The sequence below is a fragment of the Schistocerca serialis genome, chromosome 8 (assembly GCF_023864345.2).
Source record: "Schistocerca serialis cubense isolate TAMUIC-IGC-003099 chromosome 8, iqSchSeri2.2, whole genome shotgun sequence".
Classification (NCBI taxonomy): Eukaryota; Metazoa; Arthropoda; class Insecta; order Orthoptera; family Acrididae; genus Schistocerca; species Schistocerca serialis.
In genome coordinates this window covers 380,081,400-380,153,488 of record NC_064645.1, presented here as the reverse complement: position 1 = coordinate 380,153,488, position 72,089 = coordinate 380,081,400, and positions in this window count along the sequence as shown.

The following is a 72,089-nucleotide window of genomic DNA, read 5'->3' as shown; positions in this document are numbered from 1 at the left end:
GCTATTGTATCAGCGTAATCTGAAAGGAACCTAATCGGTATACAATCTGGACCTGAAGACTTGCCCGTATCAAGCGATTTGAGTTGCTTCGCAACCCCTAAGGTATCTACTTCTAAGAAACTCATGCTAGCAGCTGTTCGTGTTTCAAATTCTGGAATATTCCACTCGTCTTCCCTGTCTTAAGTTATATGAAACAGCATAAAAGGCCTCACAATCCGGAATCGGTACCCCAATCAGGCAAAATTGCCGTAAGTATTGAGGCAATCATCCTGCCGACGCACCAGGTTCAAGATACCCGTTTGTTAGAACGCCGTGTCCTGCTGCGTGAAGAAGTTTTCAGCTGCTTGCGACGCACCCTCGTCCGAAAGGAGTAGCCGGCTCTTCGAGGCCGCTTTTAGGAGACCGAATGCACGATAATCCCATGCGGTGAGAACAGGAATGGATGGCAGCTGCTCGAGCGTCTCTCACTGGGGTTGGCATGAAGTCTACCTTACACATTTTGCGACATGTGGACTTGCTTATCTGAACCACCGGCATCACGTCTCACACGGAACGTTTCGCACCATTCCACAACGGTGGTTTTCGACAGACGTGCTGTCCCATATACATTCTCTGATGGATGTCTATTAGCGTTTCTCCTTCGGGAGTCAAGAAAAAATAACAGCATGTCGGTCGTGTTTGGATGCATTTGGTAATGACGTCGCCGTAGTTCATTTTTCGGCATTTACCGCACAGCGTTGTACAGACATGAATTTCACACAGATCCCTTGATTACATGGCGGTCCTTATACACCAGCACTGCTGCTACATTGCATGAACACAGCATCAATGCATTCCTACAGAGACTTTTTGATCGTCTCTCATACTTCTAGGTCAGTTAATTTTGCCCATCCTATATCAGTCCCCTTCCAAATTTTCCATCGTTTGCGTGTGCGAGATAGATCCGTTCTGAAATTCTAAATTGCGATATTTCAATTCTCGTCTCATTTTCGCATAATGTTTCACTGACTGTCTCAATAAGCGTGTGTCTCGTGATAACTGTCTATTCTCGAACATTTGGGAGTGCCACGAAAACTCGCACGATATCGGGAATTGTAGTTTACCTGTAACGTTTAGAAATTTTGAATAAAGTTCCTTTGGTAAAAACAATTGCTCTCCAATTTTCATTACATATCTATGTGAAGGAAGGAAAATCCATGTGTAATACCGAACATTAAATCACGTACCATTCCAAAGAAAAGTGTAACAGATATTAGTGTCAGAGGTGTTCAGAAACAGCTAGAATCAATAAACTGAATACAGTTCTTTTGCCCTATGAAACTCCTATTAGATTCTATACTGAATTTGGGGATAAATTAGCCTCTTTTTTCACCGTAATATATCGAAGATCCCGCCAACAAGAAATTGGGCCAAGTGGTTGAAACAAAGCACAGGACACTACTACCTACGAGAAGCGGAGAAAAAGTGATCCACAAAACTTCAGGTCAATGTCATCAGTCATTATTTGTTGTAGAATATTATATAATATGCTGAACTCCAATGTAACGTAACATCGTTAGTTATTTTGATGCTAGGAACAGTAAAACTCACTACTACTTTTTTGGGTCTCATGTCCCAATTCAATTCCTTCAATATCGCCTGAAATAATCCGATATGATTCCATAACCCTTTCTTTATATTTGTTGTTATCACATGTAACCTCGTTTCAATATATTATCCGTTCCGGTCATCTTATCTTTCTAGATGTCTGTCATCTCCGAAAGAATATAAATATTCGGCAATCGTAAAATTTTTTTTCTTCTGGGTCTTAATTTCCTTTTCCTGATTCTCCTGCCTTTATTTTTATTTTAGTGGGTATCTTCCGGTTGGTTTGATTCGGTCCGTCGCGAATTCCCCTCCTGTGCAAATCTTTTTCTCTCACAATAACACTTGCAACCTATTGAAGAATTATTTGCTGGATGTATTCAAACCTGTCTACCTCTACAGCTTTTACCCTCTACAATTCCCTCTGGGTCCATGTAAGTGATTCCTTGATGTCTTAACACATGTCCTATCATCCTGTCCTTTTTCCTTGTCAGTGTTTTCCGTAAATCCGTTTTCTCCCCCAGTCTGCGGAAACCCCCTAATTGTACCCGTTTGCCAAATTTTCAACATTCTGCTGTATCACCACATCTCAGATGCTTCGATTCTCTTCTATTCCAGTTTTCCCACAGTCCATGGTCCACTGCCACACAATTCTGTGCCCAAAACGTACAATCTGAGAAATTTTATCCTCAAATTAAGACCTATGTTTGATACTAGTAGACTTCTCTTTGCAGTAAATCCACCTTTTTGCCATTGTGAAGTTGGTTTTTATCTCTTACTTGTTCCGTTCATCATGGGTTATTGCCCTGTATAGGAAACACAATTCCAAAACTACATCTGCTTTATCACCATTAACCAGGACATTAAGTTTATCTCCCCTCTCATTTCTGCTACTTCTCTTTACTTTCGACATTCTTCGATTTACTCTCAATCCATGTTCTATACTCATTACACTAACCATTCCTTTCAACAGATCCTGTGATCCTTCTCCACTTTCACTGCGGATACCAATGGCATCAGCGAGTCTTATCACTGATATTCTTCCACCCTGAATTTTAATCCCACTCTTGAACCTTTCTTTCACTTCTGTCATTGTTTCTTGGACGTATAGATTGAAGAGTGGGAGGGACAGGCTACATGCCTATGTTACATGCTTTTGAATCAATGCATTTTGTTCTGTATTTTCCAGTCTTATTTTTCCCTCTTAGTTCTTGTGCATATCGTCTTTTACCCGCCTTTTCCTATAGCATAACACTATTTTCCACAGAATTTCGAACATCTTGCACCATTTTACATTGTCGAACTTTTTTTTTTACGTCGACGAAGCCTTTGAACGTGTCTTGATTTTCCTTCAGCCTTTATTCCATAGTCAAGCGAAATGACAGAACAACCTCTCTGGTTCCCTTAAATTTCCTATAGACAAAGTGATCATCTAAGAGAGCCTCAATATTCTTTCCCATTCTTTGGTATATTATTCTTGTTAGCAACGGATGCACAAGCTATTATACTGATTTTACGATAGTCCTTGCACTTCTCGGCTCTTACCATCTTCGGAATTGTGTGGATAAAGTTTCTTCTAAAGTCTGATGCGTTGTAACCAGTCTTATACACTCTATTCACCAACGTGAGCAGTCCTTTAGTTGCCACTTCCTCCAATGATTTCAGGAATTCGATGGATGTTATCTATCCCTCCTGCCGTTTTTTTATCTTAAGACGCCCGAAATTCTTTTAAATTCTCATTCTAATACTGGCTCCCCTATCTCTTCTACATTGACTCTGTTTCTGCTTCTATCACGTCATCCGACAACTCCTCCCTCTTAAAGATGACTTCAGCATTCTCTTTCCTCCTATCCGCTCTCTCCTCTGAGTTTAACCATGGAATTCCGATTGCACTCTTAACGTCACTGCCCTTGCTTTTAACCTGGCCTAAGGTTGTTTTGACTTTTTATAAGCTGATTCAGTCTCTCCGTGAATCATTTTCTTTTCGATTTCTTCACGTTATTCATGCAGCCATTTCTCTTTAGCTCCTGTTCGCTTCCTGTTTATTTATTTCCTATGTGACTTGCATGCCTGTGTTTCTGAATTTCCCTGAACGTCTTTGTATTTCCTTCTTTCGTCGATCGACTGAAGTATATCTTTTGGTACCCATGGTTTTTTCACATTTACCTTCCTTGTACTTACGGTTTCCTTTCCAAGTTTTGTGATGGTCCTTTCCAAAGGTGTTCATTCCTCTTTAACTGAACGACTTATTATCAAAGCAGTTATAGCCTCAGAGAACTTCAGGCGTATCTCGTCATTCCTTAGTACTTCCGTCTCCCACTTCCCTGCACACAAATTAGATTCTTTTAAACTTCAGTCTACTCGCCATAACTACTAAATCCTGACCTGTGTCTACATCTGCTTCTGGGTATGCCTTAGAACTCAATATCTAATTTCGGAACTCTGCCTGACGATGATGTAATCTAACGGAAATCTTCCTGTACATCCCTGCCTTTTTCAGATACCCCTCCTCCTCTTGTGATTGTTCACCTGAGTATTTCCTATTAATTCTTCATATTTATTGCAGAGTTAAATTAGTCTTTCTACTCTCTCATTCCTACCACCAAACCCATATTTTCCCGTGCCTCTCTCTTCTACTCATCCCCCTACAACCGCATTCCAATCCGCATGACTCTTAAGTTCTCATTACCCTTTACGTGCATTCAGTATCCTCATACACTTTCTATATCTCTTCATCACTTGCATGCGATGTCTCCCTATATACCTGAGCTAATGTTGTCGGAGTTGGTTTGTTGTCTACTATGATAAGAAGGAAACTGAACTGTTTGCAGTAACCCATTTTCTGTTCTGTCACAACGAATCCTACTCTCGTTGTAATATTTTCTGCTGTTGTTGATATTACCCTACTCTCATCTGTCGAGAAATCCTTTCTAGATTGAGCCCTGGCATATCCGTTTTCAGATTTTCTAGCTTCCCTACCACGTTCAAGCTTCTGACGTTCCACGCCCCGATATTTCCTTGGTTATCCAGCCTTCTTCTCATGGTCACCTCTTCGTTTGGAGCCCATCCCCGAAGCAGTACAAAGGAAGCTGCTTAATGTTGAGCCAAGTATTTTGCAACGTGCATAACGTAAAAGTCTCACTTTCCTCTAACTACTTAAACTAAGACAAAAATTTAAAAAATAAACACAAGGTTCTGTAAACAAGTTCATAAACAAAATTATAGGAACCACACAAAAAATACAGTAATAAAGAAGTGTCTGAAAAACTGTATCGGACTAACAGTGAAAGACACAGTACATAATAAGGGGAGAGGATTTCGGTATGATAACTAAAAACCAGAAGGAAAGAAATGGAAACTGCTGACTCCCGTACCACGAATAAAACAGGACCAGAAGAAATAGTACACTAGGCCCATAATAACACCACACATAACTAAAGATAAGTAATCTTAATATCAGTTGCATTCAACTGCATTGGAAGTATCAGATACCTTAAATGTCATCGACACGCCGCAGATGTGGACGTGAACTGACTGTGAACTCAGTCGCCTAGAACTTAGAACTACTTAAACCTGACTAACCTAAGGACATCACACACATTCATGCCCGAGACAGGATTCGAACCTGCAACCGTAGCAGTCGCACGGTTCCAGACTGAAGTGCCTAGAATCGCTCGACCACAGCGGCCGACAAATAATTAGTAGTAACATATCAAATGACATAGCATTATTGCGTAAGAAGCCAAGGCAGAGCACGAGCCCCTCGTTAGAAAATACTCAGAAATATGCCTGAACAGCCTCCGAAATTTTTTCGCTGGCGTCCGGATTCACCCTGTATTCTACTACGTCGAGCAGCCAAAGAAACTGGTACACCTGCCGGATATCGTGTAGGCCACCGCGAGCACGCAGAAGTGCCGCAGCATGACGTGGCATGGACTCGGCTAATGTCTGCATAAGTGCTGGAGGGAACTGACACCATGAAACCTGCATGGCTGTCCATAAATCCGTAACAGTACGGCGGGGTGGATATCTCTTCTGAACAGCACGTTGCTAGGTGTCCCAGAGATGCTCAATAATGTTAATGTCTGGGGATTTCGGTGGCCAGCGAAAGTGTTTAAACTCAGAAGAGTGTTCCCGGAACTACTCTGGACGCGTAGGATGTCGCATTGTCCTGCAGGAATTTCCCAAATCCGTTGTCATGCACAATGGACATGAATGGATCAGGTGACCAGACAGGTCACACGCACGTAAGCATACGTACGTGTCACCCGTCGGAGTCGTATCTAGACGTATCAGGGGTCCCTCATTACTTCAACTGCATAAGCCCAACACCATTATAGAGCCTCCATCATCTTGAACAGTCCCCTGCTGACATGCAGGGTCCATGGATTCATGAAGTTGTCTCCATAGCCGTACACGTCCATCCGCTCGATACAATTTGAAACTAGCAAAATGTTTCCAGTCATCAACAGTCCAATGCCGGTGTTGATGGGCCCAGGCGAGGCGTAAAGCTGTGTGTCTTGCAGTCACAAGTGGGCCTTCTGCTTCGTTGAATGGTTCGCACGTTGGCACTTACTGATGGGCCAGCACTGAAATCTGCAGCAATTTCTGGAAGGATTGCACTTCTGTCACGTTGAACGATTCTCTACAGTCATCGTTGGTCCCATTCTTGGGAGATGTTTTCCCGACCGCAGCTATGTCGGAGATTCGATGTTTTACTGGATTCCTGATATTCACGGAACACTCGTGAATTGGTCGCAGGGGAAAATCCTCACTTCATCGCCACCTCGGAGATGCTGTGTCCCATCGCTCTTTCGCTGACAATAAAACCAACCTAAAAGTCACTTAAATCTTGATAACCCTCCACTTTAGCAGCAGTAACCGATCTAAAAACTGCGGCAGACACTTGTTGTCTCATATAGGCTTTGCCGACCGCAGCACCGTATTCTGCCTCTTTTCATATCTCTGCATTTGAATACACATACCTATATTAGTTTCTTTGGTGCCTCAGCGTATTACAAAAGGACACCAGTATTCTATAATTTTCGTTGTAAAATGTACAATTAGTTAGAGTCTAGCCTAAAAAAGTGTATCTGACGGCCGAGGAAGGATCTGGAATTTTTCCTACTTCATTATTACCTCCCGCATTTCGTAAGGGCAGTAGACAGAACAGTCGATGTTCCTAAGGGGCGTTGGTGTTCAGGAGCCTCGTGTGGGAGTCCTTTTCTAGAAGTCGAGTTGCTAGGCCTATCGATGCATATATTTAATCTGGATTCTAACTGGACTGACGGTTATAATACTAGCATTATGGTATTTGTGAAAACATCAAAGCAATTCTCAGAAAGAAACCAGTAATTCCAGGAAGCATTCTGATGTTGTCAACAACATACGTACATGATAATATACCTGTTAATATAATTACCTGAAGTAAGTGAGCAGGAAGGTGAGTCTGTGTGATTTCCATTTTAAAAAAATATTTAAAAAATGTAAGGGGTAATAACAATTCACCTGTTTTCAAGCTATTTCAATATGTTACTTTTACTACACAGTATGTGAAGTACATTTTTTTACTCTTGCTTTTGCCGTTCTTATTTTTTTCCCGCCGTAAGTTTACAGCTTGCATTATATTCTGGGGAGGTTAAGGATACCGCTTTGGTAGCCCTAAACTTCGTCTGTGGCTTAACAACCACTGTTTGATGTAAGTATGATACTTAGAACAAGCATCAGAAACTTTTTAGTAGCAGCACGGCTTGACCCCGACTCATTGAATGTAATCTGGAAGGCACCTGCATATAAAAGGTTGAACCTCCGGTGCGTCACACCCCTCAACGCAGGGGACGAAATAATTACGCTGCTCTTAAATTACAGAATTAAAACACTCATCTCAAAAACTAATCGACTCCTTCATCACACCAACGAGGTCACTGCCAGAGCTCGGTCCGGTTAAAGAGACGCCGGACGCAAGGCCTGCAGTTAGGTGCCACCCACTTTCGTAGATTTCGATAAAATCTGTGACAGAGTTAATCAGAACAGTTTAGCCTATGTATTGACGAAAATGGGTTTAAGGGCCCGGCGGCATGCATAATGTCAAGCTATATAGCCGAAGCGAAGCTTAAAGACCAATGGAGAATTGACAGATTTAATCCCAATAAAGCTAGCAATGAGATTGGGCTGTCTGTTACCTGTGACGTCATACGGTTTAGCGATAGAGCCGCTCTTGGGAAGCTCCAATCCACGTTAAAGGGTTTACTGATCTTCAACAACTAATTTTCGTACCTCACGCGTACACATACGTTATAGGCCTGATTATGAGTGGTTAGGAAACAGTACGGTAAATGTCGCAAATGATATCCAGTTACACGAATACGAGCCATCCCACCATTAACGAGCACAAATCACAACTCATGTTAATTGGAGGGCACGTTGCCCACATTCGATCTGGCTCGCTACACGCCTCCGACAATAGAACGCAATTTTGAACTATAATACAAAAATCGAATCACTGTGTGTTTCAAATAACACGTAGCTTATGCCATGCTCAGAGAGCAGGATCTGAGGTCCCTTGATCGAATACACACACCCCACATCATGAAAGATTAGTTCCTTGGCAAAATTCACCACCTTGTCGCAGGGTAGCCCACACCAAACACTGCTCTTTATGTTGTTTCGAGCACTTACCATAATGTCTTTCACTGGTAGCTTCGTATAAGTTGTGTACTGTTATTTCACAAAATATCAACTATCATCGTGTTACCGACTGTTTGTTTTTGTAATTGGACACAAATTCAAGTATTCTTCATCGAAACAAGCCAGTATACAAAAATATTCCTATTGTAACATGTTTGGCGGCCGGTGTGGCTGAGCCGTTCTAGGCGCCACAGTCTGGAACCGCGAGACCACTACGGTCGCAGGTTCAAATCTTGCCTCGGGCATGGATGTGTGTGATGTCCTTAGGTTGGTTAGGTTTAAGCAGTTCTAAGTTCTAGGAGACTCATGACCTCCGATGTTAAGCCCCATAGTGCTTAGAGCCATTTGAACCATTTTTTTCCAACATGTTTCTGTTAGATCACAGAAAACTAATTAAAAGTTGAAGCAACTTTAAGATACTGTCACCAGTCCCGTACACACATATCTTTTTGTGAGTAGGGAAATTGTAATAATTACACCCAATATTTCAATGACTAATTGTCTTCATTAACTGTTCCATGAGAAAGCAACTGAACCAATTTTACCTGTAATATTTATTGTGCACTATTCTATAAGACACTAATCAACCAGAAAATCTCTCAACACCATTAAGTGTAAAAATCATCTAGATATTTTTGAGCAAAGAACACCTAAATTAATAGAGGAAATTAATCTGCAGCTCTACTTTCCTAGTTCCCTCAGATCACAAATGGTTCAAATGGCTCTGAGCACTATGGGACTTAACTACTGAGGTCATCAGTCCCCTAGAACTTAGAACTACTTAAACCTAACTAACCTAATGACATCACACACATCCATGCCCGAGGCAGGATTCGAACCTGCGACCGTAGCGGTCACGCGGTTCCAAACTGAAGCGCTTAGAACCGCACGGCCACACCGGCCGGCCTTCAGATCACAAATATTCTTTAATGAACGGAAACAGTGAAATGCTGACCACAGTTTAATCATCTATTATGAGTGTCTCTTAATTGTTACTGTGACAATTACGTTAATTTTATTAGGTTGGTGCATAAGTTTGTAGCGTTTTTCCGTCAGTTTAATAAAAACAAAAGATACACATAACAGGGACATTAGTTACCAATAGTATATTCTTCATCGCTAATTACAATACTTTGCCAACGTTGGAGTCACTTTTCGATTCCACAACAGTACAATTCAGGTGTCTTTGAGGCGAAGGACCAGTCGAGCCATATTTGGAGCGTATTTTCATGCGGAAGAAAGGTCCTTGAAGGTTGTTCAAACGGTTCAAATGGCTCTGAGCACTATGGGACTTAACATCTGAGATCATCAGTCCCCTAGAACTTAGAACTACTTAAATCTAACTAACCTAAGGACATCACACACATCGGTGCAGGATTCGAACCTGCGATCGTAGCGGTAGCGCGGTTCCGGACTGAAGCGCCTAGAACCGGTCGGCCACACCGGGCGACGAAGGTTATTCAAGAGAGAGCAGAAAAAGTGAAAATTTGCGGCCGCAAGATCGCGTGAACAACGTGTGTTCGCAATCACTTCCCGACCCAGCTCCTGTATGGTGTTTTTTGTCAGAATATCAGAACGTAGGCGTCCGCCCCCGGTAGCTGAGTGGTCAGCGCGACAAAACGTCAATCCTAAGGGCCCGGGATCGATTCCCGGCTGGGTCGGAGATTTTCTCCGCTCAGGGATTGGGTGTTGTGTTGTTCTAATTATCATCATTTCATCCCCATCGACGCGCAAGTCGCCGAAGTGGCGGCAAGTCGAAAGACTTGCACCCGGCGAACGGTCTTCCCGACAGGAGACCCTGGTCACCCGACATTTCCATTTATTCAGACCGCAGATTGGCGCTATCGTGGAGTAGCAACACCTCACGCAGAGTTTCTAGTCGTTGTTCTTGGTTCTTCAAGAAAATCAAAAAGAGTCAGTATGATTAAAGTTAAACTTACAAAACGCTGTTGAAATAAGTCAACTGGTCAGAATGACGTCGAATTGCATCGGCACAAGAAAAACAAATATTTACAAAATGTACCAAAAGATGGCACTGTAAGCATCATGATTTCATAGTGGTTGACTACAATTGGCGAATGAATCATACAACAATGCCTAAGGTGTACGTTTGACATTAAGGGGACATTGTATGTCCTTTGCCGCCACTGTTAAATTATTGAATTTTGTGACCCATTATCTTGGATACTCCTTAAAATTCCAACATACAATTTTCCATAATTATTGAATGCACCTTTCTAGATACATTTAACTAGAATTTTTACTAAAATTGTATTGTGGAGCATGTTATATTTTTTTCAAACACTCAATTTTTGACAGAATTTCATAAACAACTGAACATAGAAACAAAGCAACCCAGCATATTTTAATTATTCTAGTTCCATATGTGTTGAATCTCACACTTGGCATGCTGTGAAAATGTCTCTACCATCGGTACTTTCGTACATAACGGGTCATTTATCGCAAAAAATGTAGTTCAGAGATATTGAGGTTTAAAGGTTTTTTTATTACAAATTCTTATACAGACTTACATTTCTGCGCCTTTTATGCACTAGAATTGCCCTGGCCCATAGTCTGTGTCTTCTTTAGTGTCACAACAGCCCAGTGCTTGCCTCCTCCTTGCCTTTCTTGTTTCTTTTGTCATCTGCTGAACAGCTAACTCTGTTTCACGTACGCGAAGCTCATCCAGTTCTGCAGTCCTTTAGCTGTATTCTGTCCAACTCTTACCCCTAACTTCTCCGTAACCTTACGTCTTCCATACTTCCCACCATTAAATATTATTACAGTATCAGACACTGCTAACTAGAGTCAAATACATGTTTAGGCACATGGTACCACACAACATTATTGAAGGACTCATTCACTTTCTGTCCCATGTAAACACTCCTTTAGTTGCTCAGGATTTGCCAGAACTCTGTAAATAGGTTTGATTGCCCTAACATCATTACTACCACTGTCACCCGTTTCTAAAGTTACTTTCCTTTTCGATGTACTAGGGGGGCGTGGTCACTTCAGAAACGTTATCATGGTTTCCTTCGATGCTAGCACATGTGTTTTCAAGTATTTCAGACGAAAATGCGGGTCTCACACTTCTTATACCGGCAAATTTTACGCTTAGCCATTTTCTATACCAGAGACTGGTTTGATGCAGCTCTCCAAGCTACTCTATCTTGTGCAAGCTTCTTCATCTCCCAGCATCTACTGCAACCTACATCCTTCTGAATCTGCTTAGTGTATTCATCTCTTGGTCTCCCTCTACAATTTTTACCCTCCCCGCTGCCCTCCAATACTGAACTGATGATCCCTTGATGCCTCAGAACATGTCCAACCAACCGATCCCTTCTTCTAGTCAAGTTATGCCACAAATTTCTCTTCTCCCCAATCCTATTCAATACTTCCTCATTATTTATGTGATCTACCCATCTAATCTTCAGCATTCTTCTGTAGCACCACATTTCGAAAGCTTCTATTCTCTTCTTGTCCAAACTATTTATTGTCCATGTTTCACTTCCATACATGGCTACACTCCATACAAATACTTTCAGAAACGACTCCCTGACACTTAAATCTATACTCGATGTTAACAAATTTCTCTTCTTCAGAAACGCTTTTCTTGCCATTACCAGCAAAACTCTTTTACTGCTTTAAGTGTCTCATTTCCCAATCTAATTCCCTCAGCATCACCCGACTTAATTCGACTACATTCCATTATCCTCGTTTTGCTTCTGTTGATGTTCATCTTATATCCTCCTTTTAAGACACTATCCATTCCGTTCAACTGCTCTTCCAAGTCCTTTGCTGTCTCTGACAGAATTACAATGTCACTGGCGAACCTCAACGTTTTTATTTCTTCTACATGGATTTTAATACCCACTCCGAATTTTTCTTTTGATTCCTTCACTGCTTGCTGAATATAGAGATTGAATAATATCGGGGAGAGGCTACAACCCTGTCTCACTCCCTTCCCAACCACTGCTTCCCTTTCATGTCCCTCGTCTCTTATAACTGCCATTTGGTTTCTGTACAAATTGTAAATAGCTTTTCGCTCCCTGTACTTTACCCCTGCCACCTTCAGAATTTGAAAGAGAGTATTCCAGTCAACATTGTCAAAAGCTTTCTCTAAGTCTACAAATGCTAGAAACGTAGGTTTGCCTTTCCTTAATCTAGCTTCTAAGATAAGTCGTAGGGTCAGTATTGCCTCACGTTTTCCCATATTTCTACGGAATCCAAACTGATCTTCCCCGAGGTCGGCTTCTACTAGTTTTTCCATTCGTATGTAAAGAATTCGCGTTAGTATTTTGAGCTATGACTTATTAAACTGATAGTTCGGTAATTTTCACATCTTTCAACACCTGCTTTCTTTGGGATTGGAATTATTATATTCTTCTTGATGTCTGAGGGTATTTCGCCTGTCTCATATATCTTGCTCACCAGATGGTAGAGTTTTGTCAGGACTGGCTCTCCCAAGGCTGTCACTAGTTCTAATGGAATGTTGTCTACTCCCGGGGCTTTGTTTCGACTCAGGTCTTTCAGTGCTCTGTCAAACTCTTCACGCAGTATCATATCTCCCATTTCATCTTCATCTACATCCTCTTTCATTTCCAAAATATTGTCCTCAAGTACATGGCCCTTGTGTAGACCCTCTATACGTATAAAAAGCTTATTATAAAAATAGCCGATTATCACACTACTTTCAATGAAAACTAGTATAAGAAACAAAGGACTGATTTGTTTATTCGCAATGCCAACTTCTGGGACTTAGCAGTAGGCACAAAAGATAGCAATTTACATCCTTCTAGACTGTGTAGTTCCCAAGATATGACTGCTCAACTGTGGCAGTATATTTGTAGCTGCGAAATTTGACAGTCACATGTCAACATTCAAAATATTATTTGAAGGTCTCATAATTTTCTGATTTTAATGTATTATGTACTAAAATGTTCGGGAAAGTCCAAAGTACATTATGGAGTAGAAAACAGGAAACGTCAAATTTCAAAGAATTTCATGTACAATGTCCCCTTAATCAAACTATACTGCTCAGTGTGCGTGGATGTAAAGGTGTGATACCGCTAGTCACGTAATCCTATATACTGCAGCAAGGCTTTTTCACATCAGATGGGAAAAATCGATTTTTAATTGTCCTGTGGCATGAAAAGCATCACTCACATACGTTTATAATTGTCCTGAGGCGAAAAACCGCATAAAAAGCATCAATAAAAATCCAATCGGATTATTACTTTCCGTGTGACTGGCGCAAAATATGTTCAGTATACTGTCCACCGTTTTCTGCAACAATCTGAAATCGAGAAACAGCATTTTTCACAGCTGATCGAAGTGTTTACAGGGTCACGTTAAGAATGTGTGGTGAAATGCGTGTCTTCCATGCAGCTAAGTTTGCAGTCGGAATACTGAACACAATATCTTTCAGATAGCCCTACAGCCAGAAGTCAGACAGACTAAAATCAGGTGGTCGGGACGGTCAGGCTGTAGGGAAATGGCGGCTCATAATTGTAGCATTTCCGAAATGGCGCTTCAGCACCTGCTTAAGTGGATTTGGAATGTGCGGAGGTGCGCTACCTTCCATAAAAATTATCCCATCCACACATCCACACTGTTGGAGAGAAGGAATAACGTTGATGCGCAAGACACTCATAGCGCTTACCAGTGACGGTACAGGAAACAGCACCGGAAGTACCTGTCTCATCATTATCATTATCATTTAAGACTGATTATGCCTTTCAGCGTTGAGTCTTGAGCATAGTCCCCCTTATAAAATTCCTCCTTGATCCCCTATTCAGTGCTAACATTGTTGTCTCTTCTGATGTTAAGCCTATTACCTCAAAATCATTCTTAACCGAAACCTCCTTGGTCTACCTCGACTCTTCCTACCCTCTACTGCTGAGCCCATGAGTCTCTTGGGTAACCTTGCTTGTTCCATGCGTATAACGTGACCCCACCATCTAAGCCTGTTCGCCCTGACTGCTGCATCTATATAGCTCATTCCCAGTTTTTCTTTGATTTCCATATTGTGGACACCCTCCTGCCATTGTTCCCTTCTACTAGTACCTGCAATCATCCTAGCTACTTTCATATCCGCAAGCTCAACCTTATTGATAAGGTAACCTGAATCCACCCAGCTTTCGCTCCCATACAACAAAGTTGGTCGAAAGATTGAACGGTGCACAGATAACTTAGTCATGGTGCTGACTTCGTTCTTGCAGAAGAGAGTAAATCGTAGGTGAGCGCTCTCTGCATTAGCTTTGCTACACTTCGCTTCCAGTTCTGTCACTATGTTGCCATCCTGTAAGAATACGCATCCTAAGTACTTGAAACGGTCCACTTGTTCTAACTTTGTTCCTCCTATTTGGCACTCAATCGGTTTGCATCTCTTTCCCACTGACATTAATTTCGTTACCATAGTCCTTACATACCATACCATAGTCCTTACATTTCTGATCTTGCTCTGAAATATTACTTTGCAAACTTTCAATCGAATGTGCCATCACAACTAAGTCATCCGCATACGCGAGACTGCTTATTTTGTGTTCACATATCTTAATCTCACCCAGCCAGTCTATTGCTTTCAACATATGATCCATAAATAATATGAACAACTGTGGAGACAGGTTGCAGCCTTGTCTTAACCCTGAAACTATTCTGAACCATAAACTCAATTTACCGTCAACTCTAACTGCTGCCTGACTATCTATGTAAAGATCTTTAATTGCCTTTTCTAGATCTATAAAGCATACATACAATTCCCTGTTCCACTCGTAACACTTCTCCATTATTTGCCTTAAAGCTAAAGATCTGGTCCTGAAAACCTCTAAGAGGCCAAAACTCTCACTGATTTTCATCCAATTTGTCCTCAACTAATACTCGCACTTTCCTTTCAACAATACCTGAGAAGATTTTACCCACAACGCTGATTAAAGAGATACCTCTGTAGTTGTTACAATCTTTTCTGTTTCCATGTTTAGAGATTGGTGTGATTACTGCTTTCGTCCAATCTGCTGGAACCTGTCCCGACTCCCACGCCATTTCAATTATCCTGTTTAGACATTTAAGACCTGACATTCCACTGTATTTGATGAGTTCCGACTTAATTTCATCCACCCCAGCAGCTTTATTGCACTGCAATCTATTGACCATTTTCTCCACTTCCTCAAATGTGATCCTATTTCCATCATCATTCCTATCCCGTTGTACATCGAAATCTGAAACATTACTGATCGTATTTTCACCAGCATTGAGCAACTCTTCAAAATATTCCCTGTATCTGCCCAAGGCATCAACAGGATTCACCAGCAGTTTTCCTCACCTGTCCAAAATACTTGTCATTTCCTTCCTGTCTCACCGAAAAAAAAATGGCCGTATGATAAATGATGTCGTAAACCAACACCACACAGTGACCTTTTCGGACGAAGTGGTACTGGTTGAACTGCGTGTGGATTTTCCGTTGCCCATATTCGACAATTCTGTGTATTGACATATTCTGTCAGATGTAAGTGGGCTTTGTCTGTCCACAAAATCTTCCACGGCCAATCATTGCCAGGAAGAAATTGTAAAGTAAAGAGATCTCATGCTGGCAGTTCAACAGGAAGCAACTCGTGCACATGGGTAACTTTAAATGATTAGCAAAGAAGGATGCTTCATAGGATTTTACGCACTGTGCTCACGGGTGTGTCCAATGTTCGGGAAATTATCCGTGCACTACAGGTTTTGCAGACCACCATTCGTCTTCTCCTGCACTGCAGTGGCAACTGCTTCCACTGACGTCGAACCGATTCGTTTTCTCCCTCTACCTTGTTGCACACCAAAAGAACCCGTCTTTTCGGGTTTCCGAATCGTTTTCTCCAGACGCACGGCAGTCATCGGACCAGCGCCTTTTTTCAAACCCTTCGGTGTCTGGAATTTCTGCGGAGCGACATGTAAACAGTCATCGTTCATATAATACAGTTTGCAAGCAGAGCGCGATCCTGCATTTATAGTCATGGCGAACGTCGCAGACGCCAAAGGAGGAAATGCCGTGAACCAGTCGTGTTTATACCAAATTCAGTGGGTTGGGTGCATAGCGGGTGTTTTCATTTACGTGTTCTGACACATACAGCGTCATCTATTGATCAATTTTCACACTATTTTTTTTCCTTCTGCCCTACGTTCTCCCTCTTCTCCGATAATATTCCGATCCAATTTGACGTCATCCTAACCAGTGGTGTTATTTCTACAGCGTTTTGAAAGTTTAATTATAATCACCCCGTGTATTTAAAAATCGTTCTACTACGAGTAACTGGCTGCGCAGCGTAGCTAGACTCAATCGGTAAATTGCTTTTCCAAATAACACGTATCTCTTACAATCTTTGACAAGAAAATACAATAGTTTTTCGTTATAATCATGGCACTAACGTAAAATTTGGGATTCGATCCAGGAACATACCAAAGACACCGTGACTTTCGTCAATAACAGTCTGTATGAATCACGTCCTGTGTTGTGCTGTGTTGTGCTGAACATCAGAACGAAAGCAAATTTCCCATTATGTGTCACTGCAAAGCAACAGCTCGATGGAACTTCAGCCATACATAAGAAAATGTTACAAAAACTGTACTAAACAAAACTCCGCGCAACGGTTCCGACCGGTCGCCGTGTCATCCTCATCCCACAGGCGTCACAGGATGCGGATATGGGAAGGCATGTGGTCAGCACACCGCTCTCCTGGCCGTACGTCAGTTTATGAGATCCGAGCAGCTACTTCTCAATCAAGTAATTTCTCAGTTGGCAGTAGAGTATATATCTGAAAGAAATACTCAACGAGAGAAACATAAATGACACTTTCATTCAGAGAAAATGATTACACTGAGGTTACCGCTATTTTCGATGGTCCAGTCGACATTACAAAACACGGGACATGGTTCTTAATATGATGCATGATCACCACGGACGTCAGTGCATTCTGTGCAGTATGGCCACAAGTTTAGTAAGGATTGCATTCCTCCACCAGCGCGGTAATCAGCTGCTGAATTAAAATATGCTGGGTTGTTTTGTTTCTATGTTCAGTTATTTATGAAATTCTGTCAAAAATTGAGTGTTTGAAAAAAATATAACATGCTCCACAATACAATTTTAGTAACAATTCTAGTTAAATGTATCTAGAAAGGCGCATTCAATAATTATGGAAAATTGTATGTTTGAATTTTAAGGAGTATCCAAGTTAATGGGTCACAAAATTCAATAATTTCGTTGCTGCATGTGGGCATCCTTCAGTACCTCTCCCCAACGCATCCCACATTACTTTATTTGTATTGAAGTCCTCGGAAAGTGTAGACCAGTGCCTTCACCGAATATCCTCTCGTCCCAAGAACGCCATCTCCGCTGCTCGGTGTGGTTGATCATGCCTATGCATAAAAATTAAGTTAGTGGCCAATGCAGCACTCAAAAGGCGCACATGGGGAATGAGTAAAGAGCCAAAACAACGTTGACTGGTGACTGTTCCGTTTTCAAACATTTGGAGGCCAGTACGCCAACACAACGTTAAATCTATGGCGAGAGCTGCAAATACGATTTGCTCCTAGGAACATTGCCGAAAATGATACTTTTGGTGGTCCAGGTATTGATGTCGGCTTTATGCTTTTTAATTCATAAAAAGAATGTCAGTCAAAGGTAAATTACGGCGTTGCCAAAGCAGATCCTTTGAAGTTATCCTGAATAGCTTTTAAGCTATACAGTTATCTTCGGAAATGACAAAACTATCTAGAAATGTGTAGACGTAAGACGCAGAAAGATTTTACTTGTTTCAAGGGATATCTGAATTTTTCCGGATGCAGTGGCCGTCCGGAGTGGCCCAGTGGTTCTAGGCGCTACAGTCTTGAACTGCGCGACCACTACGGTCGCAGTTTCGAATCCTGCCTCGGGTATGGATGTGTGTGATGTCTTTAGGTTAGTTAGGATTAAGTAGTTCTAAGTTCTAGAGGACTGATGACCTCAGAAGTTAAGTCCCATAGTGCTCAGAGCCATTTGAACCAATTTTTTTTTATGTCTGAATTTTTCAAATGTGTATGACTACTCTATGACAATCAAGCCATTTTAGATGGCTGCAAACCTATATATCACCTATTTATCACATAATACTTTTGGAAATACTTTGCTTCATATAATCTTAGCTTAAACGGAGAATTTTACTTTCAAAGGAGAATGCGCTTAAAATCATCCTAATACGATTTAGTTCTCAAATCAGGGATACACTGATCAGTCAGAACATTATGACCACAGACCTACCAGCGATATAAACCCTTTCCGACAACAGCAGCGTCAGCTGGTGAGGGATTACTGCTAGTCAGTCAGACGCACGGGGAATTTAGTACGAGAATAATCCCTAAAGTAAGGTCTCCTATTTTTTATAAGTAACAGAACTCTGTTTGTGTGGTAGTTGGTCACACTGTTATGAAGAGTGCTTCACGAGCTGTGTGTGAACATGGGCACGCCGCGCTGAGGCGCTCACTCTTGGCTTGGCAGCCGTTGAGAATGGAGCTCCCGTTGGATGATACCGCCAAGTGCGAATTGCGCGCAGTTATTCGGTTTTAGAACGCAAAGGGCACTGCTCCAATTGAAATCCATCGCCAGTTGACGGAAGTGTATGGTGAGTCGTGCATGGATGTCAAAAACGTCCGTAAGTGGTGTAGAGAGTTTGCAGCTGGTCGGACCGAAGTTCACGACGAGCAAACGAGCGGGAGACCATCTATTTCTGAGGAGACAGTGTTGATGGTTGTGCAAAGCATGCGTGAACATCGGCGGATCACCCTGGGTGATCTCTGCGCGTTGTTTCCTGAGGTTTCCTGAAGCACCGCTCACAAAATTTTAACGGCAACATTAAACTACCGGAAGGTTTGCGCAAGATGGGTGCCACGCACCATGCATGCTGACGCAGGTCCACATACGGCAAGGAGTTGATGCTTCCCGCGCATTTCTTGACCGCCTTGCAGCCGAACAGGACGACTTTCTGGACTCAACTGTCACGGTTGACGAAACGTGGGCACACCACTTTACTCCTGATACCAAGCAACAATCACGCCAGTGGCGGCATCCTTCTTCGCCAAAGCCGCGGAAATTCAAACAAACGCAGTCTGCCGGTAAACTCATGACAACCTTTTTTTGGGATCGGAAAGGGGTACTGTTGGTCGACTTCATGCCCACTGGGACCACAATTAACGGTAACAGGTACTGTGAGACTCTGAAAAAACTCAAACGGGCAATTCAGAACCGGAGAAGAGGAATGTTGAGCATGGGCGTACGCATTCTCCATGACAACGCTCGCCCACACATCGCTCCTGCAACAGTTTCAGTGGAATATAATCACCCACCCACCCTATAGTCCTGACCTGGCGCCCAGTGACTATCACCTGTTCCCTAGGTTAAAAGAAATTTGGCCGGAAAGCGATTCAGCTCCGACGACAACGTGAAAGAAGAGGTTCATAACTTTCTGAACAGCATGGCGGCGAGCTGGTATGACATGGTCATACAAAAACTGCCACAGTGTCTACAAAAATGCATCGACAGAAATGGTGATGATGTCTAAAAATAGCTAAATGTTCAAGCTGTAAACTGATGTAAACCATTGTAGAAAAAAACAGATCTATTACTTACAAAAAAATAGGAGACCTTAGTTTTGGGATTACCCTCGTATCAGTAAGTGTGTCGGATGGGGAAGGCGCGCGATCTATCTGAGTTTGACCAAGGGCAGATTGTGATGGCCTGCGGGCTCTGCACGATCATTTCAAAAACTGAACAACTTGGTATTCGAGGAGTTCTGTGATGAGTGTCTTCAAGTTTGGCGAAACCAAAGCGAACCCACGTCGAGACGTTGTGGGCTGGGCGGTCACCCCTATTTTTCAGATGTCGGATGTCGTAGGCTGGACAGACTGGTAAAACATGGCAGCTAGACTTTAATGATGGGCAGAGTACAAGTGTGTCTGAATACACTGTGCACCGAACGCTCCTAACTATGGACCTCCGCAGTCGACGACCTATGCATGTGCCAATGTTGACAACCCCACACGGCAAATAATACTGAAGTGGGCACGTGACCATCGGCACTGGACGTTGGCGCAGTGGCAGAGCGTTGCATGGTCTGATGAGTGTCGTTCCTTTTACATCATGCCGATGGGAGGACGCGAGTCTTCCAGGGGAAAAGCTCCTTGGCGCCTGTACTGTGGGCCGGAGACAAACTGGCGGCGACTCCATTATGCTCTGGGGAACATTCACGGGGGCGTTCATGCGTCCAGCGGAGCTCGTGTAAGGCGCCTCGATAGTATCTTACACTTCTTGCAGACCACATAAACACCTTCATGACGATCGTGTTTCCCGACGGCAGTGGCATTTTTCAACAAGATAATGTGCCTAGTCACAAGGCAAGGAGTGTGATGGAGTTGTTCTAGGAACATACTGGCGAGTTCCATTTAATGTGCTGGGCCCCCAACTGAATCCGATCGAAGGAAGGAAGGAAGATTGAGTTGAGCGTCCCGTCGACATCGAGGTCATCAGAGACTAAAAGCGGTCGCACGCATGTGGGATGTGATTGAATGTCGCGTCAGAGCTCATCTCTGTCCTATTGAGCTCTTCAGTCACTTTAGCCACCGAAGTTTTGTGTGGTTTTGACACAATTCGTGTTAGTGGATGGCGACCTCTGTCGTTTAGTTTTGAGTTGCGCCCACTATTACGTTTACACGATGAGTCTCCCCACGTTTTGTGTAGGAAGTCATGACTATTGAAACAGTTGCTCTCGAAACATTCAGTAAGTGGGCTGTCTAGGTTACTGATGCTCGTCTTTCATTGCACGTCAAACTCGGCCTCAGAATGCAGATGAGAAGGGTGCACTACTCGTAAACAACCTGTACTGATGCCTAGTCCGTACTGAACACGCACAGTTCAGCGTGATATGTGCCTTACCTGGGTTGTTGTTACGGGAATCAGGTGACTTGTGTGTGCAGATGTGGTGCCAACTCCGTCCAGCGATCTGCCAAGGCCTCGCCACTGTTATCCATGCCAAAGGTGGACATACCGGCTATTCGGTAGGTGGTCATAATGTTCTGACCAATCAGTGTATAGTCTGGCAAGATATTTCACATATGAAACGAAGACGTTCCATTTCCGCTGTCACTTTTTTCACAAGAAACGCCGGTTTAGAGGGACAGCTGTTTCGGACAGCAGGAAAATCAACGCCATTGAATCAGAAAATTATGGTTGCCTAAGAACCAACTTGGACGAATGTGATAACATTGAGTGTAAGGCCGAACTAAAAGAATATTATGGAGGTCACAGTCATATAATAAAAAGAAAAGATTAGATAATAAAACTGTCAGCCGGCCGCAGTGGCCGTAGGCGCTACAGTCTAGAACCGCGCGACTGCTACGGTCGCAGGTTCGAATCCTTCCTCGGGCATGGATGTGTGTGATGTCTTTAGGTTAGTTAGGTTTAAGTAGTTCTAAGTTCTAGGGGACTGATGACCTCAGAAGTTAAGTCCCATAGTGCTCAGAGCCATTTTGAATAAAACTGTGAAGGGAAATCTCGTTGACTAGGTTTGAACACTGCCAAAGAAGAAATTTTCATCAATAAACGCCATATTCATGCAGACAATGCGTTATTTAGAGGAATATGGGAGCTGAAAATCGGACAAATACATTACGTTTCATGGTACTGTAGTTACCCAGAGCCATTGCGAGGAGATTACCGAGAACCAATAAGTTGAAATAGAATAAGTAAAAGCAATCGATTTCTGTGATACCTAGGTTACAGATAATCTGGTATAACGAAATTTTGTTATCAAAAACCAATAGGACACTACCTGTAATTAAGCACCAAAAATTAGAATATAGGCAAAGATACAAGACACGCTGTCACACAACGCAGCATGACAGAGACTACATCCGTTCATGTATTACACAGGATGCACATCCTGAAAGTTGCTGGAAGTTTAGTGTATTATCAGTGTCCTATGCATGCCGCCGAAAGATGGGGACATTAGAGAAGGTAATAGCTCACTTGGTGCACACAGCAGTACTGTGGACTGCCCAAATGGCAGATGGCCACCTAAGAAGTTTCTTGCTGCGTTAACAGTGAGTACATGGTCTTACAATGGAAACGAGCTGTATTACTGCTTTTTGCAATTTTTTGCAACTAGTATAAACTTACTTCACGTTCGGATTACAAAATGCTCTGTCATACTCAACACCTATCCCACATACTGCTGACCTTGAAAATCCAAAGTCTTGTGCAATCTTTGATATCTTATGAACCATGCTCGTGAAATAGCGAAGTGCTGCCATGTTAACTTTCCAACTGTCTGCCATAAACTGCTTCATTTATCGTGCCTACACAAGCGCCATATGCCGCCTTACATTCGGGCTTCTTAAACATCATGTCTTGGAAATGTAACAGCCCCTCCCGTGACTTTTCCCGCTAAGTTTATAAATGCTGTAGATAACCCTCAAGCACAAGATTTGCCAAGGCGTGACAAAACAAAATAATTCTGATGATGGGGCTTTCTAGCGGTTTTCCCTATACTCGTAAATCTCTGCAGCATCTTTGGATTACGTTTCTGGACTTTGCTTCGTATTCTTCAGTTTATTTCTGAAATAACACGCCACAATCCTTCTAACTCTGTCCGTGTCGTTATGCTACATTCGGCACACTTCAAATTTTGTTATGTAGAGAGTTCAAACTTGATAGTGTTTATAATTATATTACAGACAAAAAGGACTATCGCAACGACAATTTGATGTTGAAAAGATACAGTTCCACGTTGTTAGTTGATTTTCCGTGCCATAATGTTGTGCCATATTTTCAACGTTTCGTGTTGTTCAAATTTCTCTGTGAAAACGTTGGTGCAATGTATCACAAATAGTTAATCAGAACAAGGAAACACATACATATTTACTGCTATAACACTCATTTAATAAAATACTGTTTTGTGTTCTCTATCGAGAATATAATTTCAACTATCTTGTTTTAAATACGCATAAAGAATACCGTTTTCACCTGCGAACAGAAATTCAAGATATTTACGGAAACGCATCATTAGAGTTCAATTTCAGTATATAACTGGCAGACCTAGTAGGAGAGAGGCAGCAAGTTGTTTATCGCCTACCCTATTTCATATCTACACTGACAAAGTTACAAAGTTAAATTTTCAAGTAAACGCTGGTGTTTCATCTGATGAGATCTCAGTAATAAAACCGCTTCACGACCCTGAAAAGATACTTTAATTTCTTGGAAAGAATTATTGCTCATAGCTGTTAATGAACTGAACATCATACATTGCGTATGTAATTCGAAAATTTTGACGCAGTGGACTACAAACAGGACTTAACACTATGTGATCAAAAGTATCCTGACACCTAGCTGAAAATTACTTACAAGTTCGTTTTGCCCTCCATCGGAAATGCTGGAATTCAATGTGATGTTGGTCAGCCCTTATCCTTGATGACAGATTCCACTCTCGCAGGCATACGTTCAGTCACTCCATGGAGTGTTGCACTGAGGAGAGATATCGATGTCAGCCGGTGAAGCCTGACATGAAGACGGCGTTCCAAAACATCCCGGAGGTGTTCTATAGGATTGAAGTCAGAACTACGTGCAGGGCAGTCCATTACAGGGATGCAGGGATGTTATTGTCGTGTAACCACTCCGTTACAGGCCGTGCATTATGAACAGGTGCTCAATCGTGTTGAAAGATGCAAACGCCATTCCCAAATTGCTCTTCAACAGTGGGAAGCAAGAAGGTGCTTAAAACATCAATGTAGGCCTGTGCTGTGATAGTGCCACGCAAAACAGCAAGGGTGCAAGCACCCTCTATGAAAAACACAAGCGCACCATAACACCACGGCCTCGGAATTTTACTGTTGGCACTACACACGCTGGCAGATGACATTCAATGGGCATTCGCAATACCTACATCCTGCCATCGGATCGCCACATTGTGTTCCGTGATTCGTCACTCCACACAATGTTTTTCCACCGTTCAATCGTCCAATGCTTTCGCTCCTTACGCCAAGCGAGCCGTCGTTTGCCATTAACCGGCGTGATGTCTAGCTTATGAGCAGCCGCTAGACCTTGAATTCCTAGTTTTCTCGCGTCCCGTCATAGTACTTGCAATGTATCCTGATGCGGTTTGGAATTCGTGTGTGATGGTCTGTATAGATGTCTGGCTATTACACATGACGATCCTTTTCAACTGTCGGCGGTCTCTGTCAGTCAACAGACGAAGCCGGCCTGTACGCTTTCGTGTTCTAAGTGTCCCTTCACGTTTCCACTTCAGTATCATGTCGGAAACAGTGGACTAAGGAATGTTTTGGAGTGTGGAAATCTCCCATACAGATGTATGACACAAGCGACACCCAAGCACCAGACCACATTCAAAGTCTGTGAGTCCCACAGAGCGTCCCATTCCACTCTCTCACGATGTCTAATGACTGCTAAGTCGAGGATATGGAGTACCTGGCAGCAGGTGGCAGCACAGTGCACCTAATATGAAAAACGTATGTTTTTGGTGGTGTCCGGATACTTTTTATCACATAGTGTATATGGGCAAACATACAAATTAGAGTAAAACTGTCGATGACAGTAAATTAATAGAAGAAGTCAAAGCCATTGAACGCCCTGTCTCCGATAGCGAAATACAAAATAAAACGATTTGATTTTGAAATATGTGCGGAATAATATGCATTTATAAACGTACGTTATGTAGATTTTGTAAGACTGTAGTTTAACACCGTCTAATTGAAGTGAATCGTGTGTGGAACAAATAGTGCACATACCGGGTATGGAGAAGTAACAATAGATGTAAGAGAATATAAGAGAATGTAAGAGAACACAGATAATCTAAAATATTGGTGTAATAAATGAACTAGACTTTTGTACTGTAAAAGAAACATTAGAAGAAAGTGAGAGGAGTTGGAATGCAAGTTATGGGCGCTGAAAGATTCCCAGTAGAAACAAAGCAACAAAGCGAAAGACATTCAACATCTTAAAATATCAAGGAAGACGTGAAATACCTTGCCTGAAATGGAAAGTGAATAAGGGAAAGTTGTTTGAGGAACATCTGAAGTAACGCAGAGCGTGCTCAGTGGGATGTTAAGAAATTTTTTATTGTGTAATTTATTTCACCAAATTACAGTTGGAAATTTTTCATCATATTTATAAAAACCGTAAGCACAATAAAAGCTAGTTTGACTAAAGGTATGCTACTTACCCTTCAATAGTATGAAATCCTTACTATGTCTCTCTTGGCTTTCGATACAAAATTTCTGTTGAAATATCGAGTCGAGTCCCTATGAATTTCTATATTCGTCAGTATATTTGTTGCTAAGTCTCACTTGAGTCCATATTTTTGTCATTGTGCCTTTATTGAGCCTATATATTGGTTATTATGGTTCTCTTAACGAGAGGTGATACATTTCGTTTAAATATCGAGATTATCAGGAGAAAGAAAACTGGCGTTCTACGGATCGGAGCGTGGAATGTCAGATCCCTTAATCGGGCAGGTTGGTTAGAAAATTTAAAAAGGGAAATGGATAGGTTAAAGTTACCTATAGTGGAATTAGTGAAGTTCGGTGGCAGGAGGAACAAGACTTCTGGTCAGGTGAATACAGGGTTATATATACAAAATCAAATAGGGGTAATGCAGGAGTAGGTTTAATAATGAATAAAAAAAATAGGAATGCGGGTAAGCTACTACAAATAGCATAGTGAACGTATTATAGTGGCCAAGATAGACACGAAGCCCGTGCCTACTACAGTAGTACAAGTTTATATGCCAACTAGCTCTGCAGATGATGAAGAAATTGAAGAAATGTATGATGAGATAAAAGAAATTATTCAGGTAGTGAAGGAAGACGAAAATGTAATAGTCATGGGTGACTGGAATTCGACAGTAGGAAAAGGGAGAGAAGGAAACATAGTAGGTGAATATGGATTGGGGGAAAGAAATGAAAGAGGAAGCCGTCTGTTAGAATTTTGCGCAGAGCATAACTTAATCATAGAGAACACTTGGTTCAAGAATCATAAAAGAAGGTTGTATACATGGAAGAAGAACGGAGATACTAAAAGGTATCAGATAGATTATATAATGGTAAGACAGAGATTTAGGAACCAGGTTTTAAATTGTTGGACTTTCCAGGGGCAGATGTGGACTCCGACCACAATCTATTGGTTATGAACTGTAGATTAAAACTGAAGAAACTGCAAAAAGGTGGGAATTTAAGGAGATGGGACCTGGATAAACTGACTAAACCAGAGATTGTACAGAGTTTCAGGGACAGCATCAGGGAACAATTGACAGGAATGGGGGAAATAAATACAGTAGAAGACGAATGGGTAGCTCTGAGGGATGAAGTAGTGAGGGCAACTGAGGATCAAGTAGGTAAAAAGACGAGGGCTAGTAGAAATCCTTGGGTAACAGAAGAAATATTGAATTTAATTGATGAAAGGAGAAAATATAAAAATGCAGTAAATGAATCAGGCAAAAAGGAATACAAACGTCTCAAACATGAGATCGACAGGAAGTGTAAAATGGCTAAGCAGGCATGGCTAGAGGACAAATGTAAGGATGTAGAGGCTTATCTCACTAGGGGTAAGATAGATACTGCGTAAGGGAAAATTAAAGAGACCTTTGGAGAAAAGAGAGCCACTTGTATGAATATCAAGAGCTCAGATGGAAACCCAGTTCTAAGCAAAGAGGGGAAAGCAGAAAGGTGGAAGGAGTATATAGAGGGTCTATACAAGGGCAATGTACTTGAGGACAATGTTATGGAAATGGAAGAGGATGTAGATGGAGATGAAATGGAAGATACGATACTGCGTGAAGAGTTTGACAGAGCACTGAAAGACCTGAGTCGAAACAAGGCCCCGGGAGTAGACAACATTCCATTAGAACTACTGACTGCCTTGGGAGAGCCAGTCCTGACAAAACTCTACCATCTGGTGAGCAAGATGTACGAGACAGGCGAAATACCCTCAGACTTCAAGAAGAATATAATAATTCCAATCCCAAAGAAAGCAGGTGTTGACAGATGTAAAAATTACCGAACTGTCAGTTTAATAAGCCACGGCTGCAAAATACTAACACGAATTATTTACAGACGAATGGAAAATCTGGTAGAAGCCGACCTCGGGAAAGATCAGTTTGGATTTTACAGAAATGTTGGCACACGTGAGACAATACTGACCTTACGACTTATCTTAGAAGAAAGATTAAGGAAAGGCAAACCTACGTTTCTAGCATTTGTAGACTTAGAGAAAGCTTTTGACAATGTTGACTGGAATACTCTCTTTCAAATTCTAATGGTGGCAGGGGTAAAATACAGGGAGAGAAAGGCTATTTACAATTTGTACAGAAACCAGATGACAGTTATAAGAGTCGAGGGGCATGAAAGGGAAGCAGTGGTTGGGAAGGGAGTGAGACAGGGTTGTAGCCTCTCCCCAATGTTATTCAATCTGTATATTGAGCAAGCAGTAAAGGAAACAAAAGGAAAGTTCGGAGTAGGAATTAAAATCCAGGGAGAAGAAATAAAAACTTTGAGGTTCGCCGATGACATTGTAATTCTGTCAGAGACAGCAAAGGACTTGGAAGAGCAGTTGAACGGAATGGACAGTGTCTTGAAAATAGGGTATAAGGTGAACATCAACAAAAGCAAAACCAGGATAATGGAATGTAGTCGAATTAAGTCGGGTGATGCTGAGGGAATTAGATTAGGAAATGAGACACTTAAAGTAGTAAAGGAGTTTTGCTATTTGGGGTGCAAAATAACTGATGATGGTCGAAGTAGAGAGGATATAAAATGTAGACTGGCAATGGCAAGGAAAGCATTTCTGAAGAAGAGAAATTTGTTAACATCGAGTATAGATTTAAGTGTCAGGAAGTCGTTTCTGAAAGTATTTGTATGGAGTGTAGCCATGTATGGAAGTGAAACATGGACAATAAATAGTTTGGACAAGAAGAGAATAGAGGCTTTTGAAATGTGGTGCTACAGAAGAATGTTGAAGATTAGGTGGGTAGATCACGTAACTAATGAGGAGGTATTGAATAGGATTGGGGAGAAGAGAAGTTTGTGGCACAAATTGACTAGAAGAAGGGATCGGTTGGTAGGACATGTCCTGAGGCATCAAGGGTTCACAAATTTAGCATTGGAGGGCAGCGTGGAGGGTAAAAATCGTAGAGGGAGACCAAGAGATGAATACACTAAGCAGATTCAGAAGGATGTAGGTTGGAGTACGTACTGGGAGATGAAGGAGCTTGCACAGGATAGAGTATCATGGAGAGCTGCATCAAACCAGTCTCAGAACTGAAGACCACAACAACAACAACATCGAGAAGCGGTCCAATGGTGTTAGATGCTGTTCAAGAGAATGACCACAGGCCACAGTTTACTTTTACTGCTTCTGTGTTCCAATATGACTTATGGACAATGACTTTGACTGTAACAATCAGTATGCGTCAGGTTTATATTTTTATATTATATTCGCGAATGGCTTGTATTCAGAGTGAATCACCTAAATCTTGCACAGTAAATAGAATGTCAGTCGTCTCTGTTGCAGAATTCTAGAGCGAGCTGTTTACGAGATATCGTATTTGGAAAGCTCACACACCGACACTTGTACAATACCTGTGGTAGCACAAGATAAAGAACAACAGAGGTGCATGCACTAGTTATGCGGATTCTGATTAGTAACGAGGCAACTGATTATGGCAGGTTGTATTCAAAATGACCACCGGCAGCCCCAATACATGCTTCCCGTCTGGTATGGAACAACTATTGCACACGTGCTAGCATTTCAGCGGAAATGTCCGAGCAGGTTGCAGTAATACGACATTGCATATCATTGGATGTAGTTAGCATGTCTTGTAGACAGCGTCCTTCAGCTTTCCCCATAGAAAAAGTCTACAGGCGTCAAATCCAGGGAATGGGTCGGCCGAGGTACAGGTCCTCTGGTCCAGTCCAACGATTTGGAAACAATTCGTGAAGACCTGCTGCAGAACTTCGTGCTGTATGGGCTGGACAGCCGTCGTGTTGGCACCACAAGATCCTCCAAGTCTGCAGAGGAACGTCTTCTTGCATCCTTGGAAATTGGTCTCGTAGAGAACTGCGATACTTGTACACGTTCAGTGTTCCCTCTATGGAAAATGGGCCTATGAGCTGATGGTTCACTATCCCACACCACACGTTTACATTCCATGGACGCTGACGTTCACCCTGACAAAGTCAACGGGGACTGTCAACAGACCAATTGCACTTGTTTCGGCGGTTCAACTGGCCGTGATTGGTGAATGTTTTCATCACTAAACTAGATACGTGATACATCCGTAGTATCCTGGCTTAATGTCCATGTGTAGAAGTTAACACGATTTTCTAAAATGGTTCAAATGGCCCTGAGAACTATGGGACCTAACTGCTGAGGTCATCAGTCCCCTAGAACTTAGAACTACTTAAACCTAACTAACCTAAGGACATCACACACATCCATGACCGAGGCAGGATTCGAACCTGCGACCGTAGCGGTCGCGCGGCTCCAGACTGTAGCGCCTAGAACCGCTTGGCCACTCCGGCCGGCCAAACACGATTTTCATAATAGTTTTCATGCAGCTCATGAATGCATAGGACACTTACCAGACTCATGCCACTTCCTCGTGTGATTGTGAGGGAGCTAACTTGCGGATCAACTGCATCAGCAGCAGGAACATTAACTTACGCTTCTTCTGTCGTCACTTGTCTCGTTCTGTTACGTTGTCTAGGTGTTATACTATCACTTTCAGGTAACTGGTTGAAGAGGTTGATAAATAATTGAGGAGATGGTTGACGTCTATTGGGATATATTGTCTGATACACCGTAAGAGAGCGAAATGCATTCTACCTACACCCCCATACACCATGAGCGTGTCGGATTTTTCTGCATTGGTAAATCCCATTGCCCACTTACGACCTACTGCTTGGCCTGTTACATAGTAACTGAACAGCGAGGCGCAGTGCACTCAAGGAACACAGGAGCACTTACCGAGCACACATAACGACGTCGCACCTGGCAACTACGCAGTTTCAATAGCACAGATAAGAGCTGGTGTGGAAACTTTTCAAAATAGTTATCCCGTATACCTGCTATAGTCAACAGGAATTGTCCCATTTAAAAAAGTGTATGTTTGCAAAATATACATTTTCTAAATGTTATTACAACCTATTGTTTGGCTAACAATACCCACATAAATAGCGCTTCCCATGTCCGCAAAATTTGTGGTGCAAATTTTTGGTGATACATCCTGTACAATATATTACTCATAATACTTGCATATGGTGATTGGGTAGTAAAGTTTTTCTGTTTACACTGTTTGTATGCCTTTTTGTGCAGGATGAATTAAGCACAGATGTTTCAGTGTGTTCTCTGTAATTTTATTTACTGCAAATTCTTAACTGTGGGCACAGTAAGCATCAAGGTTATATATACGTATTTTGTTGTTCATTCATCTGTAGAATGATATTTGCTATATAAAATAATAAAGCCTAATTAAAAATTAATAAACTGTAAGTTTGTTATTATTTACAGGCATAGTTACATTAAAAAATAATTATACGTCGGTTATGTACATCTCAACACGGTTCACCGCACTCGCTACAGACACGAACTTTTGGTGGCGATCTAAGCACCCGTTTCTGCATTAAATTCTTCGTGCGTCCACATATTCTTGTCTCAAGACCTACACCATCATCGTCAAATAACGAAGGAGAAGTTGAGTTCAGGCTAGCATTTTGCAGCATATGAGGCAACCATGATAAAAACTAACATCCGTCGAGTCGGAGAATGCAATGTCACAAATTTGAACGTCGTAGGGTAGCTATAAATTCTGGAAAGGAAAATATATAGAAACTATGGGGCAGTGCAGTAAAATATAAAGAAGGTTACGATTTCTTGCCAGGCAAATAGGAAAAATATAAACAGCAGCAGAAAACACTCTGAAGACTGTAGGATTCTGTGTCAACGGTAAGGTAGAGCAGAGAATGTGTTGCTATGAACAGTTTAGTGATACATTTGTTTTTATCGGAATCGACACCAAACCAACGCCAGCTGCAATAGTTCAGGTATGCAGTCACACAATCCTGGTAGATCGGAACATGGTAGAAGGGAAGTAATATAAGAATGTGTTACGAGAGAACGTGAGCTTGGTACCAAAAATGAGAAATGAAAAAAGACTGAGTTCTACAATAAATTTCGGATTATAATAGCGAATACGCACTTATAAATCACTAGAGGACTACGTTAACTTGGAGAGACACGGATACACGGAAAGATTCCAACTAGATTACATCCTGGTCAGACATTTTGAAATATTAAGGCATAACCAGTAGCACATATAAAAGCAAATCAGTCAGTAGACAATTTAGTAATTATGAACGGTAGACTGAAGTTCAAAGGAATCATCTGGAAGCATCATTGGAAAAAGAAGAGAGATGCTGAAGTACTGAAGAATGATGAGGTTCGCTTGAAGATATGCAGCACTCTAGATATTGTGATATTGAATACCACAGTTGACAGACATGTGAAGAAGAATGAAAATATCTAAAACAGGCAGTTACAAAAGTTTTTCAAAGAAACATAGCTACAAGGAAGTTAAATGAGATGAGTCCTTGGGTAACAGAAGATGTACTTCAACTGCTTGACGAAATAGGGAAGTTCAAACGTGTTCAGGGAAAGACTGGAATACGGTCCTGCAGGTCACTTAGGAATCAAATAAACAGGAAGTACAGGGAATCCAAGGTGAAATGACTAGCGATAAAGTGTGAAGAAATCGAATGAGAGCATTTCAGCATATATAAAAGTCAAGACAATCTTCGGCAAAATTAAAAGCAAGTCACCAACATTAATTCTACTGTTCAATGCAGAGAACTGATTGTTGGGAAAAGTGCGCAGGTCTGGTTACATGGTAGACGAAAGAAATGGAAGTCAGTGTAAAAGGCGGAAGGGATCTAGCCAGAATTTAACAGACTTTGCAACACTTGTGATCAAATAGGTATGCCGGCCGGGGTGGCCGAGTGGTTCTAGGCGCTACAGTCTGGAACCGTGCGATCGCTACGGTCGCAGGTTCGAATCCTGCCTTGGCCGTGGACGTGTGTGATGTCCTTAGGTTAGTTCTAGGGGGCGGATGACCTCAGAAGTGAAGTCCCATAGTGCTCAGAGCCATTTGAATCATTTGAACCAAATAGGTATGCAGGCACAGACAACAATTTGTAAAATCTTTGGGGGAAGTTGCAACGAAACCACTACTGATGTTGGTGTGGAATCTGTGACACTGGAGACATACCATCAGATTTTTGTAAATTATCATGTACGTAATTTCGAGAATGGCAAGGAAAATTATGAGATGCAACTATCGCAGAATCAGCTTAACAGCTCATTCTTCGAACTTACTGAAAATAATTATATAGAAAAGAATGGAAAAGAAGACTGAGAACCTGTTAAATGAGGATCAGTTTGGCTTTGGGGCAGGTAAAGTGACGAGAGAGGCAGTCCGGACGTTATGCTTGATAACTGACGCAAGACATAAGAAAAGTGAATATTATCCACACGATTTGTCAACTTAGAAAAAAAGGATCGACAGTCGAATGCGGTTCAAGGTGTTCTGAATTATCAGAAATATAAGTGTAAGCTATAGCGGAAAACGGGCAATATACAATATTTACCACAACCCAGAGGGAGCAATGAGAGTGGCAGATCAAGAACGAAGTGCTCGGATTAAAAATTTTGTGAGAGTGGACAGCAGTCTTTCGTCCCTATGGTTAAATCTGTACATCGAAAAAATAATTATGGAAAGAAAAGAAAGATTCAGGAACGAGATTAAAATTCACTGTGGAAAGATATCAGTGGTTAGGTTTGCTTCTTCAGTAGATCAAATGATCATTCTACAGAGTACAGAATACGGATCCCGAAGAAGGAAGTAATGAGGAGTTGCAGAAACGAGATTAACGATATAATTAACATCAAAATTGGTGACCACAAATTAAACGAAGTGAAGTTATTTTGCTACATTTGAAACAAAATAACGCTTGGCGGACGAAGTGAGGAGGACATAAAAATTAGATTAACACAGGTCAGGAGGGCATTCTTGACAAAAGAGGTCTCGTAGTATCAAACATCGATCTTAAGCTGAAGAACGAAACTCGTGGGAACATATGATTGGAGCACAGCATTGCATAGCCGTGAATCATGCACTGTGAGAAAACCGGAAAAGAAGATAATCGAAGCGTTTCAGCTGCAGCACTACATAAAAAATATAGAAAATTTGGTGGCCTGATAAAGATTGAACAGATTTATCACGAAACAGAGGTAGAAAGGAACAGATGCAAAAAGATCTGGTAAGAAGAGGCAACATCATGATATGTTTCAAGACATCAGGGAACAAATTCTGTGGTACTGGAGCGAGCTGTAGGGGATGAAAACTGTATGGACTGATGGGTATAGCAATAAATCGAACAAATAATTGAGGATGTAGGGCGCAAGTGCTATTCTGAGAAGAAGAGGTTAGCTCAAAGAGCTGAAATCGAGGGGAGCCGTCAATCAGTAGATTTAAAAAAGAAAGAAAGTACTGCGTAACGAATAACTCCTTCAGACAATACCTTTACAGACTCGATCGCTTTGATAAGGAAACTTCAATCGACTTCTTCTCCGAGAGAATGAAATACGCCTCGATACCTACTCATTCTGCCATCTGTTACTCTTCCCTCTCTATCAAAACCAGTACTACAGTAGGAGTCACAAGCGATGGTGGTCGAGTTCTGTTCACCTACGTCGCAGTTTCCTACGAGCGTTCAGGATTATTCTGAGCGCTCTTGCTGTGAATGTCGTAGCAAATGTGAGCATTAAACGTGATCGCAGAGAGTTATTTAATGGCGGCTTTTTTCATTTGGTGCGAGTTATTTTTCGATTTAGTACGAGCTGTCATTGCTGATGGTGATGGTAAGCGAAAAATTCTACATAAACAAGCGAGACATAATTTGCAGGATACACGCCTTCTTCAAGCGCAAAGTACGTGCATGTGCATACCACAACTGTGGCTTGGAACCATCCCGTTCAGACTTCCCTTTTCGCTTCCGCTACAAAGCGTCGCTGAGGTCACATCCAAAATTCCTATTCCATGGCTTTCTCCTTCCATTCACCTCCTGACTTACCCTAAGCTCCATACTAAAATCCATCCCTGAGACTCTAAAAATACCTGCAACTTTCATCTCTTCCCGGTCCTAACTCTAGTCTTTAACTGTGGACATTCTACTTAATTCAATGAACATGCAGTAATTCATTTTAAAATCGTCTTTATCTCCATTTGTTTCTTTATCGAACCGACAAGACAAGCACAAGTGAAATATTTTTCAAGCCATGAATGAAAGACATATTTTTGGAAACTGGTCGCATTTTTGCTAACATTAGCCATTAACTTATATCCAAATTAGGTGACAGAAACAGTATGTTGTGCAATTCACACTCAAGTGGGTTTATATTGAGTCTGTACAAGGTGTGTCACGCAATTTGATAATGGTCCCGATATACAATGAAGCGCCAAAGAAACTGGTATGGGCATGTGTGTTCAAATTTAGAGATATATATATACAGGCAGAGTACGGTGTTGCGGTCGGCATCACTATGTCAACAAGTGTCTGGTGCAAGTCGGCGAACGAGCAATGGGACACAGAATCTCCAAGGCAGCAATGAAGACGGGATTTTCATGTACGACCATTTCACGAGTGTACCGTGAATATCAGGAATCCGGTAAGAGATGAAATCTCCGACACCGCTGTGGCCGGAAAAAGATCCTGCAAGAACGGGACCAACGCCGGCTGAAGAGAATCGTTCAGCGTGACAGAAATGCAACCCTTCCGCAAATTGCTGCAAATTTCAATGCTGGGCTATAAACAAGTGTCTGCGTGCGAAGCATTCAACGAAACATCATCGATATGTGATATGGGTTTCGGAGCCGAAGGTCCACTCATGTACCCTTGATGACTGCACGACACAAAGCTTCAGGCTTCGCCTGAGCCAATCAACACCGACATTTGACTGTTGATGACTGGAAACCTGTTGCCTCGTCGGACGAGCCTAATTTCAAACGGTATCAAGAGAATGGACGTGTACGGGTATGGAGACAAGTTCATCAACCCATGGATCCTGCATCTCAGCAGGGGACCGTTCAAGCTGGTGGAGGCTCTGTAATTGCGTTCGGCGTGTGCATCTGAAGAATGTGGAACCGCTGATACGTCTAGGTACGACTCTGACGAGTGACACGTACGTAAGCAACCTGTCTGATCATCTGATCCATTCATGTCAATTGCGCATTCCGATGGATTTGGGCAATTACAGCAGTACAATGAGACACCCTACGCGTCCAGAATAACTACAGAATGGCTCTGGGAACATTCTTCTGAATTTGAACAATTTCGGTGGCCACCAAACTCCCCAGTCATTAACATTATTGAGCATATCTGGGACACCTTGCAACGTGCTGTTCAGAAGATATCTGCACCCCCTCGTACTCCTACGGATTTATGGACAGCCGTGGACTATTCATGGTGACAGCTCCCTCCAGCGCTACTGCAGTTATTAGTCGAGTCCATGCCACGTAAATGTTGCGGCACATCTGAATGCTCGCGGTGGCCCTAACAATTTTCGGCAGGTGTGCCACTATCTTTGGCTTTTCGGTGTTAATACTCACGAATAGTTAGCCTGTCACGCAATTTATTCATTAAATGAACTGGTCGAAGTTCCGCTCAAAAAATTATGATGGGAAAGGAATCTCGTAAGAGTGACTGTTTAACAGGTAAATGCCGTTCTATAAATTTACAGCAACGTTTATTTTCCTCAAATCGAACACAGAATTGATTATGAATGTACATGGAATAATTATGTATATTAACTTAAACCAAATATATAAACAGTGCTCACCTGGGAGAGATGTTGCGAAGAACCTAATACAAACGACAGTGTATGGAATCTAGCGTGCTTCTCTACTACGAGAACGTGGGGGAGGGTCAAGAGAACAGGTGTCATGTATAATATGAATAAACATGTGAGTAACTGGATGCAGTACGACTTTATCACATAAGGAGGCAACGAATATCACCGTTGAGAAACCACAATTCGAATTTTTGATGGCTAAAAAATCAACTCAAACCCCCCAGGCCGGAGCTGCGTGTATTAGCGACAGCACGGCACAAGGCGGCGTGCCCATGACAGTTACTACTCGTGGTCGGCCCCGCAGCATGGAGACCCATCGAAGTATGAGTGCAAAAAACCACTAAGCGTTTGTCCATATGGCTGGACAAGTGAAACTGCGAACGAAATTACTCTGCAGCAAGGACGGCAAAGTACGCGACCGATCCCTGCGGCGGCGAGGAACTCCCTCAGATTCTCTTCTCCCCCACGACCAGAAAGCGATCGCTACGCTGTGTCAGAAGTCGGTCAATCGTCTCCGATAAACATAGCTTTCGCCAGTTATGGGCTTACAACAGTTTCTCCTAGACTCCCATTATCATACTCCGTCAACCTAGGCACCAATACCGTTCCTTTTCGCCGATTCCTGACGGTGGCCGCAAACGTGTGTTGTTGTTACAGTCTAGCAACCTTTGACATTCTCCGCCAAGACGTTGTGCGGGAAGCTTACTTGACGACGGGCGCCAACGGAGTATGAAAATTATAGTGCTACGTGTGGCGCGGTTGTGTTGGCTGTCCCATGGAGCTCGGCGACTATTTCTCCACAACGTTCCAAACAAAAGCACAGCCATGGCACAAAAATGGTGTGTCCCTGCCCAAAATATGAGGCTAGCGAGCCTCCGACGCTGTGGCCCCTGGGACTCGACATCAAAACAGAAAGCCGCCAGCCGCGGGTAGGTCTGGGCTCCATTTCCAGTGACCTGATGTTCCCCCCACCTTCTGACTTTTCGCTGCAATTTTGAGCGGTTCGCCTCCTCACAGCCCAAAAGTTCCCTCTCATCTCCGACGTGAATGAGCAGAATTATACACACATCAATAAAGTTTTGCATCAACTGGTTCCGATAACTCCTGAAGATAGACATTGACTGTGGATATGGTATCACAAACACGGTCCCTTTGACTGTTTAGAGGTGTCACTAAACCCGCCCAAAGATGTAAACAACCACGCATGGGCAGCGCCTATTATACTTAGGGGGTCCGATAGCCAATCGGTTCCAGTCACTCCACCAGGAAGGAGGCACATGGCTCGTGTTGTCTGTAGTTCAACCATACCTAGAAGGTCAATACCGTGGTTCAGTCGCGACCGCATTGTTACTTGGTGCCAGGAAGGGCTCTCAACAAGTGTCCAGGCGTCTCAGAGTGAACGAAAGCGATGTTGTTCAGACATGGAGGAGATACAGAGAGACAGGAACTGTCGCTGACATGCCTCCCTCAGGCCATCCAAGTGTATACTGCTGCAGTGGATGACGGCTACCTATGGACTGTGGCTCCGTGGAACCCTGACAGCAACGCCACCATGTTGAATAATGCTTTTCGTGCAGCCACAGAACGTCATGTTAGAAGTCAAACTGTGCGCAGTAGGCTGCATGATGCGCAACTTCACTCCCGACGTCCATGGCGAGGTCCATATTAGCAAGCACGACACCATGCAGCGCGGTACAGATGGGCGTAAGAACAAGCTGAATGGACTGCTCAGGATTGGCATCACGCTCTCTTCACCGATGAGTGCCTTCAACCAGACAATCGTCGGAGACGTGTTTGGAGGCAACCCGGTCAGCTGAACGCCTTAGACACACTGTCCAGCGAGTGCAGTAAGGTGAAGATTCCCTGGTGTTTGTGGGGTGGTATTATGTGGGGCCGACGGACGCCACTGGTGGTTGTGGAAGGTGCTATAACGGCTGTACAATACGTGAATGCCATCCTCCGACCGAAAGTGCAACCATATCGACAGCATATTGTCGAGGCATTCGTCTTCATGGACGACAATTCGCGCCCCAGTCTTTCACATCTCGTGAATGACTTCCTTCAGGACACTGACATCGATCTACTTGAGTGGCCAGCATGTTCTCCAGACATGAACCCATCGAACATGCCTGGGACAGACTGAGAAAGGCTGTTTACAGACGACGTGACCCACCAACCACTCAGAGGGATCTACGCAGAAACGCCGTTGAGGAGAACCGAAAACGATCTGGGGAGATGGACGGATGTAGCAACTACACCGACGCTGCCACAGACGCCGATCCCCGCGTCTCCACGACTGCCGACGCGCGCTCGCGGGTGCGGACTACCGAGGGAACGGCCAGTAGGGGCAGGGAATATAAGGAGGCTGTCGACCCTGAGGAGCCCCCGTGCGCTGTCGGGGCAGCTGGAGCGAGTGGGTCAGCGTAGCACACAGCTGCAGTGCTGCTGAGGGAGAGAGTTTGATCGGAAGACCGCACTGTGCGCGGAGTGGCAAATTGTAGTGCTGCAGTTTTAGCAGCAATAAGCAAAATGTCGTAACCCCCGCACCCGGTATGGTAAAGATGAGCAGCATAGGAAGGAATGTCGCGAGAGGTGGCAGTTTGGAGGCAGAAGATGAAAGCTCCCCACTCCCTTCCTGTACATCAAGTGCAGGGAGGTCGAGTGGCTGGATCTCTTCGACACGATGGGGCAGCAATGCGAGGAGGAGGTCGTCGTCGAGTCGGCCGACTCCGACACCATCATCAAGCTCCAGGCAGCGAGTTGGTTCACACTTCCCAACAACGCTCATGTTTTATTGGGCAGGGAAAAGACAGTTTTAACTCGGCGTTTCTTCAATATGCGTCAGATTTTCCCCGATAGTGCGCCAATGTACGGAATAACTGCGGACGTAGCTACTACACTGACACTGCCACAGACGTCGATCCCGACGTCTTCGCGACTGCCGACGCGCGCCTGCGGGTGCGGGCTACCGAGGGAACGGCCAGTAGGGGGAGGGGATATAAGGATGCTGTCCACCCTGAGGAGCCCCCGTGCGCTGTCGGGGCAGCTGGAGCGAGTGGGTCAGCGTAGCACACAGCTGCAGTGCTGCTGAGGGAGAGAGTTTGATCAGATGACCGCACTGACTGCAGGGTGGCAAATTGCCATGCTGTTGTTTTAACAGCAATAAGCAGAAGGTCATAACCCCAGCACCTGGTATGGTAAAGATTAGCAGCATAGGAAGGAATGCCGTGAGAGGCGGCAGTTCGGAGGCAGATGAAAGTTACCCCCACTCCCTTCCTGTACATCAAGTGCAGGGAGGTCGAGTGGCTGGATCTCTTCGACAAGATGGGGCAGCGATGCGAGGAGGAAGTCGCCGTTGAGTCAGTCGACTCCGACACCACCATGAAGCTCCAGACAGCGAGTTTGAACGACCGCAGGGCTCTGAAGGACCTTGTGGTCGCCCATATAGTGGACGCCCCACAAAAAAAGATGACAGAACCCGAAAACCGTCTTAGGAAGATGACCAAGGCGCTCCTAAGCAGCCTGCCCTGGGTCTTGATGGAGCACTCAGTCAGAGAAGGGCTGCGCAATCAAGGCTTTGTCAAAGCAGCCATCAAACTGTATAACATGACCAATAAGAAGAAACCACCACTTTTCATCATCGCCACACCAGCGACAGACAATAGTGGCAATTGTTTGGTTTACGAAAGCTGCTGGGCTTCCAGTGGAGCCATAGAGCCCCCCCCCCCCACCTGGACATGAAGCCACAATGCTTCAAGTGCCAGGAAGAAGGCCATGCGGCGAAGTAATGCCGCAACGCCGCGAGGTGCGTCAATTGCAGCAGTCAGCATGACAGCCGCACATGTGCCAGCACTAGAGACGACCAGCCAACCTGCGCCTGCTGTGGCGAAGAGCACTTCGCCAACTGGCATGGATGCCTGGCCTCCATAGGCCAAAATCCCGTCCAAGCGCCGAAAACTGCGGCCCAGGGAAAGAAGAAACGCCGCAGAAGAAGAAGAAGACGACAACACGCCGATACCGCTGCAAACAGCAGCGACAGGGGGACAGAGGCCTCCACAAAAGAGGGAGCGACGCCGCAGAGTCAACTGCGGCTTCTGGAGGAGCGACGATGGCGGCTCCCGCTCACCCGCGGCCACCAGCCCCAACCGCCGGTGGCAAAGAAGGGGGGCGGGGGGGGGGGGCGGCGTGGCGCAGGAGGGGGGCAGACGGCGACAGCTGGTCCCGACGTCGACACAACCCTCAGGGGGGCGGAAGTCAGATTCCGCATGGTGCTCTATGCGGAGGTGGAGCCTGCCTCACTCTTTGAGGGACCTATCGCAGACGTCCACATGCAGAGACACAGGCACTACAGGCCTGTGAGCAGCGAAATGACGATGGGCCTGCGAGTGAAGGAAGCCCGCCCAAGCCAAGACCAGGCCACCCAAACGGCATTGCCGAAGAAGATAACAATGAGCCGAGCCTCGCTAGTTGCAGTGGCCTCCGGTGCAGCTCCAATGGTGCGTAAGGATGCAGAGGTCGAAACCAGGGAGTTCGTTAACTTCAATGGCAACCTGGTGACCAGCGAGATCCCGGACCTGACAAACCCAGACAAATGAATTTCCTACAAAGTTGGGAACTCATAAGAAGAAAGACAGAAGGTGGGATTAGCCGAGTGCTCTAAGCCGCTGCAGTCATGGACTGTGCGCATGGTCCCGGCGGAGTTTCGAGTCCTCCCTCGGGCATGGGTGTGTGTTTGTCCTTAGGATAATTTAGGTTCAGTAGTGTGTAAGCTTAGGGACTGATGACCTTAGCAGTTAAGTCCCATAAGATCTCACACACATTTGCACATTTTTTGAAAGACAGAAACCCGTGAAGAAAAATTCAAAAGAGAGAGAGACAGAAGACAATAAGAGGCCCGCAACAGAAGGCGTGAAGCCGCTCTTGCCGCCGCCAACACTGGCCAGGCGTAAAATAAAAGAGAAGCCCAAACACAAGTGGTTCTGGCAGGTTTTGCAGGTTTCCCTTGGCCGCTAAGGTGAATACTGGAACTGTCCCAACAATCTCCTGTAAACAAATTCCCAATTGGGAGACTACCTACCCCCATCCAACCCCAGCAGGCAAAATAAACAAAGTCCCAACAGAATAACTTGGCTGAATACAGCAAAATGCACGCACTCAAAAAGTCCTCGCATTGGTTAGACACTGGACACGCATTCGGGAGGACGACGGTTCAATCCCAGTCCGGCCATCCTGATTTAGGTTTTTCGTAATTTCCCTAGATCGTTCCATGCGAATGCCGGGATGGTTCCTTTCAAAGGGCACAGCCGACTTCTTTCCCCATCCTTCCCTAATCCGATGAGACCGATGATGTCGCTGTCTGGTCTCCTTCCCCAAATATCCCAACCTCAAACAGACCTCAGGGTGGGAATGAAAGGAGCAAAATAAAAATAAAAAAAAACCTTAGGATCTCAGTTCGTCAACGCACCCGATGGTGGCGACATGTCTGATCGCCGAAATGTTGTCCCCGTTGGACACAATGAACCGGCAGTACACCTGTGAACTCTTCGATCAACAAGTACGAAGGGAGAAATTGAAGAATCACCTTTGATATTGTAGTAGTCTCAGTGTTACAAGCAGTAGGATTCGTACCAAAGTGTTCGTGACTCTGAAAACCTAACTCCCGTCCGTATAGGACGAAATAGATTAGAAAAAAGTTGTGATGGGTGTAAATACAATGAAACGTGATCTCGAATAAACTGATTTTGCGATAAGGAGATAATTAGAATTCTATTAATCCTGAACCTCAGCTCGTCAAAATGCTTGAACGTTTGTTAGATTTTTTACTGTCCCCTTGCACCTCATTTATTTCACCTCTGCAGCGACCCGATGCTACCCTGCAGCGCGGTTTTCGGAAATTCTGCGGCCCGTGCGATACCACGGTTCACGAGTGCTGCACGCAGGGCCGCCAACAGCCCGCGAAACAGGTGACAAAGAACTCGTTACGCGCATCGATGCGCAGAGCTGGGTGTGTCCATTCGGTGGCTCTCTTTCTGCGATCGCGCAGATCGGCAAAACAGCAGAACAGCGGCTCCGCGTGACGTGGCTGGTCGCCTGCGCTGCCGCGGGTGCTCGCTTTGAGCGCATTGTGCTGCCGCTCCAGTTCTGCACTGGAGAGAGAGGGAGATTCTGCCCTTTGACCGATAAACCACCTGCTAATGTCGATCGCTCTCCGTAGGCTGGTCGGGCAGGTGAATATCGCTTTCCGTACGCTGGCCGGCCGGGTGAATATCGCTTTAGAATTGCGGCCACGCGCGCTCCCTCTTACGATTATGTCCTGCGCAGACGGCAGCGCTGAACTCAGCGAATTACAGGTCTTTGGCGTAGTGAGTACAACAATGCTTTCTATCGACGGCGTAGCGCTTTCACCCACGGTGACAGGACTCTTGTGCCAAATGCGGCCTTTCACAAGTTCTTTTTTTCAGAATATCTCAATTAAAATCGAGGAAATTGTGAGGCACGACGAACAGAAATAGAAAAATGAACCTCTTCTACAACGCGCTTCACTGTTACGCCTAAACACATTGTCCACGTTTTTCAGTGAATGGGTGCCATCCCTGTAAAGCGAATCGGGAGATTTTCAAAAATACCCATCCCATCAGTGAATGTATGCATCCCAGCGTATGCTAGTGATAGGAAGTTCTCGTATTGCCACGCTGGTTGCAGTTTTGAAGTACCATGGTATTTCAACTTGTGTCACTGTATGTTCTTACAGCTTAGCGGACTACTGACGTACTGGACAACCGACAATGTTTCGACAGGCGAACACCTCGTCATTTCCAAGGCGCAATTCGTGTAGTCGACTATATTAACCTGCCTGATTTCCGTAAGTTTTCTAAATATTCAATACTCTGGGAAATGCCCTAGTTTCACAATATCATGTAAATGAGTGGGGCTGCGAATATCGTAATGGAATATTTTGTGGAGGTGGTACCTCAAATTTCCTCCCTAAAACTTACGAACTTCTTTCATTATATCGGTAATACATTCTTGTTGTTGGAGCATGGTAGACAGGTGCTAGTTGAGTACCTGAATTACTTAAATAGCATTTGTCAAAACATTACGTATATGAAGGAACTTGAATAGAAAATGTTCCTTTCTTCGCTATCCTAATAAGGAAGAAGGCTAATTGTGCGCTACGCTATAGAGTCTACTAGAAAAAGACCTGTAACGAGTTGCACCTTTATACTGGAGTCCAACGGGTCTGATTTAGACATACCAGGTTATTATAATTAAGGTGTAGCTGCTCACAGCGTTTGTAATTATCGTATGTCACGGGAGCTTTGTACATAGTCTAGTGCGTTAATCCGGAATCGAATTACGCTGGAAAAGAATTAGTTCCAATTTTGGCCACCAGGTGCTAATCTGGCGCTGTGAATGCAAGAAATACGTATAGAAGTGTTTCTGTACGCCATGGATTAGGAACAAGATGTGGGCAGAAAAGGTGCCACGCCCCCTTTACGCCAAAGTTTGTGTTCCAGAAGACATGGCTATCGATTGCGCGATGGTTCAGCCTCCTCCCCAAAACAAAGGCTGGAGGGGGGGGGGGGAGGACTTGCAAAAAAAATTACTTAATACTACATCTCCAACTGGGCTAAGGTACACCGGCAAGTCATTTCCACTGTCTTCTTTATGGAGACTGGAATGGCTGGAGTGGGTAGCTCCAGCATCTTATGTGGACTCACAACGCGGCGTCACAGTTTCCCAGGCACCTAACTCGCAGACACACCGACCCCAAAATTTCTCACAAAGACTATACCCCCGATCTGAATGTTCCCCAGACGTCAGACCTAGATGTGCTGCGTCACTTCCCTTTTATGGTCCCTCTAAATATTTTCCCTGGCTCTACACCAAGTTAGGACTAAAATCATTGGGCAACAAATCGTTTGTGGACGTGTGCTAAGGGGCTAGGCAGATATAGGAGATACCGGGATAGCTTTGTGCGCCTCAAGACTGGTAGTATTAAAGGCTAGGTTCAGCCATAGTATACAAATATCCCATTTAGTTTGAGCTTCTGAGTGGAAAACAATCAGAGAGAACTTTGGGTTATGATTAACCAGTCCGTGAACAAAGTTTGGGGACAATCAGGTGTTGTGGTGACATGTTCAACCCCTAATTGTAAACGGAAGTTCTGAAATTCCCTCGAAGAGAAACGGGGCGCATTATCGCTGACAGTGACATAAGGAGGATCAAATCAAGAGAAGACCTTACGCAAATACCTAGTACTTCTACTGGCAGTTATACCACTACTGAGGAGCAACCAGCTGAAACGAATGAAACCATTAACCACCACAAACGCATAGCACTACCCACATTGGGTTTGCAGAAGAGGACCTATATAATCAGTAAAAAGACGCTCTATGGACACCTTCGTCCAACTGAACTGAAGCAACCTCCTACCCCTGGTTGAATCCAGCTTAGCCATCTTGCATTCCCGACACTGATTAACAATTTTTCTAATATCACAATGCATGGTGGGCCAAGTTATGGACGCACGGATATTATGAATGGTATTATGCAACCCAGTCAACCCCAAAAGAGAATTATTATGATATTTTAAAACAGCCAGAACAAGCCTGACAGGCAGAATGGTTTTAGACTCTTCATCACGACGTCCATGGCAGCAGAGAATGTCCCTCTGCAATTCGTACCCAGGACCTTGCTGATGGGCTCACAACTGCTTCCTAATGGAGCCCAACTTGGGGTCCTGCTCCAGTTGTTGCGCAAGGTCAGCAAACAAAACTGAGACCTCCGTAAGCAGTGAATTAACAAGACCTTCTACCACAGTGACATCGTTGGTAGAGGACCATTCCTCGTCTTCAAACATTTTGCTGAAGGCATCCGCCACAATGTTGTCGCATCCCCTAATGCGGTGCACGTTGAAGCATAAAGGAGAAATTCGAACAGCCCACCTCGCAATATGCCCAGTTCTATGTAGATGAGCTAGAAACAAACTTAAGGCCTAGTTGTACATCTCCAGAGTAACTTCTAGGGGTCTGAGGTAGTATTCAATAGCGTAAACAGGATAGCCATCACTTTCAACTTATATAGAATTTCTTCTCAGCTGGGGACAGGATCCTAGAGGCATAGAATAAGGGCCTCTACTCACTACCTTGCCCCTGCAGTATCGTCTGAGTTACAAGCGTCAGTTTGGACCACGAAGTATTGACTGAAATCAGGAATAGCCAAAACATGGGCATTACTCAAAGTGATATTAAGCACGTTAGACGCAGCCTGCTGAGTGTCAGACCAGACAAACGGCTCGTCATTCTTTTGTATCGGGTTTAACGGAGTGGCTAGCTCAGTACGAATTTTCATTTTCCAACGAAACAGGTTACCCCTTTCTCAATCTTAGGAGGGTGGAAACTGTAAACAGCTCGTGTCCTAGAATGATCAATCCTGACCCCCTCGGCCGACGCTAGATACCCAAGAAAAATTACCTCACGATAAGCTACAGTGCCTTTAGATGGTTTCACGGTTAGCCTCACTTCGCAGTTCACTGTTGAAAAGTACCCCAAAGTAGGCACACCTGTGTATATTGTTCGGCCAACTTCGATGCATCCCAGAAACCGAAGAGCAGTTTGAGAACGTAGCGGTGGATCACGAGGTTCCAGGTGCCAGACCGTTTGGGTCTTGTACGGGTAGCAGTAAAAAATTAAACGCAAAGCTTTTCGTACTGTTGACCATGGGAGGAACAGTTCCCTTTTAGGTTTTCGCCTAGTGATAAGATGGCCTTTTTCTCTTGAAATTGCACAAGTTTTGAGGGTTCGGTGAACTGTAACTTCAATGTGTTTGATGTGACCAATTTGAGCTGTGTCAGGCAGGGCAGTTGTTGAATTTATGAGGAGAGTATCCCGAGGCTCCTCAGACAGAAATTGGAAGTATGTTGAAGGAGGGGGTCTTACGAGCACTAGCACTACTCAGGCACACGCTGCACGGTCACCTAACGCAGTAGCAACCCCGTCAGCAACTTGCACGGGGTTAAAACGTCTGCCTCTTCCAGGTGCCACACCAAGTTCACCAGTGTTTTCCAATTTCATTACCATCTTGTTTAAACCACTTACTGAGATCGGGGCTCTCCTTAGATCTTTCAGTCGGTGATAGTCTCTCAATTCAGCTTTGTAACTGCCACCGTTCACATAAAATAGTTTCCATAACAGCGCTCGATCCCTTTCCTCGATAGCCATCTCTAGGATCACTCCATGACTTGTCGAATACCAGTGTATTGCAGATGATACAAGTATAGTAATAACATTCAAAAACCAAGAACTAAATGATGTAATTGTAAATGATGTTTTTCACAAAATTATTAAGTGGTTCTCAGCAAACAGACTCTCTTTAAATTTTGATAAAACACAGTATATACAGTTCCGTACAGTAAATGGCACAACTCCAGTAATAAATATAGACTTTGAACAGAAGTCTGTAGCTAAGGTAGAATTTTCAAAATTTTTTGATGTGTCCATTGATGAGAGATTAAACTTGAAGCTACACACTGATGGTCTGCTGAAACGTCTGAGTTCAGCTACGTATGTTATTAGGGTTATTGCAAATTTTGGTGATAAGAATCTCAGTAAATTAGCTTACTATGCCTACTTTCATTCACTGCTTTCGTATGGCATCATATTCTGGGCTAATTCATCGTTGAGTAGAAATGTATTCATTGCTCAAAAGCGTGTAATCAGAATAATTGCTGGAGCCCACCCACGGTCATCCTGCAGACATCTATTTAAGGATCTAGGGATCCTCACATTAACCTAACAGTATATATAATCACTTATGAAATTTGTTGTTAACAATCCAACCCAGTTCAAAAGTAATAGCAGTGTGCATAGCTATAACACCAGGAGAAAGGATGATCTTCACTTTTTTTTTTCATCAGTCTACTGACTTGTTTGATGCGGTCCGCCACGAATTCCTTTCCTGTGCTAACCTCTTCATCTCAGAGTAGCACTTGCAACCTACGTCCTCAATTATTTGCTTGACGTATTCCAATCTCTGTCTTCCTCTACAGTTTTTGCCCTCTACAGCTCCCTTTTGTACCATGGAAGTCATTCCCTCATGTCTTAGAAGATGTCCTATCATCCTGTCCCTTCTCCTTATTAGTGTTTTCCACTTATTCCTTTCCTCTCCGATTCTGCGTAGAACCTCCTCACTCCTTACCTTATCAGTCCACCTAATTTTCAACATTCGTCTATAGCACCACATCTCAAATGCTTCGATTCTCTTCTGTTCCTGTTTTCCCACAGTCTATGTTTCACTACCATACAATGCTGTACTCCAGACGTACATCCTCAGAAATTTCTTCCCCAAATTAAGGCCGGTATTTGATATTAGTAGACTTCTTTTGGCCAGAAATGCCTTTTTTGCCATAGCGAGTCTGCTTTTGATGTCCTCCTTGCTCCGTCCGTTATTGGTTATTTTACTGCCTAGGTAGCAGAATTCCTTAACTTCATTGACTTCGTGGCCATCAATCCTTATGTTAAGTTTCTCGCTGTTCTCATTTCTACTACTTCTCATTACCTTCGTCTTTCTCCGATTTACTCTCAAACCATACTGTGTACTCATTAGACTGTTCATTCCGTTCAGCAGATCATTTAATTCTTCTTCACTTTCTCTCAGGATAGCAGTGTCATCAGCGAACCGTATCATTGATATCCTTTCACCTTGCATTTTAATTCCACTCCTGAACCTTTCTTATATTTCCATCATTGCTTCCTCGATGTACAGATTGAAGAGTAGGGGCGAAAGGCTACAGCCTTGTCTTACACCCTTCTTAATTTGAGCACTTCGTTCTTGATCGTCCACTCTTATTATTCCCTCTTGGTTGTTGTGCATATTGTGTATGACCCGTCTCTCCCTATACCTTCCCCCTACGTTTTTCAGAATCTCGAAGAGCTTGCACCATTTTATATTGAAGAACGCTTTTTCCAGGTCGACAAATCATATAAAAGTGTCTTGATTTTTCTTTAGCCTTCCTTCCACTATTAGCCGTAACGTCAGAATTACCTCTTTCGTCCCTTTACTTTTCCTAAAACCAAATTGATCGTCACCTAGCGCATTCTCAATTTTCTTTTTCATTCTTCTGTATATTATTCTTGTAAGCAGCTTCGATGAATGAGCTGTTAAGCTGATTGTGCGATAATTCTCGCACTTGTCGGCTCTTGCCGTCTTCGGAATTGTGTGGATGATGCTTTTCCGAAAGTCAGATGGTATATCGCCAGACCCATATATTCTACACACCAACGTGAATAGTCGTTTTGTTGCCACTTCCCCCAATGATTTTAGAAATTCTGATGGAATGTTATCTATCCCTCCTGCCTTATTTGACCGTAAGTCCTACAAAGCTCTTTTAAATTCCGATTCTAATACTGGATCCCCTATCTCTTCTAAATCGACTCCTGTTTCATCTTCTATCACATCAGACAAATCTTCACCCTCATAGAGGCTTTCAATGTATTCTTTGAACCTATCTGCTCTCTCCTCTGCATTTAACAGTGGAATTCCCGTTGCACTCTTAATGTTACCACCGTTGCTTTTAATGTCACCACAGGTTGTTTTGACTTTCCTGTATGCTGAGTCTGTCCTTCCGACAATCATATCTTTTTCGATGTCTTCGCGTTTTTCCTGCAGCCGTTTCGTCTTAGCTTCCCTGCACTTCCTATTTATTTCATTCCTCAGCGACTCGTATTTCTGTATTCCTGATTTTCCCGAAACATGTTTGTACTTCCTCCTTTCATCAATCAACTGAAGTATTTCTTCTGTTACCCATGGTTTCTTCGCAGCTACCTTCTTTGTACCTATGTTTTCCTTCCCAACTTCTGTGATGGCCCTTTTTAGAGATGTCCATTCCTCTTCAACTGTACTGCCTACTGCGCTATTCCTTATTGCTGTATCTATAGCGTTAGAGAACTTCAAACGTATCTCGTCATTCCTTAGTACTTCCGTATCCCACTTCTTTGCGTATTGATTCTTCCTTACTAATGTCTTGAACTTCAGCCTACTTTTCATCACTACTATATTGTGATCTGAGTCTATATCTGCTCCTGGGTACGCCTTACAATCCAGTATCTGATTTCGGAATCTCTGTCTGACCATGATGTAATCTAATTGAAATCTTCCCGTATCTCCTGGCCTTTTCCAAGTATACCTCCTCCTCTTGTGGTTCTTGTATTCGCTATTACTAGCTGAAACATGTTACAGAACTCAATTAGTCTTTCTCCTCTTTCATTCCTTGTCCCAAGCCCATACTCTCCTGTAACATTTTCTTCTACTCCTTCCCTTACAACTGCATTCCAGTCGCCCATGACTACTAGATTTTCGTCCCCCTTTACATACTGCATTACCCTTTCAATATCCTCATACAATGTCTCTATCTGTTCATCTTCAGCTTGCGACGTCGGCATGTATACCTGAACTATCGTTGTCGGTGTTGGTCTGCTGTCGATTCTGATTAGAACAACCCAGTCACTGAACTGTTCGCAGTAACACACCCTCTGCCCTACCTTCCTATTCATAACGAATCCTACACCTGTTATACCATTTTCTGCTGCTGTTGATATTACCCGATACTCATCTGACCAGAAATCCTTGTCTTCCTTCCACTTCACTTCACTGATCCCTACTATATCTAGATTGAGCCTCTGCATTTCCCTTTTCAGATTTTCTAGTTTCCCCTATCACGTTCAAGCTTCTGACATTCCACGCCCCGACTCGTAGAACGATATCGTTTCGCTGATTATTCAATCTTTTTCTCATGGTAACCTCCCCCTTGGCAGTCCCCTCCCGGAGATCCGAATGGGGGACTATTCCGGAATCTTTTGCCAATGGAGAGATCATCATGACACTTCTTCAATTACAGGCCACATGTCCTGTGGATACACGTTACGTGTCTTTAATGCAGTGGTTTCCATTGTCTTCTGCATCCTCATGTCGTTGATCATTGCTGATTCTTCCGCCCTTTAGGGGCAATTTCCCACCCCTAGGACAAGAGAGTGCCGTGAACCTCTATCCGCTTCTCCGCCCTCCTTGACAAGGCCGTTGGCAGAATGAGGCTGACTTCTTACGCCGGAAGTTTTCGGCCGCCAATGCTGATTATTTATCAAAATTTAGGCAGTGGCGAGGATCGAACCCGGGACCGAAGACGTTTTGATTATGAATCAAAGACGCTTCTCCTAGACCACGGGTCTAGAACCCTTTCCCTATGCAGGGTTAAATCTGACTTTGGCACTGAAAGGGGTAAATTATGCTGCCACAAAAGTCTTTGGTCATCTACCAAACAGCATCAAAAGCCTGACAGATAGACGACTAACATTTAAAAATAAATTAAAAGAATTTCTAGATGACAACTCCTTCTACTCATTGGCTGAATTTTTAGATACAAATTAAGGGGAAAAAAACAACTTAAACATTAGTGTCATGCAATATTTTGTGTAATGTGACATCTTGTACAGACATCTTTTATTAACCTGATACGTCCCACATCATTACGAAGTGTCGTATTCATGATCTATGGAACAAGTATTAATCTAATCTAATTCAATATAATCCAGCGTGGATGTCTTACCGCCAGATTTCACCTGGTGGCCACATCGGGAATTAATTGCTTTTCCAGCTTTTCCGTATCTACCATGTTTCGCTGCAATACGATAATTTTAGCCTAGGCTGTACCTGCGTGAGAAGCTGCACTTTAATTATAAGCACCCAGTAATAAGCGTTCAAAAAAGCTACTACTTATGAAGCCGATATTTAATGATTCCATACCATATTTCACTGATGATGTATATTGGTTCGCCTCATTACACGAACAATATGGCAATAAAGGAAAAATTTTTCTACATTGTCAGAAAAGGCACAATATTAAGTTTTGGTCATATTCGTTCCTCAGACAGCCAACGATGATATTTAATCAGTCAATCAATCAAAATAACCGAATGGCTGATTTCTGAGCAAGCATTTTTACTTTAATTTGATTCTGGTGCTGATAGTGTCGACGACAAGCAGGGTGAATACGCCGTCAAGGCGTCTCTCGATACATCGACCCCTGATCCGACCTTGTAGATAATAGCGTGGACTGCTCGCCACCGCTACGACTGCACTTAATAAGAGTTTTTTAATTAGAGTGGACCTCCTCCACGCCCTCACTATCATGGTGACTGACCCACAAATATCGATAAAGGGATGTAAGGAGAAAGGTTGGGCCTATGTACCTTCATGTGTCATTTCCAGTTCCTACCTTATTGACATAAATACCTCTGAAACAGGTAGGCCTCTCATGATAACAATTTCAGTTAATTACAACAAAGACTGAGTAAGATACCAGATCTCAATAATGGGACAATAAAAGCAGGCAGGCGTTGATTAATAAGAGTTTCAGATAACCCAAATTATGAAACAGGTCTTAACTGAGATGAAATGAAACGGGCAGGCCTTCAATAATAACAGCTTCAGTTAGGTACAGTTACCAAATACCGACATGTAATCCTTTAATAATAACTGATTCAGTTAATTAGATATATACGAAGCCCACGCCTACCACACTAATACAAGTTAATATGCCAACTAGCTCCGCAGATGACGAAGAGGTTGATGAAATGTATGATGAGATAAAAGAAATTATTCTGATAGTGAAGGGAGACGAACATTTTATAGTCGTGGGTGACTGGAACTCGACAGTAGGAAACGGAAGACAAGGAAACGTAGTAGGTGAATATGGAATGGGAGTAAGGAATGAAAGAGAAAGCCGACTGGTAGAATTTTGCACAGAGCATAACTTAACCATAGCTAACTAACACTTGGCTCAAGAATCATAAAAGATGATTGTATACATGGAAGAAGAACGGAGATACTGGAAGGTATCAGATAAATTATATAATGGTAAGACAGAGGTTTAGCAGCCAGGTTTTAAATTGTAAGACATTTCCAGGGCAGATGTGGACTCTGTCCACAATCTATTGGTTATGAACTGTAGATTAAAACTGAAGAAACTGCAAAAAGGTGGGAATTTGACGAGATGGGACCTGGATAAACTGACTAAAGCAGAGGTTGTACAGAGTTTCAGGGACAGCATCAGGGAACAATTGACAGGAATGGGGAAAAGAAGTACAGTAGAAGAAGAATGTGTAGCTTTGAAAGTTAAAATAGTGAAGCTAGCAGGGGATCAAGTAGGTAAAAAGACGAGGGCTAGTAGAAATCCTTGGGCAACAGAAGAGGTACTGAATTTAATTAATGAAAGGAGAAAATACAAAAATGCAGTAAATGAAGCACGCAAAAAGGAATACGAACGTCTCAAATGAGATCGACAGGAAGAGAAAATTGGCTAAGCAGGGATGGCTAGAGGACAAATGTAAGGATGTAGAGGCGTATATCTCGAGGTGTAAGTTAGATACTGCCTACAGGAAACTTAAAGAGAGCTTTGGAGAAAAGAGAACCACTTGCATGACTATCAAGAACTCAGATGGAAACCCAGTTCTAAGCAAAGAAGGGAAAGCAGAAAGGTGGAAATAATATATACACGGTCTATATAAGGGCGATGTTCTTGAGGACAATATTATAGAAATGGAAGAGTATGTAGATGAAGATGAAATGGGAGATACGATAGTGCGTGAAGAGTTTGACAGAGCACCGAAAGACCTGAGTCAAAACAATGCCCCGGGAGTAGACAATATTCCATTAGAACTACTGACAGCCTTGGGAGAGCCAGGCGTAACAAAACTCTACCATCTAGTGAGCAAGATGTATGAGACAGCGAAATATCCTCAAACTTCAAGAAAAATATAATAATTCCAATCCCAAAGAAAGCAGGTGTCGACAGATGTGAAAATTACCGGACTATCAGTTTAATAAGTCACAGCTGCAAAACACTAACGCCATTCCTTACTGACGAATGGAAAAACTGGTAGAAGCCAGCCTCGGGGAAGAACAGTTTGGATTCCGTGGAAATGTTGAAACACGTGAGGCAATACTGACCTTTCGACTAACCTTAGAAGAAAGATTAACGAAAGGCAAACCTACGTTTCTAGCATTTGTAGACTTAGAGAAAGCTTTTGACAAAGTTAACTGGAATACTCTCTTTCAAATTCTAAAGGTGGCAGGGGTAAAATATAGGGAACGAAAGGCTATTTGCTATTTGTACAGAAACCAGATAACAGTTATAAGAGTCGACTGGTGGGAAGCAGTGGTTGGGAAGGGAGTGAGACAGGGTTGTAGCCTCTCCCCGATGTTATTCAATCTGTATATTGAGCAAGCAGTAAAGGAAACAAAAGAAAAATTCAGAGTAGCAATTAAAATCCATGGAGTAGAAATAAAAACCTTAAGGTTCGCCGATGACATTGTAATTCTGTCAGAGATAGCAAAGGACCTAGAAGTACAGCTGAACGGAATGGACAGTGTCTTGGAAGGAGCATATAAGATGAACATCAACAAAAGCAAAACGAGGGTAATGGAATGTAGTCGAATTAAGTCGGGTATGCTGCGGGAATTAGATTAGGAAATGAGACGCTTAAAGTAGTAAATGAGTTTTGCTACTTGGGGAGCAAAATGACTGATGATGGTCGAAGTAGAGAGGATATAAAATGTAGACTGGTAACGGCAAGGAAAGCGTTTCTGAAGAACAGAAATTTGTTAACATCGAGTATATACTTAAGTGTCAGGAAGTCGTTTGTGAAAGCGTTTACATGGAGCGTAGCCACGTATGGAAGTGAAACGTGGACGATAAATAGTTTAGACAAGAAAATAATAGAAACTTTGGAAATGTGGTGCTACAGAAGACGAATGCTGACGATTAGGTGGGTAGATCACATAACGAATGAGGAGGTATTGAATAGAATTCGACAGAACTTGACTAGAAGAAGGGATCGGTTGGTAGGGCATATTCTGAGGCATCAAGGAATCACCAATTTAGTATTGCAGGGCAGCGTGGAGGGTCAGAATCGTAGAGTGAGACCAAGAGATGAATACACTTCACAGATTAAGGAGGCTGTAGGTTGCAGTAGGTACTGGGAGATGAAGAGGCTTGCACAGGATTGAGTAGCATCGAGAGCTGCATCAAACCAGTCTCTGGACTGAAGACCACAACAACAACAACAACAATTAATTAAATTACCATGTGCCAATAGGCGGCCTTCTTTAATAACAGCTTCAGTTAAGTAAGACTTCCTAATAGAAAACAGGTAGGCCTTCATGAATAACTGCTTGAGTTAAGTAACCAAGAGTTTGAATTGCCTCCTCGCAAGGGGTACGTCAGAAGGGTTATTCGAAAGGAGGGGAAGATTACATCGAAATAGGACGCTCAAGAAAGATTACAATGAGAGGACAGGTCTTCCAAGACCCTTTTTGATGGGTATAGACCGTCTAACGTAATATTAAAACAGCAACGTATATTACGTGAAAGCAACAATAAATAGCCAAACGGTATACGATCGTCACCGCAAGATACCGTTTCTACAACGATGGCGAAACACCCGAAAGAAAACTGGGCTGCCAAACCCAATTATATAGCCTCAGCAATTGCGAATTTTGAGATGCAGGCTCTTCCTCTGCCAATATTATTAACAGAGCGAGAACGTCTGCAGTGCCCGAAGGTATCTCGAAAGCGGCACCAGGCCGTATTACAACAAAGAGGTACTTATCTTCTGGTCTCGAAGACGTTTGGCAGGGAGGTCGGCTAAAACCCAACCGTGTAGATACTGAGTGACGACGAGGAGGGGGTGGGGGAGAGAGGGGCTCCGGCCACAGCATAGAAGAAACACGTTATCGCTCCAGCTCAGGCACACAGTTTAAGACACCCTGTTAAGAAACAACCGGAGCTAGTATCGAATCAGGAAAAGAAAACAATAGCCACAATACAAGAAACCAATAGGTGGTAAAATAGGTCAGCTAAGAAATCGCAATTATCGCAGCAGATGTATAGGTATCAATAAGAAAACAACAGGCAAGACCTCAAAATCCAGAACTTAACTGAAGTTCACGAATCGAAGCTGAAGCTTGCCGGTTTCAATCTAGGGTCCTGAATTCAGCACAGTGAAATTGCTTCAACTCTCTCATCGGTGTGCCATGTCCCGGAGCTGGATGGTAGGCTACGTACGAAGACGGCACTCGAAGTCAACCCCGGATTCAAATCGGCCCACAGATATGCGCAGTACTCACTGGACTCCGTGCCCATGACGCTTGCGCCAACTCTTGTCTTACTCGCAGGGCGGACATCTCACACCATCCTCATCGCTCAGTTACCACTCCCCAACTCACCGTCACAATACGCCCAGTCCTTACCAACAACCTTGAGCAAAGCTCTTAGCGGCCTCAAAGCCGACGAACATCACACGACAGATCGAGCTAATGCTGCCTTGAATCCAATAGGCAACGCCTGCAACCATGCCACAAGTCAGTGATCATTATAAGAAGTTTTTCTGTCACGTCCGCACTGGTTAGGCATTCGAATCGAGGTTATTACGAGATGTGGGATTGTGATGTTGTCAGTACATCTGGGTAACACCCCCAAGTTCAAAAAAATGGCTCTGAGCACTATGGGACTCAACTGCTGAGGTCATTAGTCCCCTAGAACTTAGAACTAGTTAAACCTAACTAACCTAAGGACATCACAAACATCCATGCCCGAGGCAGGATTTGAACCTGCGACCGTAGCGGTCTTTCGGTTCCAGACTGCAGCGCCTTTAACCGTACGGCCACTTCGGCCGGCACACCCCCAAGTTGTATGGGGCCACTGGGAGATAGTAGTCGAGAGAAACGTACGAAGAAATAACGGGCTTAGGTCAGAGGGAAAAAGAGTAATGGCAAGCGCTGTGGGAAAAGCCTCTTGCGACAGTCTGGACAGGTAGTAAGGGCAGTAGTGGACTTGGTTGCTACCAGCGACAGATCGTGCGAGGGTACGTTACGTTAGAAGCGGGTATTACCTAGCCCGATATCACTATCATCGCCATCTGTTCTTCATAATGAGGTCAGTCCGAATCTGTACTGTACTGCCTTTCGCTGCTATGGGGAAGGCCGGTCGACCCTCCTTCAGTTGCGTGCACCACGATCCTTTTGTTGCAGGGGCAGATGGTGTGCAGTCGCCGCTTCGCGGGCCCGTAGAAACTCTGCAGCCAGTGCGGCGAGTGCACGGTTAATTACACAGACAGCTGCTCTTCGCTCAACGTGGCTCCTCCAAGTTCGCTGCTCCATTTGTCGCCACTGGCCTTCTGAGTGCATTCCTATCAAGTAGTCCCATTTGACGACTCGTTCACCCCCGGTGCTCTACGGTGGCGGGGCTACTCCCAGTGGCCTCACGCATTTTGGGATACCGAAGGAGTGACCGTCCGTTGGGTGGCTCCTTCCCTCCTCCCCCCCCCCCCCCATCCACCGACTCCACCGTGCGCTCCGTGATTGAGGCGGTGGTAGGGGTTGGCGCCACTTGTTTCTCTGCTGTTGGACCGCTTGCACGTGCCGCGTGTAGTTGGCGCAGTTGGCGGCGAACCTCCGTCTCCTCGACCAGAGGTGCCGTGAAGGCAGTCCTCTCTGAAGGCCGCAGCAGCAGCGCACGTCAGTGGCTTACAGCAACCGCCGCTCCTCTGCTGGTGTCCGGTCAGCCACTACTTCCCCTTACACCTTCCACACACACATACACACACACACACACACATACACACACACACACACACACACGTGCCTATCTCTGATGGGATATATGAGGCATTCCCCTTGTCACAGCTGAGACTATCATGATCTCCAGAGAACTTGAGACACATGGCTCTCACCCTGCCACCTGAAACACTCTAGCGTAGGGTCCACTGTGATGGGGAAACCTATGTGGTGTCTCGTGTTTGAAAATTAACTTAGTTTTTTGTAGTTAAATGCTTTTATCGTTCTCTACAAATAAATTCAAGCATTATTGGGAAATTAGTTTATAAAATATTGCATAGGTCCTAAGCCTAGCACTTCAGTTTGTGACGTGAATTACAGGACAATTCCTCGCCACGTTTACTTTAACAATCATGAATTGAGCCTTGCATCTAATTATTGTGGTTGCGCGGGGTAAATGCTGTTACAAGCAGTGACCCAGAAAAAAATAATTTTGTGACGATAAGTGTCCGTAACTGCGTCTACATAAAGTACCTATTTTCGCACAACAAAATCTACTGTGCCACTCTAAATGACTAACATTTTAAAAGTTTCTAACTATAATCGTCCAACAGTGCGTAGTCTCACTCATTTCCTATACAACATGACTTGAAATTACGTGTTTGCTTGTTCGTAGCCAGGCCAGCTGAAAGATCAGTCGTTTATTGTACACCATCTTGTTTCGATGTAAGTAATATCTCCTCCCGGTAAGCAGGCTCCTGCGAAATAGAAATATTACAGCACCTGCGAGAGCAGTTGCGCGGCTGTGAAGAAAAGTATTAAAATTCAGACTAGCCGCATGTTGGCTGCTATGTATTAGCTCCTGCGATGCTACAATGTTTCGACTGCCCAGTCTGTTAGAATTGATTTAAATGCTTCGTTATTCGACACAGGGTGATTACAACCACGAAATGAAAGCGTTAAATAACAGTTCAAGTTGAAAGTCTATTTCACTTTTAATAACTCATGACATAATCGCGCAGACCTGGAAGACGCAGAGCGGTCGTACAACAACAACGGAGTAAGAGAAAGCGTACGACAGTGTCAAACGGTGTAAGGTGTTCGAAATTCTGAGAAAAATAGGAATAAGCCATAGAGTCGGCTAATATACGGTATGTATAAGAATCAACCAGGGAGTGTAAGAGTGGATGAATAACAACGCACTGCTAGTATGAAAAGGGCTGCAAGACAGGGATGGAGCCTCTCGCCCCTACCGTTTTATCTATATATCAAAGAAGCAATGACGGAAATAAAAGTACCGTTCAAGGGTCGGATTCAAATTCATCGTGAAAAGATATCAGTGATACGTATCACTGATGTTATTTCTGTCCTCAGTAAATGTGAACAGCATGTACATGGAATGAACAGTCTAATGAGAACGTGGATTGAGAGTAAACCAGAAAAATATCAAAGTAATATCAAGCAGCAAAAATGAGAGAAGCGAGAAACTTAGCATCAAAACTGGTGATCACAAAGTAGACGAAGTGAAGACATTCTGGTACCTAGGCAGCAAAATAACCCATGACGGATGAAGCAAGAAGGACAAAAGAAACTTCCTTGTCGATTAAAACTGAGTGCCGGGCCGAGACTCGAACTCGCGACCTTTGTCTTTTGCGGGCAAGTGCTCTACCATCCAAGCTACCCAAGCACGACGCACAACCCGTCCTTACAGCTTCAGTTCAGCCAGTACCCCGTTTCCTACCCTCCAAACTTCACAGAAGCTGTAGGACTGCTTAGGTGGGTGGTAACGTGCTTGCCTCCCATACAATGGGCTGGGGTTCGGTTCCCGGCCGGGTTGAAGATTTTCTCCGCTCGTGGACTGGGTGTTGTATTGTCGTCATCCTCATTTCATCATCATCATCGGCCGCAAGTCTCTCAATGTGGCTTCGACTCAAATAAGACTCGCACTTTGTGGCCGAACCCGAATGGGACCTCCCAGCCAACAATGCCATACGATCATTTCATTTCACAGAAGCTCTTCTGTGAACCTTGCACAATTAGCAGTCCTGGAAGAAAGGATATTGCGGGGACATGGATTAACCGCATCCTGGGGAATGTTTCCAGAATGAGATTTTCACTCTGCAGCGAAGCGTGCGCTGATATGGAATTTCCTGGCACACAGTTTTAATCTGCCAGGAAGTTTCATATCAGCCCACACTCCGCTGCAGAGTGAAAATCTCATTCAGGACAAAAGAAAGCAGACTACTATAGGCAAACATGTCATTCTTCGCCAAGATAAGTCCACTGGTATCAAATACGGACCTCAATTTGGGGATGAAATTACTGAGAATGTACGTTTGGAGCACAGAATTGTATGATGGTGAATCAGGGACACTGGGAAAACCGGAACAGAAGAGAATCGAAGAGTTTGAGATGCGGTGCTACAGAAGAATGTTGATAATCAGGTGGAGGAATAAAGTAAGGAATGAGGGGGTCCCCCACAGAAATGGCGAGGAGAGAAACATATGGAAAACGCTGACGACAGGAGGGATAGGTTGATAGGTCACGTATAACACGTCAGGAAATACCATCTGTGTTACTAGAGGGAGCCGTAGGGAGTAAAAGCTGAACAGAAAGACAAGGATTCGAGTACATCCAGCAAACAATTGACGACTTAAGGAGCAAGTGCTATTTTGAGATGAATGGAAGAGGTTGGAACCGGAGAGTAATTTACGAGCTAACATCCCCAAGATGTTCGGGCTCACATGCGATTCCTCTTTATCGAAATGTCTTGGCTCAAATTCGTCTAGGGTTTGAACCGCACGTGTCGCATTACACGCCCTAAATTAGAGACTTGTAATCGTTTGGTTAAATTGTCTGGCTGATGGCAAGTTTGCTAAATACACAGTTGACACAGTATATAATAACAGTAATAATAATATCGGGAACTAAATTAACGACACAAAAATGATGTTAAATTGTCTGGCTGATTGCAATTTTGCGAAACACGAAGTTAACATAGCATATAACAACAGTAATAATAATATCAGGAACTAAATTAACGATCCATAATTGATGTAGGCCACACAGTTGCCACTTGGTTAGAATAATGTTTATTAAGAAAGAAAACTAATAGCGAAAGTGATTCTATTTAGGTTACTGTTACACTCGAGCGCATATCCATTTGACACAGTTCGATCATTCACAATCGCATCGCGAAATACTAGTTATCTACGCGAAAAGTTAGAGTTCACACCAGGTTCGCGGCTGCTCACCGCTCAGAGACTAAGTCCCGCGATACCACACAACAGGAAATTTTCAAAGTTGTTTCACTTCCTAGCCGCCTAAAGACCGACCGTTCGCTCTCGTGTCTGCATCCGCACTGTCCGCTTTGGTGTCTCGAGTAGAACTGCTCTCTGCCCGTCTCCGACCACGTCTCCCACGCACCGAGCATCTGTAAGTAGGCTGTTTATGTTTTCTTATTAGCAACGTTACGTAGCACTCTGTATGAAAATCACTGGCTGTGCTGTGTGCGGTCTGTGGCTACTTTACATTGTTGTCTGCTATTGTAGTGTTGGGCAGCTGGATGTGAACAGCGCGTAGCGTTGCGCAGTTGGAGGTGAGCCGCCAGCAGTGGTGGATGTGGGGAGAGAGATGGCGGAGTTTTGAAATTTGTAAGACTGGTTGTCATGAACTGCTATATATATTACGACTTTTGAACACTAGTAAGGTAAATACATTGTTTGTTCTCTATCAAAATCTTTCATTTGCTAACTACACAAATCAGTAGTTAGTGCCTTCGGTAGTTTGAATCTTTTATTTAGCTGGCAGTAGTGGCGCTCGCTGTATTGCTGTAGCTTGAGTAACGAAGATTTTTGTGAAATAAGTGATTTGTGAAAGGTATAGGTTAATGTTAGTCAGGGCCATTCTTTTGTAGGGATTTTTGAAAGACAGGTTGCGTTGCGCTAAAAATATTGTGTGTCAGTTTAAACACAGTCATGTACAATTTTTCAAAGGGTACGTTTCATATGTCGACCCCTAGCCGAGGATACCTCACTGGAATCTTCTGATTTTTTTTTTCTAGTAGTTTGTGTAATTAGTGTAGCTATCGTTTATTGCTAGCGCGTAATTGTAGAGAGAATCTCCTTTGTAGTTGCTTTTTGTTGTGGCATGCATGTAGATTTGCACCAAGTATTTCGCAGCTGCGCTTGCAATTAACTGGATATTATTTTCAGTGCTATGTTAATGTGTTCTCTTGTTTTTACTCTTCAAATTGTGTTTTTCTGTATCATCGTGTGAAATATTGTGACAATAATGGCATGTGAAAAACGTAATACTAGGCTCCAAAGTAAACTGAGAAATGACAGTGAAGACGAAAGCAGTGTGTTAGCGCCACCATGTAATGAATTAACTAATATTCAAAGTAGTAATTTGGTAACTGTGCATTGGGAAATGGAGCGGGCGTCAAATAATGGTGTAGACAGTGAAACACGTAGTGAACAGGGAAGCATTATCGATCGATCGGTCGGCAAAAGCTCGCTTCAGGAATCGGGAATGACAGAACACAATATTGCAAATACTGTAGACTCAGGTTTTGGGTTCTCACCGTTTTCTCAAATGAGTCAAGACATATTTTCCGCTTGTCAAAATGTGAATGTTGCCGGTGCAAATTCACTGCCGAAAAGCACTGAGGAACATGTTTCAGACACCAGTGCATTGTTATTGTAATTAATGCAACAAATGGGACAAAAGCTTCAAAAGTTAGACACAATGGAACAACACCAGAGACAAACACAGCAACAGTTTGACACAATGGAACAAAACCTTCAAAAGTTAGACACAATGGAACAAAATCTTCAAAAGATAGACACAATGGAACAACACCAGAGACAAACAAAGCAACAGTCGGACGCAATGGAACAAAATCTTCAAAGATTAGACACCACGCTTGAACAAACACGTGAAGATTTAACTACTGAGTTACATAACATTGAATCGAAATGCCAAAAAGTCTGTAATGACGTAAAAACACAAATTTGTGAGCATTTTCAACCTATTTTTTCGCGGCATAAAAATGCATTACAGAATCACGAAGCAGCCATAAAAGAACTGCAAACTATTGTTCATGAAAACCATGAGACCTTTCAAGCTAAAATTGACTCAGTTGCATCTACCGATTTGGTTATGCAACTTGCAAAAATTCAGGAAAACTTAAAGGACACAGTAGATACTCTGAAAATTGGTTCAGAAAGACACATGGAGGAAATTAGTTCATTATTAGAGAAAGTAGTTGAACTTTCGGATCAGCTAAATAATTTATCTATGAAGGTAGATGATAATCTGAATGACACAAAACCGGTAGTCTTTAATGACACAGAAGAGTGCGAACAAATTAAAAAATTCAAACAAAATCAAAATCAAATCAATACACAGTACAAAAGAGAAATCCAGGAAGTGCAAGATCAGCTGACACAGGTAATACAAGAATTAAGTATTTCAGAGGACACTCGTGCCCCAATACGGGAAGAGGGACATAGAAATACGGAACACCCAGAAAATAATAACACAGGGCATTTCGGAAGTTATGAAAGAAATTGGCAATGTGCACCAGATTTTGAGATGGAACCGCCGACACGACGTAACAATGACCGACATGCGACTCGCCAACATGATGATTTTGACTATAAGCTGTTCATTACTACACGTAAATTCAAATCGTTTAAGAATTCTGGCAATGACATTCATCCACAAGCGTGGCTCCATCAATTCTCTCATTGTTTTCCCCCCAACTGGTCATTAGAGCACAGATTAGAATTTATGTGTGGCTATTTAGAGAATGAACCAGCTGTAAGAATGCGATCGGTCATTCACGATTGTCACAGTGAAGGAAAATTTTATCATGCCTTCCTCTCAGCATATTGGTCTCAAGCTACACAAGACTGAGTAAAACATAGCATCATGATGATGAAACACTTTGAACAATCTGAATTTTCCAGTCTTGTCAAATATTTTGAAGAGATGTTGCACAAGAATTAATACCTGTCAAACCCATACAGCCCTTCAGAACTCATCCGCATTTGCTTAATGAAAATGCCTGAACATTTAAGAAATATTATTTTGGCAGGACGTTGCAAATACGACATTGAAGCTTTTCAGGGACTCTTACAAGAATTAGAAATCGACACAGACAGTCGAGGGATGCGAAAACAGGAAAACAATCACCACAGGTCACATCCGTCACAATTCTGTGATGACAGAAACAATAACTGGACACGACAAGTCTATTCTTACAAAGAAAATCGTGACCAAAACAGACTCCACCCATATGACAACCACTGGCAGAGTAATAATAGTTACAGAGAATGATCACATTTCCGTAGTAATGAATATGACAGAGATTACCTTAGAAACAGACAATATGGGAACCAAAACAATTATTATAAAGGGAGTCAGAATAACTTCAGACGCAATAGATCAGCGCGCAGTTACGATTCAGGAAGAAATTCTCCACCACATGACTGACAAGAAAGAAATTATGAAATCTACCGAAATGACGACAGACGAGATAATCATAATGACAGACCTGAATTTCATCAAAACTGGCGGGATTCAAACAGAGCAGGGCACTTTCGACAACGTGAATTTGTAGAAGCTAGGTCTCCTAATCCCAATAACGATGCGCGCCAACAAAGGAACAGACAATGACTCGCACCGCAGGCAGCGGCGTGCGCCGGCTGGCTCAGAGAAAAATAACATAGACGCTAACCTTGAGACAAATTTTAGCATTCTTTAACGACGTATACCGCATGATAATTGCGTTCAGGTTAATTTGCTGCGTACTGAGAAAAGGGTAAAAGATTGCACCAGATTTCACATATAAAGTCGTTTATTGAGAGATAATCTGGTTTTTAATTTGTCTCTTCCATACAAATTTTCACTGCACATTACTAGTACGCTTCGTCAGACTTAGAATCTGTTAACATGCAACAATGTTTGAAGTTAACCATCCTGTCTAGAACCTAGGGAACATATTTAGACAGTATTTACAAATGCATTGTTATAGTGAACGGACGACACAGTGTTGTTATTTGTACATTCTTGCTTGTTAGTTGCACGATTACGTCACGACTATAAGGCTCACATACTTAGAACATTTATCAGTACTGCTAATGAGATTTTAATGCAACATTTTGGTTTACTTGAAAATACATTCTAGATTTAAAGTACTTTCTGTGAGATACCAGATGATGTGGTGGTTAGTTTATGTGACAGCTACGCGATTTTATCACGACGCTACTAATGAGTGACAATTTACAATGTTGCTTTTGCAGTGTTTCTGTTTTATATCTGCACAGTTTTCTGTTTTATTCTGGAAAGTAAAACGTGTTGTAGTAGTAACTTTTGTGGTATAGCTACAATGAGACAGCCTTTTCTGTAGCACAACAATACATTACAGTACAGTTTTTTCTTCATCACAACAATAAGCTTAACAACTACGATATCTGTACGCAAAGCATTTCACTTTTGGTTATCATGAGGTAAGTACATTGGCTTCTGCAGAACTCAGCTTTCGGAGGACGATAACTACGAGACTTCCACAGAGATAAACTTACAACATGACGCACAGTTTAGCGCTACAGTACACGTATTTGAGTGATTAATTTTGTACTTAAATCATTTATTTTTTAAGATATTTGAAGTACAATGATACAAGGGTTTTCCGTGATACATTTCATTCCATTGCTGTAATCTGTAACACCTGAGGGTATAATTACATTAATCCTCAGGGGGGTACATGCTTACTTTGTGCACCATGTGTGTGGCAAGCACAAGGAGCCCTAGCTAATATGGTATTTGCTTATACAACTTTACACATCGGTACCATATTTCTCCAACACAGAAATACACAGCTACCCGATTATTTAACAGAGAAACAAACACTTTTTTACTACGTCAGTGACAGATGTTTACGCAGTTGGATAACTTCACACTTATGAAACTGTATTTTGTATGTACTTTGCGGCGTCTTCATATTTTTTTGGAACCATTGTGATACTATGAGAGCCTTGAATGATGTATTTGGTATGGGATCATGATTTTTAAAATAAGTTTGAGGCAGATGACACTTTTGACATGAGCAGAGAATTTTTTTTAGGTTTTGAAATTATTGGAGGAAGCTACAACGATTTTGAGAGTTGACTGAGGTGTTATTATGTTATTATTATTATGACTATGTGTATTATGCTGTTGCGGTATGTTTATGATCAATAAGCTGATGCTATATGAGTTATTGGATTATGCTACGTATCTGTTATGATGAAATATTGAAGAAGTGTCAACGAATAAGGTAAGAAATAATGAGTAGTTTGCTGGAAACCAAGAATCGTACTTTAAGAGTTATGAAATGTATGTAAATACGTGAATGTATTACAATAACGACGAAAATTTTTTTGACACTGTTATATCAATAGGATTTTGTTTCTACACATTTGTAACGCAAATTCTCAACCTGTGAATTTTGTTATATGAGACTGCCACTGTAGCGGAAACTGCTGTCATAAATATTTCAGTAATAAAGGTAAGTGACCTTGACATAATGCGTTTTGGGCGCCCAGCTGAGAGGTAGTCGTCTGACAGAAAAAAGCCATCAAGTGCAAAAAAAAAAAAAAAAAAAAAAAAAAATGAGGCCATTATCCTCGCTATTGACATTTCTTCAAACTTGAAAACATACGATTACACTGTGGAGCTCGTAATTTATGATATTTACCTAAAATGCCTAATGAAATTATGAGAAACATTTTATATCTATTGTCTTTGTAGTTGAGAGACTGCTCATTTTGTTTAATATCTAGTATCTAGCTCCACTGCAGCATTGGTTAAAATAAAATTTTATAGATGTACTAATATAAATATTTCATGCCTACAGATCCAGTAAATAGTAACTTTATGATGTACTTTAAAAAAAACGAAGGAGCACAAAAAAAAACATTTTCCTTCACAGGAATTGCATACAGAATTTTCTTTCCAAGTACTTGGTAATATCTTTTGTAGAATAAGTTGTGATGCACCACTTTAATGACATAGATATTAAGATGTGAACAGACATTTCCCTTATCTGCGTTGTTGTCTTTAGTCTAATATTTTTTTCTGCTTGAGCTTTGTCATGTTTAGATATAAGTTATTGCATTTGCTGCTGCTGTTTGCCAGGCATAATGTTACTGAATTTGACTTTGCATTACGCTGTTAAGCCAGTTTACTACTGATTTATTTTTCTTGTTTGCTGCTCATCCCCTTATATTAGTTGCAATATTGCTGCTTACTTTGCCAATTTGTATTTTTTTATCATTGTTGTTTGTGTTAACGGTTTTGAGGTGCTGAATTGCCTCGTTCCTTAGTTTAGCATCTGAGCTCAGTAGATTTAAGTTAGCTTAAGATGGGGTAGGCTATATAAGAGAATGAGTTGCGATGTATTGGAAGAAATGCATTGAGAAGTTATACAAAAAAAGTACAGAAAGCAGGTATAGATAGGACTTTTTGGGACAAATGATGAACAAAGAGAGATCTCCAAGAAAATAAAAAAGGTTTGGTTTGCAAAATACTGCAGTACCAAATGTTACACTGAAAACAAACCCTGTCCTTTCGCCCTGTGTTATTCTGCTATGTGTTTGTGTACTCTTGTATATTTGTGTTTTTCCTGTCCTTATGTGTTTAGCTAATAAGATTTATGTTGTAGAATTTTTCAAATACTATGTTACTTTCTTCGTAACGATGTTTTGACATTATTTATTCTGTTTTGTTTTAATGCTCATGCTGATGTTTCGAAAGTCATTCTGATCTTTTATGTATGTACTTATGTCATAATTCTTGTAACACTGATGTATATGTTTATTTCTATTCTTTCGTAAAGCCTGTTTTACTACAAATGATATCTGTATTGTTATGTTCTTTAATGATGTATTTTGTACCTTTGTTATTGTATTCTTATGTTATCAAATTGTAGTTGACACCAGTTCATCGAATTAAGTAACTTGTAAGTTACATTTCACTGCACACGTTTCTGTTGGTCATAGTATATGGACAATATGTGAGAGGTAGGGGTTGTTAGTGTTTGCATGTGTGTTATTAATTCAGCAAGGGACTGGATAACAGCATTTCTGGTTCTAAGAACAATTCCAAAAACTTGCACAAGTGCACAAGTGGTGGTTATGGACTTGCTATATTCTCCACAAGACTCTTCGATGGTGATTGTGCACCTGCACAGTCGCAACAGTTGGCTGCTGGCCGTTTCTACAAGGACTACAGTGCGTCTACACCTTTGCTGACTCACCAGTATCATTATTTCTACAAGGACTGCAGTGGGTCTGCACCTCTGGTGGCCCACCAATACCATAATCTCTACCAGGACTACGGTGTGTCTACTCTGTGATGACCTACCTACCAAAACTTCGACTGACTCTGCGGTGGGTTTGCTCTGTTGTGGCCCATTACCTGTCTGCATGTCAAGAGTCAGCAGTGTCTTTTCGTTGGAAGGACAACACTACTTCTTCAAGACTGCATGGAAATCCACTACTTCCGTGTGCATTTTCTTTTACTGCTCAGACTTTGAGAAAAACACTGCTATTTTACTGTGATGAACGATCAGGACTGTCTTCACGGACTGTGAGAAAATTTTAGCTTTTGACCAACATTGTATCAATAAGTGTGTTAATTTGATTTCTTTGTAATAGTAATTATGAAAAATTTTAACAAATCATTATTGGCCACTGCCCAAAACAATTTGTAAAATTTTTTGTGGGGAGCATGGGGGCTATGTTTATGTTTTCTTATTGGCAACGTTACGCGGCGCTCTGTATGAAAATCACTGGCTGTTCTGTGTGCGGTCTGTGGCTAGTTTGCATTGTTGTCTGCTATTGTAGTGTTGGACAGCTGTATGTGAACAGCGCGTAGCGTTGTGCAGTTGGAGGTGAGCTGCCAGCAGTGGTAGATGTGGGGAGAGAGATGGTGGAGTTTTGAAATTTGTAAGACTGGTTGTCATGAGCTGCTATATATATTATGACTTTTGAGCACTAGTAAGGTAAATACATTGTTTGTTCTCTATCAAAATCTTTCATTTGCTAATTATGCATATCAGTTGTTAGTGCCTTCGGTAGTTTGAATCTTTTATTTAGCTGGCAGTAGTGGCGCTTGCTGTATTGGTGTAGCTTCAGTAACGAAGATTTTTGTGAGGTAAGTGATTTTTGAAAGGTATAGGTTAATGTTAGTCAGGGCCATTCTTTTGTAGGGATTTTTGAAAGTCAGATTGCTTTGCGCCAAAAATATTGTGTGTCAGTTTAAACACAGTCATGTATAATTTTTCAAAGGGGACGTTTCACATCTTCGCTCAAATGACTAGTGCAGTTCCCTTTCCTAAAGCCATCCATCTGATTGGCTACAGATTATTCTACATTTTAACTTATTTACATAATCAAAGCTTGACCACTTTCAAGTTTTAAATTAAATAACGATGATATCCATTGCATGTTGTTGTTGTAGCCTTCAGTCCAGAGACTGGTTTGATGCAGCTCTCCATGCTACTCTACCCTGTGCAAGCTTCTTCATCTCCCAGTACCTACTGCAACCTACATCCTTCTGAATCTTTTTAGTGTATTCATCTGTTGGTCTCCCTCTACGATTTTTACCATCCACGCTGCCCTCTAATAGTAAAGTGGTGATCCCTTGATGCCTCAGAATATGCCCTACCAACCGATCCCTTCTTCTAGTCAAGTTGTGCCACAAATTCCTCTTCTCTCCAATTGTATTCAATACCTCCTCATTAGTTATGTGATCTACCCATCTAATCTTCAGCATTACTCTGTAGCGCCACATTTTAAAGCTTCTATTCTCTTCTTATCCATTGCATAATAAACATTAAATTCCTTGACATAAAACCAATACAATTTCCTTCTTATCTTTGAATGTCACGGCCAGTAGCCTTGCACCAACGTGGTTTCTGATAAATAAATAAAGAACAAAAGTAACTATTATGCACTACAACAAATATTGTATTACCTAATGATTCAATAAGGTATCATGCTGTCACCGTTACAATGTGTTTTGTGTGGAGGAAGTGATGATCCGATGCGTAACTGAAATTACTGATAATTTAAATTTACTATATCTTTTAAACAAATATAGTTACAGAGTTGATATTGACAACGTTTGTGATTTTAATGATGCGTTTCTATATGAAAAGTCGATTGTTGAAACCGATCAAAGCTTCAGTTTTTAGCATTCAAGTCTTTGCTACAAAATTTGTTAATGTCACTTGAACAGTGAATCCTAAACTATTATAGATATAATCAATATTCAAGTTTTATTGGGATCACCACGAAAATTTCTGGAGGATGCAGATTAAAATTGTTGTGGCTTGATTCCTTGCATTACTACAGAATTAAATAGTTTTCATAAATGTTTCCCTTTATGACCGATCGAAGGTCCGCCATATTTAACACTGCTACGTCTCCTCGGCCACAAATGGACTCTGCTGGTTTTCCCTATGACGTAGGTCCTCGTCTGTCTCACTCGCACACTACAGCGCCTAGGCCTCGATAGGCAACAGACGCCTGTGAATTTCCCCATCTCGTTGTGAATCTGCGCCCTTCGTGGCACACGGTCCTCGACGACAGGGTTCGTTCCACAATTTCTGTAGGCTGACTCTTTCGGCCATACATTTAAATAAGAGCACAATGCTCGTTAACTCACAAATTCGAGATGGATCGCATCAAACAAGCCAGAAGACTAATGAGACACACACACAGAAAAGGCAAAGGACACCATACCCGAAGGCATGTTTCTTAGCAACAGAGGAAGCGTGCTCTAAAAATTTCAGAAATGCTGTACAAATGAATAAAAAGTTATCTAAGTCGTGCAGATAATGCATTTACTTATCAAAAAGTTCATCTCATGAAAAAAAATTAATGCAGCGACAGCCTTAGTGGAGATACTGAAAATTTAATATAAACACAGAGAAATATGCAGCTGCCCACATCAGTCAATATAAAAGTGTGGCAGAGCTTTAATAGAGTTTTAAAGAGATAAAATGTAAATTATTTCATACAAATATTTTGGAGGATCTGTTAGAGAAATAATGAACAATCACGCAAATTCTTTTGCCTGTAAGACAAATTGCAGGCTGCTTTTCATTGAGAGGATATTGGAAAACCGCAGTTTGTCTGCAAAATGCGTTGCATACGAAATATTTGTTCGGTGCATACTTTAATACAACTCACGTGCAAGGGCCCAAATCAGGCTGGATCAACAGGAGATACCGAACACAGAGAAATAAGGATGGTGCTAGCGATCACTGGCTAGCTTGAACGCCGGGAGTGTGTTACACAGATGTTGAACCACCATAACTCGCACACATGAGAAAAAAGAATCCATACATCCAGCGAGAACCTACTCAGAAACTCCATCAACCATCTCTCAGAGCAGAAATTGTAAATATGTGCTGTCCTCTACATCCGTACACTGGAGATGTCATATTATGGAAATAAAAGCCCGAATTGACGTGTACAAGCGGTAGTAATTCCTAAACTCCAGCTGATGATAGAGCTGCAAAAAACCTTACAATGGTACAATAAAATGTATCCCCTTCCACGCATTTCTAAGTGATTCGCATAGCACAGATGTATATATAATAAGAAAATGGAGCATAACGTGATATTTAGTAAGCAACTGTGCACTTTTCGACATTACGCGCAGCGGAATAAGGGAGGAAGATTAGGGCTTAACGTCCCGTAGACACTGAGGTCATCAGAGACGGTCCCCATTCCGAACTCTTTTATTAAGGATGGGGAAGAAAATCAGCTGTGCCCTTTCAAATGAACCATCCTCACATTTACCTGGAGTCATTCAGGGAAGTTTCGGAAAACCTAAAGCTGTATAGCCGAAGGCCGACTCGAACTGTCGACCTCCCGAACGGGAGTCATGTGTGACAATCACTGCGCCACATCGCTTAGGCTTCTAGTGGACTAATGACCAGCGGTCTGGTACACCATCCACACTGTGATTTATGGGCAGTTTTCCACGCTTTAAACACGTTTTCGCACGTTTTGCTGACAGGTTGCCCCAAAATATTGAAAGCGGTGTGTCACATTCCACTGAAATAGTCCCCCTTTCTCTTTCTCTCTGCTCAGCAAGACCGACATCCAAACAATATCTGTGATGAATGGTCGTGAAACATTTTTCGGACTGGCAGAGAGAAGCGTTATTTTTTTTCAGAAATTTAATTTCTTTTAGTATAAAGTTAACAAACAAATGTTGCTACTACGCAATTAACTAGCAGACCTGGCTAAATACTCGTAGACTAAAAACTCTGGAGACGAAATCAAACAAACAAACTAGCACGTATTACAAAGCACGTAAACCGATTTTACGGATATCTGACTGTTTCTATTTTAGCTCTGAACATTTAACTTCCATCTACTTGTGACAAAACTCCGTAAAAAAACAATATAGACTGTAAAAATATTTAGAGATGCTCTTAACATACGTCTGTACAACGTCATACACTTATCAATAATGCCACAAACCAGTGACATATTTTGTTTCATTAACGCACTTCCCCTTACTAATTGCACTCAGCGCTCTGATACTGATTGCATCGTCCTCTTGTTGCGTATGAGCATAATGTATTAATGTGGTTGTTTGCCATGCTGGAACATGTACACTGAGAAATATTTACCACCCAGGGGGCGGTGCACTTCAGCGCAAACAATAAAATGATATAGTTGCAATCGTATTTGGCGTTCCCATATTGACACGGCAAAGGAAAAAGTTAAATTGGATAGACATCGTTCATTTACTAAAGCATGGGTGGTAGCTGTTGAATTATAACAGAGCTTCTGACATTTAACCTGCTGCACTCTGAAGATTCCTTTTGGCTTACTGTTTAATAAAGCAGCAGTGCCGTATATCTCGATAGAAGTTTAAATGGTAAACAGGAGTGTTTTTGATTACACAGAACCAAGCGACAAACGGTAAACATGATTGGCATTAAACTTCTATATTTTTCTAGAGAATATCGTAGTATCGTAGAAACTCCTGTCCTCTGCGGTGATGAAAATTCTAACTGTGCACACCACACCAGTCAGATGATGGCAGAGCATATGAGTATTTTGTAAAATAGTGGTAGTGCCTCTGGGGCCTTTGTCGTCGTAATGTCAATGTACTTCATTTTAACTGATAATCTCTGCAGATACAGCACACGTTA